We start from the raw sequence: 72,089 nt of genomic DNA, 5'->3' as shown, positions 1-72,089 counted from the left end.
GACTGACCCAGGCTTTTTGGTATGAAATAGTTACTGCTGTTCTCCTTCATTAGATTCAAGAGGCAGCAGACCTAGGTGATCACAATTATTTGACACGTTGAAAGTGTAAACTGTTATACACACCTTCTAAATAAGAACACCATCCCAACTGTGAAACATCAGGGTGGCAGCATCATGTTGTAGGGTTGTTTTGCTGCAGGAGGGACTGGTGCACTTCACAAAATAAATGGCATCATGAGAAAAGAAGACACAGGCGTGTCTCTGATTAACTCAGATGTTGCTAAAAAAATCAGAATCTTACAAACACATGACATCATCATATGGGCAATCCAGAATTGTTTAAAGGCATTGTAATCTTAGTGTATGTAAACTTTTGACTTTGTAGTAAGTAATAAAAATGCCTTAAAACATTCTCTCTCTCTCATTATTCTGACATTTGGCAAATATTAAAAATTTTGGTAATACTAATTGATCTAAAACGGGAAACGTTTATTCTGATTTCATGTCAGATATTGAGAAAAACATGCATATGTGTCTTTTTAGATAGTGTACTGTATGTAAACTTCTGGTTTCAACTGTATCTGCAAAGGCAAGTTGTCAATTTAATAGGTCTCTAAGAGACACCCATATCTAGGGACAGTCTCCTTCTACTAAGAAAACACTGATTTGGGTGGTCATATCATTCCACATTGATCATTAGCCAGAGGCACCACAGTCGCCGCAGTCTTGGTTAAGCAATCTCATCCATTCATAGAAATCACTGATGCGAATGACAAATATATTCTAATTTGCCTCATCTGACACAAAGTTTTTTTTATAGGGGTTTACATCCCAAACTATACTCCTCCACTGCAATTAATGACATAATAAATGTGTTGATGTGTTGCCAATTACCAACTAGTTCCTTTCTACCGACTAGTATCATCTAATGATTATCTTCTTTTTAAATGAGATGAACACAACCTGTGACCTGGAGAACCAAATGCATCCCACAATGCTATTCTGTGTGTCACCCAAAACATCTGGTCACCGATATACAGTGCCTTGAAAAAGTATTCATACCCAGTGAGCCTTTCCACAATTTTTCATATTTCAACCACAAACTTAAATGTATTTGATTGGGATTATATGTGATATACCAACATAAAATAGCAAGCATTTATGAAGTGTAAATTGTGATAAGCATTTGTGACGTGCCCAAGGGATGGGGCCGTACCCTGGGGTCAATCTTAAAAAAAAGCAAGGAATTGGGGGAAAGGTGTATGGGAAAAGGGGAAAGTTCGTGACGCCACCTGTGGTGTCTGGTGAGACTCACCAACTCTGCTACAGTCCTCTGAAGTCGGTGGTGGGCAACTTAGTTGGTTCTGCTCCCCACAGGTGGAACGGGGCCTCAGGGCAGTGTAGGAGAACGGATGCAGGATAGAGGAGACCCAGCCGGGTCAAAGGAAGAATAGGCACACACACGACAGTTCACTTCAGTACCTTTACTGGTGGTGTTTTCAGGCACGATCCGGGGTACTGTAGGGTGAAGGGTGCATTTCAGGACTCTCCCCAGTGAGCGGGTGTGGGGCCTCCTGTTTCTTGCCTTTTCCTAGTAAGTTTATGACCTGCCTGAAGCTAGGCCTAACTTGGTCTCTGTCTTGCACCTGCTGACTTGGTGGTAGGGCCTTCTGTTGGAGTTCACACTCCCTGGTTTCTTGGGCCTCAGTGACTCCTGACCCTGGTATTACGGTCAGCTTTTGGTATTCCTGGGACATGTAGTTCGCCAGGGATCCCGGTTGTTTCTGCTGGTCCTAGAGATCCTTGCAGACACGGACCCGGTGTCCCGTAAATGATTGTGGGGTGAGCTGGTTAAGCTCCTCTGCCCCCTATGTAGCTCGCTTACTCCACTTGCCTTCGGCCTGCTCGGGGCCCTCACTAGGCTTCACACTGGCAGTAGGGCTTGCTACTCTTCACCGCTCTTATGGCGTCGGCACGCCTTGGGCTCACTACCTGAGCTCAATGAGTCTGGACTGTGCTCCACTGCAGGATGGCTACTGCAGGAGCTCCTCTCAACAGGCTTCCTTCTATAGACTGGATCCTCAGAGACTGGAACTAGCTCTGTCCCAGAGGAAACTGTTCTCCAGACTGAATGCCTAGCTCCACCTTCCCTTTTTATATCCCTAACGGGCTCCCTCTGGTGGTCTGAGGTGGAAGGTGAAGGTGTTTGTATGCTATGAGGGCCTCTTGTGGAGGAATCCGTTCATGCACCCCTCTAGGATCTGTGGCACCAATGCACAGCAGGGCGCCACATTTGTATTCAGCCCCCCGTAGTCTACTAGCCCTAAATAAAATCCTGAGTGACCAATGAAGTCACATAATGAGTAAACTGAGTCCACCTGCGTACAATTTATTGTCAGTATAACTACAGCTGTTCTGTGAAGGTCTCAGAGGTTTATTTGAGAACATTAGGAATCAAACAGCATCATGAAAACCAAGGAGTACACCGGGCAGGTCAGGGATAAAGTTATGGAGAAGAGAAAAGCATGGTTAGGTTACAAAAAAAATAGCCCAAGCTCTGAACAACTCACGGAGCACAGTTCAATCAATAATAAAAAAAACGTAAGTAGTATGGTACAACTGCAAACCTACCAAGACATGGCGGTCCGCCTAAAGTGATAGCCTTGTATGGAGAGCACTAATTAGAGAAGCAGCCAAGAGGCCCATGGTCACTCTGGAGGAGCTGCAAATCCACAGCTCAGGTGGGAGAATCTGTCCACAGGACAACTACTAGTCCAGAAATCTGGTCTTCATGGAAGAGTGCAAAAATAAAGCGTGTTTTGAAAGCAAGCCATAAAAATTCTGTATGGAGGAATATGTGGTGCCCATAATAATGTATGGAGGACTATGTGGGGCCCATTATTCTGCATGGAGGACTATATGGGGTCCATTATTCTGTATGGAGGACTATGTGACGCCCATTATACTGTATACCGGTTGACCCGCGATTTGGTCCAAGTTTTTCATTTTGACCCTCTGAGTTTGAGTTTGACATCCCTGGTTTAAGTCAAAGGATATCAGAAGAACAATAAGGGTTCGCACTGTTTAAAAAAAAAAATTTGTGCTCAGGAGGAAAATAGTCCATTAATGTCTTAACGAAACCTCCGGCACTAATAAGTGAAAAAACAACTGTATATCATTTCAAGAAATTTTTTTTTCATTTTAAAGAGTGACTGTAACAAGATAATAACTACCGGAACGTTTTGTTTCGGCTAATTGCCTTTATCAAGGTTATCTGTGTCAATGAAAAATATGAGTACTACATTTAATATGGTCACACAAATAATAGAGCCATACATATTACATACATATATTTTTTTCCAAACATACATAAAGCTCATATGCAAGGTTGCCAAGTAGTGGGTCACTTATTTTAAGCATAGGTGGTCATATTCAAGCGCAAATCGTACCTATAATATAAAAAATAATCAGTAAGAAATCATCCAAGGCCATATAATCAAAAAAAGGGGAACTGGCAAACTTAGAATTCCAAAGGTATTCATTTCAGAACAAACCAGGAGGTAGAATACTTGGAGAAATAGTGAAATATATGAAAAGTCATAAATATGCCCCAAAGGTAAAAAGAAATTGGAGTCCTCAGAGTGCGTATCAGAGAGTATCAAACTGAGTATATAGCTGTGCAACTTACTTATTTGAATCCAGGAGTCCCACCAGGGTGCGTCCATGTGGCATAACTAACAGTCATTGTGCCGGTGTATGCACATGGGAAATGTGTCCCATTTTATATGTGTCAGAACAGGAAGAGGTAAGTATGAATGGTGATGGCTGATAGATGTTACCTGGACCACCGAGGCCGAAAGATGCAGTGCAGTCTGCGTTCCACCGTTGGCCGGATGTGACGCGCCGGTATCATACTGAAAGAGAGGGGTGAGTTGCGTTCCACCGTGCGCATGTGCAGTGAACCCAAGGCGCGCTATGTGAAAATAAGACTTGGAACCGGGGAGACTGAATAAATAGATATATGAGAGAGGTGAGAAAGGTGAAAAGTCAAAGGATATTCCTGTGTTTGAATGACCATGTCAAAGTCCAGATCTAAATCCCATTGAGAATCTGTGGCAAGACTTGCTGTTCACAAACCATCCGCATCCAATCTCACTGAGCTGGAGCTAAGTTACAAAGAAGAATTGGCAAACATTTTCAGCCTCCAGATGTGCAAAGCTGGTAGAGACATACCCCAAAAGACTTGCAGCAGTAATTGCAGTGAAAGATGGTTCTACAATGTATTGACTCAGGGGGGCAGATGACAATTTCCAGATTCATATTTTTTAATTTTTTAGAAAACCATGACTTTACACGTCACAAATATTGCTACTTTGTGTTAGTATATCATATAAAATACCAATTATATATATTTAAGTTTGTGGGTGTAACGTGAATAAAATATGGAAAAGTTCACGGGGAAGGAATACTTTTTCAAGGCACTGTACTTGTCTGTGTCTGGTAGTTCTCACATGAATTCACCATTTCAGAAAAAAGAATAGAGTAAATAAGTTGGTGCAAGAACGAGTAAGTACCAGCAGTGCACTGTTTCCATCTCTGGGATCCCATATATTTGCACAATTGGTGGACTCCTTAACTCTAACTAGCACTCCAAAAATATAGATGAGGTGGAGAAGTGGTCATGCATGCATATGGATATCTCCACAGAGTTTTGTAAGAAGTAGTGAAAAACTTGGCTGAAACTTTCCCCTCTCCAATCCGTCCTGAACGTAGCAGCCAGGATCATATTCCTCACCAACCGATACACTGATGCCTCTTCCCTGTGCCAATCATTGCACTGGTTGCCCATTCAATGTAAACCTATCACTCTTACCCACAAAGCTATCCACGATTCAGCACCGCCCTACATATCCTCCCTCGTCTCAGTCTACCACCCTATACATGCCCCTCCGTTCCGCTAGTGACTTAAAACTAAAATCCTCCATAATCCGAACCTCTCACTCCCGTCTCCAAGATTTCTCACGTGCTGCGCCAATTCTTTGGAATGCACTGCCCAGGACAATTTGATTAATTCCCAATACCCACAGTTTTAAGCATGCCCTAAAAACCCATTTCTTTAGACTGGCTTATCGTCTCAACACACTTATCTACTGTAACTGTCCCAGTTGGCCCATATTAAAATTTTCTTCAAAATCATGCTCATACCATCCATGCACTGATTAGCCTCTGTCTGTACTGTACACATACTGGCTGGCGACCAGTTCATGTAGTGTTATGTACTTACCCTATTTAGCATATTATGGCTGTATTATAAAATATTTGTACATTTTACCTTTTGTGTCTCCCCTATTTTCTTATAGACTGTAAACTTGTGAACAGGACCCTCACTCCTTTTAATATCTGAGTTATGCTTATTCTGTAACGTCAGTATTGTCTGTATAAGTCCCCCCTAAAATTGTAAAGGGCTGCGGAATATGTTGGTGCTATAAAAATAAAAATAATTTTTTTATTCAGCACCTCACATCTCACATTAACTATTTGAACTACAGCAAATATGGGTCCCAATTCTCCCGATAGGTGCTAGGTTGCTCTTCCAGGACTTCTACATATCAAACATTTCTACCATATACGTTCTATGTGCCATTATCTCAGATGATAATACACCTTTAAGTTTTATTGTAGCCCTTGGGATTGGTTCAGTCTGACAATGTGAACCTTGGACAAAAAAGCTAGTACATCCATGTTTTAATTTGTCTCTTTACTACTTTACCCAGCATTATCTCACCCCCTCCCACGAGGTATCATCTCCCATCCAAAAGATATCACTGCCCCTCTAATATATCACCTCTTCCCCTTCTACCTCCTCTCCCCCGAGTTTAATCCCTGTTAGGCATCAGCTCTCCTTTCTCTCCCCAAGCATCGGCTCCCCAAGTTCTCACGACCTCCCCTCCACAGATATATCTCCCCTTAGGTATCTTCTTACTCCCTTCTTTTTCGACCCATCATCTCGTTTGCTACCTGCTCTTACTCTCCCATCCCAAGTATCGATTTCCCCAGGTGTTACCTTTCCCCCCAATATCACCTCTACATTCCCTCCAGTATCATCTCTCTCGTCCTTAATATCATCTCTAGGATTATCCACCCATCTTTTTCCTTCAGTATTATCTCTCCTCCATTATCATCCAATTCTAATTCACTAGAGATGAGCAAATCTTTTAAAATATGTATTTGACAGATTTGCCCTAGTTGTCTCATGGAAACAGCCTCGCATCAAATCAAAATCTCTGCAAAGCCTCCAATTGCCCTGAAAAACAAGTATGACACTATTACACTATTCTCTTTTTCCTGACACACTAATTTACTTCACTATAATTGTGGACGTGTTCCATTTTTGCACCAATTGCAGTAGAGCCACAACATTTTTACTGCAATAGTCAAAAATCGTGGTAAAACAAAAGCTTTGCAGCAAAACTCCGGAAACATGTGAGTGCAGCCTTATAGGTACCTTAGTGTTTCATAGTTTCTCTCCCTATCTCTATAGCTAAGCTGTGAACTGTGACATTCTATCACTATCCAGAATGACTCTAAAATAGCTGCTTCATTTCCTGCTTCTGCTTTTATGCAGGCTATAATAGCCCCTTTTTATTTGTTGTGCTATGTAATGTGATGTGATAACTGCAAACCTGCCCCACGTCATTTGATCCTTTGGTCGCTGATGTAATCTTCTACATTGTATAAACTCACAGCAGCCATTTTAGGCAACTTTTGCAAAGCCAATCGTAGATTGTTCGAATTCCCTGAGTTCAGCAACTTTAAGCTTGTGGGCTCCAATGCAAATTCTCCACTAGGGGACTCAACCATCACGAGTCTTTGATAGGATTTGTGTACTCATATGATACAAAGGTACCTTTTGGGTCCACCTGAACTCCAGGTTCGACTGAAGCCCTACACCCACTATAGTTACGCCCCGGCTTATAACTATCCCTTTTAGTGCAAATTACTCCCATCTCCTGAATCTACTTTTCTGCAGCACTTAAGTAATTGGCAGTAACTTTCTGAACCATTCAATTCTGGGACAGTTTTTCATGGACCTACTTTCCCAGAACTACTACTACTCCCTCAGGAAATCGACAGGAAAAAATAAAAGTCTCATATCTCTGGGAGTACTTGTAGATCACAGACAAAATATCAGCATGCAATGTCAGTAGGTGGCTTCTAAAGCCAGCAGGATATAGTTATGTATTAAAAGTATCATGAACTTGTAGGACAGAGACGTAATATTACCACTTTACAAAGCGTACGTGCGGCCTCATCTGGAATATGCAGTTTAGTTATCGGTACCAGTTCATGGAAAGGATGTCCTGGACTGCGAAAAAGTAGAAGGAAGAGCAACAAAACTGGTAAGGGGCATGGAGGATCTTTGTTAAGAGGAAAGACTAAGGGAATCTGTCACAAGGTTTTTTTACACCTAATCTGATAGCAGCATAATGTAGAGCCAGAGACCTTGACTCCAGCGATGTGTTTCTTACTGGGTTGCTTAGTGTAGTTTTAATAAAATCACTGTTTTATCAGGAGGAGATTATCATTAGAGGATTAGTAAACTTGCTGCCAGGTAGTCAAGCATATTCATGAGCTCTGTGTACACTGTACATGAGCAGAAAGCTGCCAATCAGTGATGGGGGTGGGGTTTTACAGAGCTCAGCATTCAAAGAACTGCTAGATCTGCAGCAGATAAAACTGTGATTTTATCAAAATTATATTGTAAAGGACATATTGATATTCATGCTATAGCAACTCCATTTTGTCTGCTTGTTTCAAAATCATGTTATTATCACTCCTTGCATAACATACTTCTTTCCTGCTTTTCTCATGCTTTACATGGAACTTTCTCACACTAACTTTTTATCTCAAGAACATTTTGTCAGACACCCGCTCCTGTTATCTAACTAGTCTAGGCCAGGATTGACCTTGTACATTTCCATCGTGCTTCGAACTAACGATGATAATATGACCATATATGCGTTTCCGTAATAATTGCACTAACATTGGCTCAAGCCTGTAGTACTGTAGTATGGCTGTAGGGGATTGGCTATTGATAAACTCGAAACAATATAAAATGCTAAGCAAAATAAACGGGATCAGAGATTCTTTGAATCCTCCCATACAGAGCATTGCCTCCGTTTGGTTTTCTGTGGATTGCGCAATCAACATAATAATTTGACACTCACTTGGTCAACCGTGAAGGGTTATTGCCCTCCCTCAACAATATCAAGCAGCTCTGTAAGTGATACATCGTTAGAATCAGGGTCCCTGCCTCTATATTATGCTGTTCTCAGATGGGGTAGCAAAAACCTAGTGACAGATTCCCTTTAACTCTTGAACCAGACTTTTTTTTGTGCGTTCATTTTTTCATTCATTTGTTCCAAGAACCCCAGGCTTTTTTTGGAGGATGAGTTGTAGTTTTATATGTCACTACTCATTTTATCATAAAATATATTGAAAAAGCGAAAAAAAAGTGGGGGAAAATGGTATTAAAAATGAAATTCTAGAATTTGTGTGTATGTGAGGCATTCATTGTGCAGTAAAAATTACCTGTCAATATGATTTTCAAGGTCAGTATGAATAAGGCAATACTAATCTAAAAGGGGATCTGTCATCATTTTTTTCACCTTGATTCAAGGGATATGTCACTTACTAGGCCGCTTGCTGTAGTTTTAATATAATCACTATTTTAGCAGCAGGAATATATCACTAGTACACCTGCTACCAGGTAGTCCTCCATATTCATGAGCTATGTATATCCCTGTCCCTCACTGATTAGTTGATTTTGCCTTTGCACAGTGTACACAGAAAGCAGCTAATCAGTGGTTTGGCGGGGTTATACAGAGCTCCGCATTCAGAGAACTGGTAGATCTGCAGCAGATAAAACAGTATATTTATCAAAACGGCAGCACACAGCCCAGTAAGTGATACAGGTGCATCTCACAAAATTAGAATATTATCAAAAAGTTAATTTATTTCAGTTCTTCAATCCAAAAAGTGAAACTCATATATTATATAGATTCATTACAAACAGAGTGATCTATTTCAAGTGTTTATTTCTGTTAATGTTGATGATTATGGCTTACAGCCAATAAAAACACAAAAGTCATTATCTCAGTAAATTAAAATAATTAACGAAAACACCTGCAAAGGCTTGCTAAGCATTTAAAAAGGTCCCTTAGTCTGTTTCAGTAGGCTCCACAATCATGGGGAAGACTGATGACTTGACCGATGTCCTGAAGGCAGTCATTGACACATTCCACAAGGTCCCAGAGTTACAATTTTCATTTGGAAATCAAGGTCCCAGAGTCTGGAGGAAGAGTGGAGATAGGCCCAACTTCAGCACCCGGGTAAGTGCCAGGGCCCCGAGCAGGCGGGGCGGGGGCCCACTCGCTGTCGGGCACCCGGCATGCTATGGGTCCCGTGAGCAGAGGAGTGCGGTGCCAGCGCCCGCGAGTTGGTTCCCCCCGCTTGCTCAGGGCCCCGGCACAATACTTACCTCTCCGAGTGCCTCCGCAGCTCTGGTCTCTTCCATCTCTTGACTGTGACAACTTAGGTCAGAGGGCGCAATGACGTCTTTCCAGCGCGCCCCGTGCTGAGCAGTCACAGTGCAGACAGTGGGTAGACACCAGCGACGCTGAGGAGTCTGGAGCAGCGGTAGCAGGATAGGTGAAGTGAGTATTTGATTTTTTTAGTTTTTTTATGTATGGAGGCATGGGGCATTATATGGGGCCCATACAGGATGGAGCCCATACAGAATGGAGCAATCTATGGGACCCATACAGGATGGAGCCCATACAGAATGGAGCAATATATGGGGCCCATACAGAATGGAGCAATCTCTGGGGCCCATACAGGATGGAGCAATATATATGGCCCATACAGGATGGAGCATTATATGGGGCCCATACAGGATGGAGCCTTATATGGAGCCCATACAGGATGGAGCATATATGGAGCCCATACAGGATGGAGAATTATATGGGGCCCATACAGAATGGAGCGTTATGTGGGGCCCATACAGGATGGAGCATTATATGGGGCCCATACAGGATGGAGCTTTTTATGGGGCCCATACAGGATGGAGCATTACATGGAGCCCATACAGGATAGGGCCCATACAGGATGGAGCAATATATGGGGCCCAGCCTGCATGAAGCATTATATGGGGGCCTGTATACTGTATGGAGCATTATATGGGGGCCAGTATCCTGTATGGAGCATTATATGGTGCCCATAATACTGTATGGAGGACTATACTGTCCGCTCTGCACTGTGCGCTGCGAGGATTCACCATTTTCTGAGATATTGTAGAATTTACAATAGATATCACTCATATAATGTAAGAAATGAGTGAAATCTTTGGCATTGTACTATATATATATTTCTCTGCCGCATCTGTGCATCATGAATCATGAATCGTGGTATGTGCTAAAGGGACCCACTGAGACTCTTTCGCCCGGGGCCCACGAAAACCTGGAGCCGGCCCTGAGTGGTGAGGCACACAATCCAAGCTGCTTGAGGTCTAGTGTGAAGTTTACACAATCAGTGATGGTTTGGGGAGCCATGTCATCTGCTGGTGTAGGTCCACTGTGTTTTATCAAGACCAAAGTCAGTTTAGCCGTCTACCAGGAAATGTTAGAGCACTTCATGCTTCCCTCTGCTGACAGGCTTTTTGGAGATGGAAATTTCATTCTCCAGCAGGACTTGGCACCTGTCCACACTGCCAGAAGTACCAATACCTGGTTTAAAAACAACAGTATCACTGTGCTTGATTGGCCAGTAAACTCGCCTGACCTTAACCCCATAGAGAATCTATTATAGAGAATCTATGGGGTATTGTCAAGAGGAAGATAAGAGACACCAGACCCAACAATGCAGACGAGCTGAAGGCTGCTATCAAAGCAACCTGGGCTTCCATAACACCTCAGCGGTGCCACAGGCTGATCGCCTCCATGCCACGCCGCATTGATGCAGTAATTGATGCAAAAGGAGCCCCGACCAAGTATTGAGTGCATTTACTGAACATACATTTCAGTAGGCCAAGATTTCAGATTTTAAAAAAATTTTTCAAGCTGTTGTTATAAAGTATTCTAATTTACTGAGATAATGACTTTTGTGTTTTCATTGGCTGTAAGCCATAATCATGAACATTAACAGAAATAAACACTTGAAATAGATCACTCTGTTTGTAATGAATCTATATAATATATGAGTTTCACTTTTTGTATTGAAGAACTGAAATAAATTAACTTTTGATGATATTCTAATTTTGTGAGATGCACCTGTACATCCCCAGAATTAGGGTCTCTGCCTGTACATCGTGCTGCTCTCAGATGAAGTAGCAAAATCTGGGTGACAGATTCCCCTTAAGAAAAAAAAATTTGAACAAACGTATATATACGTTTATAAAACTTTCTCTCTCTCCTATTATTCTGGCATTTGGCAAATATTAAAAATTATGGTAATCCTAATTGACCTAAAACGGGAAAGGTTTATTCTGATTTCATGTCAGATATTGAGAAAAGCATGCATATGTGTCTTTATATAATGTGTGTAAACTTCTGGTTTTAACTGTATATATATATATATATATATATATATACATACATGTATATACTGTATATATATATATATATATGTAGCACCCTGAGGATTCGGCTGCTACAGGGGTATTGCACCTCAAGCCAGAGGTGTGATATTCCACTCCCGGGTAAGGATGGAGTGTGGAACTGAGCTCAGTTAGCTGCATACACTACACACATCCCATTTCCGGGGGACAGACCGATGGTACTCCCACTAGGTATATGTGCAGGTACGACAGTGTCTGTCCCTGGCTGGAGTGGGAGGGGGGTGGAACATCCCAGTAGTGTAGGGGCAGATAGGGGGAGCAGTCTGGGTAAGGCTAGGAGCTCATTGGGTGCTGGTCACCTGAGCTCACACATAGAGGGAGTATATAAGGTGGGCACCATCTTAGAACAGGGTCTTTTGTAGAGGGTCAGTCAGTCCTGAGAGAGGTCCAGGAGAGCCTGCAGAGAGAAGAGAGAGAGGAGAAGAGAAGGACCCAGAGGGGAAGAAGAAGGAACCCCAAGAACCCAGAATCAGACCAGAAGGGTGAAGGGTTGGCACAAGGGTACCGGATCCCAAGCTGGCAGAGGCAAAGCACACCTTAGCCAGAGACCGGAGGTCGTGGGCAGGATCTGCCACGACCCTCACCAAGTCCACAAGGAAGGCACACCAGGTATAGGGTCAGGGAACCCCGAAGAGGTGCAACCACCAAGAGGCCCGAGGGAGCCGGACATAAGTGGACCCCTGGTGAGAACGGCCAGTAGAAAGGAAAGTCAGAAAGGGAGCTCAGGACCACGCTCCAGAATTGCTTGGGGGTTGGCCGAGTCCAGGACCTGGTGGACGCAGCACGGCTCGGGCGGTCACTCAAGGCCAGAGTGACCAACAGAACAGCAGTAAGTAAAAACCCTGAACTGCACAGCCCGACTCTGAGTCTTCTTACCATCCACACTGCACCTCCACTACCACCATCCTCTACACCTGACCCCCTGAGGCTATACCCCTCCCGTTGGGGGTTATACTACCACAGCTGCACACATACCACCAGCCTCAGCGGACCCTGCTGCAGCGGCGGCCTTTTGACCGCAAATCAACGGGTGGCGTAGTCGACACTAAGAACACTAACAACATCTGTAAAGACTGCCACACACTGAGTTTGACACCCTGGGCACGGACCGGGTCGCCGCCACTCGGAGACTACAACCCCCATCTGATCCGGCTCCGGGTATCCCCCAAACAGCACTGGCCCAGGGGGCGCGTCATATATATATATACTGTATGTATATATAGTTTGTATGTGTATATATATATGTATATATATCTCATATCTATATTAACAAACATCAGTCAAATTGGGCACTTGGTGCAGATTTAGTAATATTAGTAACAGTTGCACCTTGTATTCCACAGATCACCTGGCATAATTTTAAACACCCATGTATTAAATCTCAGTGAAAGGCTATGCATCTTATAAATGTCACTGGTCAGTGGCTGATCACATGACCAGTGGATTGCCGTGCGCTAGCTGAGATGCTTACATTTGATCGGCAGTGAGTGACAGTTGGAGGTGACTGGCGACAGTTGAGGAGATGTCTGCTGAGCAGAGCGACAAAATGGAAGCGAAATTTAGGAGAGAAGGAGTGAAGAGACGAAGACCTACCTATGGCACATCTGATGATGCGAGGAAGTCTTCAGTCAAGAGGACAAAACAACCTGTCCAGAAGAAAGATGGAGAGGAAGAGATGAAGGCACATCCGAAGATGGGAGCCAAGAAGCGAGGAGCCATCTTCAGCTCATTGGGAGATGAAGAGACATCTTCAAAGGAGATCCAGGGTATAAAACGACGAAGGATTTCATCAGGACAGAAAGCCATGGATCTGAAGAAAGAAGAGGATAGCAGTGAAGCCACAGTCTCTGATAACTTCAAAAGGAGACTACTGTTCCATCATGTGCTCGGTCGGGGATCTTTTGGCATGGTCGTGCTGGCGGAGGATACATCTACCCGCAAATATTTTGCTACTAAGATCATCAGCAAAAGAGCCCTGCTTGCTTCCGGTGATGCTTCTGGGATGGTGGAGCGACGGGTTTTACAGCTGGCATCTGGGAGCCCCTTTCTTGTCCGCGCAGACTTTGCATTCCAGACCAAGGTAAGATATCCATTACTTAAGCCCCTTCCCACCACTGCCAATTTTCATCTTTACACTTTACTTTTTTCAGTCCCCTTCTTCCAAGAGCCATATCTTTTTTTCTTTTCCATCAACATAGCGTATGAGGGATTGCGTTTTGCAGGATGAGTTGTAATTTCAAATTCCAAATTCATTGAAATGGTGAAAAAAAGAAAGAAGGAAAAAAGCAACTCCACCATTGATTTTTTTCTTTTCTTCATGTGGTATTCATTGTGCAATAAAAATGACTGGGTAAAATGAATCTCCAGGTTTGAACATTTACAAAGATCCCAAACTTGTCTATTTTTTTTTTTTAATTTAAGTGATGAAAAAAAATGTGAACATTTGCAAATAAAAAAACATTGGGTTTGTGCGTCCATTTTCTAAGACCTGCAAATGTTTTATTATTTTTTTTGTGAGGTGGGGAGATGTTTTGATCACATTTTATTGCATTTTGTCAGGAAAGTGTGTCAGCCAAAAACACACTTAATTGAATATTTTGATAATAATATCATTATTTTTTTTATACTTAATAAAGGAAAAGGGTTGATTCAAATTATTATAATTTTTCATTTGGTTTATATTTTTAACACGTTTTTATGTATGTTTACTTTATTTTTTTAGTCCTCTTATGGAATTTAAAGGGGTTTTCCCACAAACAAAGTACATTTTAACTAAGAGATCTTGGAGTAAAAATAAGTTCTACAATTGGATGTGTTAAAAAAAATGTTCCTGTGCTGAGATAATATTATAAAGGTGCCCCTGGTTTGTACTGTGTAATGGTTGTGTCTGACCGTACAGGAACATGGTCTGATCATACCACAGCTCCTGGGCAGGGGAGGACGCAAAAGAGTATACAGACATTACAACACGGGATCACAGCTGATTCATTTTGTGAGGCAAAACATTTTGCTGTCTGTTTTTAAGCAATATTTTTCCTGAAAGAAATAATCCTTTGTGATCCTGTCTGTATCCTGTCTTTTGTTTCCTCCCCTGCCCAGGAGCTGTGGTATGATCAGACCATGTTCCAGCACGGTCAGACACGGCCATTACACAGTACACAGCAGGGGCACATTTATAAGATTACCTCAGCACAGGAGCATTTATTTTTAAACTCATCCTAGTAGTTCTCATAGTCAGCTGCCATGATAACCCATCCGCACCCAGTGATCAGTGTAACAGCAGCGATCAGAACAATCTCTGATGGCTGCGGTTACAGATGCCGGCTCTGTACAGGCATCTCCCTGTAGAACCGTGAGCAAAACGCGCGTGGGGTGGAGGTCACACAGCCCTAACCTGCTCATGCCATACTGCCTCTGGATTTGGCTAATCCCATGTTTAATTTTTCATTATATCCTGATATTTATTCTTATGTTGGCCAATGACTTTTGTACCATGTACATTATTATGGCCATATATTCAAGTTATGTGTCACATGAATTATATGAGATTTTTCCTATTTATTATATTAGATGTACTGTTTTTCTCTTTGATGTTATTCTGGTATATACATATATATATCTGCACATGCCCTTTATGTATTTAATATATCGATGGTGTTAGTTTACTTGTATTCATGTATTTACTGCATGAAATTCAATATATGTGCATCCTAGGGAGAACCACTATTCAATACATAGGCCGTGTCTCTACACCCCACATGTGTTTTAATGTATAGTTATCAATTACATGTTTTTTAACGTATTTTTCATGTCTGATCACTGATTTATCCAAATAAAGAATTTACTCCACTTATGTCTGCTGTATTATTTAATCCTTACTGGATTGTTGTAGGTCGTTTCATACTTGAATTGTGGTCCAGTGGACATTAATGATTATACACATCTATTCTTTTTCCTGAATGTGTAGCTATACCCCATTCATTGTCAGTGTTATGTGTACAGGCATCTGCCAAGTATGATGCGGGCTCAGCTCCTGAACCTGCTCCATACATAGAGACCTGACATTGGATGAGCTATTACATCATATGTCGGCAAACGCTTTTCTGCGTCCTTTAAAAGTTAGCAGTGGGAGAGCATGATAAAAAGGCTTACCTACCCCCTGAGACCGACTTTAGCTCTTAGGCCACGGCCCCACTATCAGTATTTGGTCAGTATTCAGTCAGTATTTTTTCTCAGGAGTGGGAGCCAAGACCAGGAGTGGGTGATAAATGCAGAATTGGTGACTTGTTTCTATTATACCTTTTTTCTGATTGTTCCTCACCTGGTTTTGGCTTTGGGGTGACAGCTAATATTTTAACAATAGTAGGGGTAACATTAGGTCTTATTCAGAAATACTGTCTAATATTAAAATTGGCTTTGTTATCAATAGTAATAAAACCTCATTTTTTAAATTTTTTTTAATTTTATGTTTAAAAAGCAGATTTATCAGCCATCACCCCAAGATTGCCATGATTCTTTAGGTCATGGTACTCTTTGGATGACAGCTAATATGTTTAGGATTTACAGTAGGACGCACTGGTCCATGTTTATAGACGTCACAATGGTTTAGTAACGTGCGGAATTGTACTCATTACACTGAGCTCTGACTTCTTGGGATGGGTAACAAGGCCATTTTTGTGGTAAATGAGGCCCAATATACCCCTTACTATAGATTATTACATTTTTCGCAGTGTTCCCTCATCTGTATAATAACATCTTAGGTCCCGATGCTCCTAGGGAAACCACTAATATTAGTATAATTTACAGTATGGGGTAAATTATCACATGAATGTAAGCATCAGACCATCTCTGAGACCAGCACAGTTGTAATATGTGATATGTCTGTTTACATGTATTTTTCTGTATGTCTTCTAATATGTTTATGTCTGTATGTGTCTTTGTATATGTCTGTATATGTTTGTGTGCGCACATTTCTGCGAACCGTACATGTGCAAGTCTGCATGTGTATACGTGACTCCGTGTGCGTATATGCGTGACTGCATGTGCATGACCGTGTGTGTATGTGTGTGACTGCATGTGTATGTGTATGACTGCGCATGTGTATGTGTGTGACTGCGCATGTGTGTGTATGTGCGTGACTGCCTGTGCGTGTATTTGCATGACTGCATGTGTATGTGTGTGACTGCATGTGTGTGTATGTGCATGACTGCGCGTGTGTGTATGTGTGTGACTGCGTATGTGTGTGTATGTGTGTGACTGCGTGTGTGTGTATTTGCATGACTGCATGTGTATGTGTGTGACTGCATGTGTGTGTATGTGCATGACTGCGCGTGTGTGTATGTGTGTGACGTCGTATGTGTGTGTATGTGTGTGACTGCGTGTGTGTGTATTTGCATGACTGCATGTGTATGTGCGTGACTGTATGTGTGTGTATGTGCATGACGGCATGTGTGTGTATGTGTGTGACTGCGTGTGTGTGTATGTGTGTGACTGCGTGTGTGTGTGCATGTGCGTGACTGCATGTGTATGTGCGTGACTGCGTATGTGTGTGTATGTGTGTGACTGCGTGTGTGTGTATGTGTGTGACTGCTTGCGTGTGTATGTGTGTGTGTGTATGTGTGTGACTGCTTGTGTGTGTATGTGTCTGACTGCGTGTGTGTGTGTATGTGTGTGGCTGCATGTGTGTGTATGTGCATGACTGCATGTGTATGTGCGTGACTGCGTATGTGTGTGACTGCATGTGTGTGTATGTGTGTGACTGCGTGTGTGTGTATGTGTGTGACTGAGTGTGTGTATGTGTGTGACTGCATGTGTGTGTATGTGCATGACTGCATGTATATGTGCGTGACCGAGTGTGTGTGTATGTGTGTGACTGCGTGTGTGTGTATGTGTGTGACTGAGTGTGTGTATGTGTCTGACTGCATGTGTGTGTATGTGCATGACTGCATGCGTATGTGCGTGACTGCGCGTGTGTGTATATGTGTGACTGCGTGTGTGTGTATGTGTGTGACTGCGTGTGTGTGTATGTGTATGACTGCATGTGTGTGTATGTGTGTGACTGCATGTGTGTGTATGTGTGTGACTGCATGTGTATGTGTGTGACTGCGTGTGTGTGTATGTGTGTGACTGCGTGTGTGTGTATGTGCATGACTGCGTGTGTGTGTATGTGTGTGACTGCATGTGTATGTGCGTGACTGCGTATGTGTGTATGTGTGTGACTGCGTGTGTGTGTATGTGTGTGACTGCGTGTGTGTGTATGTGTATGACTGCATGTGTGTGTATGTGTGTGACTGCATGTGTGTGTATGTGTGTGACTGCATGTGTATGTGTGTGACTGCGTGTGTGTGTATGTGTGTGACTGCGTGTGTGTGTATGTGTATGACTGCATGTGTGTGTATATGTGTGACTGCATGTGTGTGTATGTGTGTGACTGCATGTGTATGTGTGTGACTGCGTGTGTGTGTATGTGTGTGACTGCGTGTGTGTGTATGTGCATGACTGCGTGTGTGTGTATGTGTGTGACTGCGTATGTGTGTATGTGTGTGACTGCGTGTGTGTGTATGTGTGTGACTGCGTGTGTGTGTATGTGTATGACTGCATGTGTGTGTATGTGTGTGACTGCATGTGTGTGTATGTGTGTGACTGCATGTGTATGTGTGTGACTGCGTGTGTATGTGTATGACTGCATGTGTGTGTATGTGTATGACTGCATGTGTGTGTATGTGTGTGACTGCATGTGTATGTGTGTGACTGCGTGTGTATTTGTATGACTGCATGTGTGTGTATGTGTATGACTGCATGTGTGTGTATGTGTATGACTGCATGTGTGTGTATGTGTGTGACTGCATGTGTATGTGTGTGACTGCATGTGTATGTGTATGACTGCATGTGTGTGTATGTGTATGACTGCATGTGTGTGTATGTGTGTGACTGCTTGTGTGTGTATGTGTGTGACTGCTTGTGTGTGTATGTGTGTGACTGCGTGTGTGTGTATGTGCATGACTGCGTGTGTTTGTGAGTGAGTGTGTGTGTATGTGTGTGACTGCGTGTGTGTTAGTGCATGACTGCCTGTGTTTGTGAGTGAGTGTGTGTGTCTACATGTGCGTGTGGACCAGTGTACAAAAAACAGATGTATATCTGAGGAGTAGTAATAACAAATTTATCCATTTAAAAATTAAAAATTTATTCAATTTAGATTAATAGCAAAGAGCTATGCGGGGGCTCATACTGTATCTAGGAGGCTATGCGGGGTCACATACTGTATCTTGGGATCTATGCAGGGGGCTCATACTGTATCTAGGAGGCTATGTGGGGTCACATACTGTATCTTGGGATGACAGCTAATATTTTAACAATAGTAGGGGTAACATTAGGCCTTATTCAGAAATACTGTCTAATATTAAAATTGGCTTTGTTATCAGAAGAAAACCTTATAATAGTTATAACTGTCACATCCAGCATTATCCACAAAGAATACTGTATAATTAATTATTCTGAATCAGAATGTAGCGGTGACCCACAATGATTTCTCTTAGTTACTCATGTAGAGTAAATAGGGAAACATACATTTAAAAGGGACAGCACAATATAATTCCCCACCTCCAACTTTGAGGGACATAGGTGGTGGATCTGTATAATTTATCTGGCTGCGATATATAATACAGGACTTATAGGGTCAGAATTTATTAATATCGACCCCATATGCATCCACTTGGATGTATGTAAAAATTTGATTTTATAATTAAACACTAGTATTTTAATTGAACCCATATTAAAAGTTATATTTTATATTTATTCACACTCTTTTTCCCCCTTTTCCCTTTCCTTATGATTTATGATACTGAGAATTAAAACCAGTAAACAAGACGGGAGAAGTAGTACTGTGCAGTGTATATATACAGATTAATACAGATACTGGGAATATTGCAGTCAATTTATATACACAGAATAATACAGATACTGAGATTTACATCAGTATACAGGGCAGGAGAAGTGGTACTGTGCAGTGTATATATACAGAATAATAAAGATACTGAGAATTACACCCAGTATAGAGGGCAGGAGAAGTGGTACTGTGCAGTGTATATATACAGAATAATAAAGATACTGAGAATTACACCCAGTATAGAGGGCAGGAGAAGTGGTACTGTGCAGTGTATATATACAGAACAGTACAGATACTGAGAATTACATCCACTATACAGGACAGGAGAAGTGGTACTGTGCAGTGTATATATACAGAATAATAAAGATACTGAGAATTACACCCAGTATAGAGGGCAGGAGAAGTGGTACTGTGCAGTGTATATATACAGAATAATAAAGATACTGAGAATTAGGCCACGGCCTCACTATCAGTATTTGGTCAGTATTCGGTCAGTATTATTTCCGCAGTATCTGTATTATTCTGTATATACAGTATACACTGCACAGTACCACTTCTCCTGTCTGTATGCTGGTTGTAATTGTCAGTATTGTATTATTCTGTATATATACACTGCAAAGTACCACTTCTCATGTCCTATATATACTGTGTGTAAGGCCACGGCCCCACTATCAGTATTTGGACAGTATTCGGTCAGTATTTTTTGTCAGGAGCCAAAACCAGGTGAGGAACAATCAGAGAAAAGGTGTAATAGAAACAAGTCACCAATTCTGCATTTATCACCCACTCCTGGTTTTGTCTCCAACTCCTGACAAAAAATACTGACTGAATACTGACCAAATACTGATAGTGGGGCCGTGGCCATAGGGAGAATTACACACAGCATACATAGCTCCAAAATATATGCTACAAACATCTAAAATATATATATACCCACACAAACACTGGGACCATTGTATATACATGTAGTAAATATTATAGTATATATATTATAGTATGAACTATGGAGCTGTGTATATAGTTATTTAGTGTGGTGCTGTGCCTGAGTACATAACTTTTAGTGGGAAGTCCACACCATATACAGAGCTCCACACTATATACTGTGTTATAAAACATGGTATGGAGCTGTGTGTATACTATATAGTGTAGAGATGTGCCTTTTATATAAAATGTGCAGCCCACACTATATGCTATACACACATATTATATTCACATCACATCTACACTATATATTACACACAGCACCTCACTACATGCTATATACACAGGTCCACACTATATACAGTACTTAATTATGCTGTTTACATCAGATAGTATAATCTGGGGCCGATGCATATACATTACATAGGATACACTGGGGATGATATATATACATTACATAGGATACAATGGGGCCGATGTATATACTTCTGAGGGGATGTGCTGGGGGCAATCTATATACATCACATAGCATACGCTGGGGCCAATGTATATACATCAGATGGGATACGCTGGGAACGATGTATATACATCACATGGGATACACTGGGGCTGATGTATATACGGATTATAATGAGGGCAATTTGGGCTACCACCGGGGGCCCGAGGCTTCAGGGGGACCCATGGCCGGATTGCCCTCATTATATTGTTTTGTGCGGAGGCAGGGGCAGGTTTGGCAGGGGGACCGCACTGTACCTTTTAGACGCCGGCCACATCACAGGGAGGCAGACACGCACCCTGCACGCTGTGTGCTGCGTCTCCAGGACTGACATCACACAGCGGCGCCTGGAGCTTCTTTATCCTGCGGGAGAGGAGCTGGTGGATCAGGTCAGTGAATGGCGGTAAATATGAGGTCTGGAGAGGATGTCTGGAGTGAGGAGGGGGCAGCAGTACGCTGCTCCCCTCCTGATGAGTTTGCATAAGATTCCATAGTGTCAGTTCAGCGGCCGCTCTGATAGGGCTCTGTATAAGTTATTGCCGGACTTTCACCTTTGCTGCAGATCAGGTCACTCTGGGTCATCGGCTCCAGCATCACCAGATCTGCAGGAAAATTCAGAGTCCTGTAATAAATCCCACTGAGCCCCAGCAGAGCGACCACAGACATTGCATAGAGGATCCTGCACTGACTGATCAACCCTGAACCTGCAGGACATCACATACTGTACTGATCCATATATGATATGTGAGGTCCTGTAGGCAGGTGTGATCAGTACAGTCTATATCCCTGTACAAAATGTCACATCCAGTAAACAGATTAGTGTATGGTATACTGTGGTACAGACATCAGATGGGATATAACAATGTGTATAGTATAACATCTAATGTCTGTATCACGGTATATTATACTAGCTATTGAACCCGTTCTACACACGGGTCACAAGCATTTTTAGTGATACATTTCTGGCGCCATTTTTTTTAAGACACTGTGTCTGCGAATTCTCATAAACAGTATCTTCTATAAAATGGCGCTGGATAGCGTGGTAAGCGCATGCACTGACTCCGGCTCCACTTCATTGAAGTAATGTGCTACAAAATTAAAGGGATCCTTTCATCCGAAATAATGCTATTAACCTGCGTTCAGGTAAACAGCGCTATTATACTGCCCAGTAGCTGAATGCAGTGGGGAGAAAATGATCTTTATTCTCCTCGCCAGCATTCGGTTTCAGTCATGAGGGCACTGCCGGTTCGGTCACCACTCTGAGTATACAGAGCGTCCTCTGCAACCGAGCCCCCGGCCCTGATTGACACTGACTCTACATTGAGACCGGCTGTCAGTTAGGGCTAGGATTACTGCGGTTGCTCTGTTTACTCAAAGTAATGACTGAACCGGCGCCGGGCCAAACCCCATTACTAAAACCGAATGCTCCCCCATCCTGGTATATGCTCCCTCTCCATCCTGGTATATGCTCCCTCCCCATCCTGATCCCCCATCCTGGTATATGCTCCCCCATCCTGCCTGCTCTGCTGTTCTTCCATCCATATGAAAAAAAAACAACACTCCTACTCGCCTTTTCCCCTCTCCCTTGCAGCGCATCCTCGAACACCGGCAAAGCTGGAGGAGTGTGGTGCCGGAGTTCGCGCCTGCGCATGAATGAACCACAACGCCACACTCCTCCAACCTCGCCGGACATCAAGGTATGTGTCCTAATGGCGCCGAAGATGGCAGTATGAAATCAGCGTTAACGCACCCCGTGATCTAAGGCATCACAATCTTTTTTCCTCGTCCTCCTCCCTGTCACCTGTAACATCTGATGTGTTCTTCTGTCTCTAGCCAGACTGTGCAAACGCATTGTGTGCACAGTCTATAGAGGCTTCGGACAGACGGACACATCCCTGATTATATTATAGATAGTCATGTATTCTCATATAGACTCTACAGGGCCTAGGGCAAGAGGAGGAGCATGTGACCTGGGTACAGCCGTCAGGGGGGTGCCTTCGGGCCACCTCATGCGGTGGTCAGAGGTGTCTCCCAGGCAGCTGCAATTTGCCGCCCCCAGAGTGGGAGTCGACCATTCTCTGAGCTTGCTGTGGAACCGACAGTCGATCAGAGAAGAGAGCTATGTGCGGGCTCATACTGTATATAGGGAGCTATGTGCGGGCTCATACTGTATATAGGGAGCTATGTGCAGGCTCATACTGTATATAGGAAGCTATGTGCGGGCTCATACTGTATATAGGGGCTATGTGCAGACTCATATTGTATCTAAGTAACTATGTAGGGGCTCATACTGTATGTAGGTGGCAGTGTGTGGGCTCATACTGTATGTACAGGGCTATGCGGGGGCTCATACAGTATGTAGGAGGCTATGTGGGGGCTCATACTATATGTACAGGGCTCTGTGGGGGCTCATACTGTATCTAGGGAGCTATGTGTGGGCTCATACTGTATCTAGGGAGCTATGTGCGGGCTCATACTGTATATAGGGAGCTATGTGCAGGCTCATATTGTATATAAGGAGCTATGTGCGGGCTCATACTGTACATAGGGAGCTATGTGCAGGCTTATATTGTATATAAGGAGCTATGTGCGGGCTCATACTGTATATAGGGGCTATGTGCCGACTCATTTTGTATCTAAGTAACTATGTAGGGGCTCATACTGTATGTAGGTGGCAGTGTGTGGGCTCATACTGTATATACAGGGCTATGCGGGGGCTCATACTATATGTAGGGGGCTGTGTGGGGGCTCATACTATATGTACAGTGCTCTGCGGGGGCTCATACTGTATATAGGAGGCTATGTGGGGGCTCATACTGTATCTAGGGAGCTATGCGGGGCTCATACTGTATCTAGGGAGCTATGTGGGCGCTCATACTGTATCTAGGGAGCTATGCGGGGGCTCATACTGTATATAGAGGGATGGCAGCATACTTAATTCTGCTCAATATTAAGTCATACAAATAATATATTTTTTTTATTATTTTGTTAATATTAATATGGAGCAGAATTAATTGCAGCCTATTGGATCGGCCTCCATAACAGGATCTCTCATGTGGCCCCTCGGGAAAATTAATCTCCCACCCTGCTCTACTATATATAGCGCTATGTTATGGAAATTTTTTTCCTCATTCTCTGTCTATAGATGTGATCAGAACATCTGTGTGTTGATCACATGACCAATCACATGATCTATCAAAGGGGATCATGTGACATGTCACGTGATACATCCGGTACCTGAGGGGGGCCACACCTTTTAAACTGCCCGGGGCCCTGGCTACTCTTAATCCACCCCTGTGTATATACATCATATAGGATATATACATCATATAGGATACGTTGGGGACAATGTATATACATTATATAGGATACGTTGGGGACAATGTATGTGTGTCACCCTACCTGGATGCCACAAGTGTAATAAAGCTGTGTCTGAGAGCAAGGGGGAGGTTCTCTGGTCAGGGGAACATTAGCATGCAATGCCTCCTGTCTCAGGCCAGTAGGGGGAGCAGGCTGCCCCTATAAAAGCTGGTACTGGGGACAGGGTTAGGGAGAACTGGATTGCCTGTCTCAGCTTTGAGACGTGTCCCAGAGTGGAGCAGGGACAGAAAGTTGATTGCACCTAAGAGGAAGTGTGGCAGTAGGAGAAAGCCACAAGCCAGAGACAAGAGGCGAAGAGAGCCTGTCTTGGCAGAGAAAGACTTAGCTTTACCAGACTTTGGTGTCTGAGGCTGGAAGGATTCCACATCCCCCAGCAGAGAACCAGTCCGCAAGGGACTGTATATTCCTTGGCCTAAGAAGCCTGGAGGCCCTGCCACAACCGAAGGGACCAGTAAAGCCGTACAAGGCTGGGAGCAGAAAGGAACCCACGTCGCAGGCCATACAGGCGAGAATACACGGAAAGCTCGGAAACGTGGGCTGTTACCCTATCAGGAGGAGATAGCCAGAAGGAGCGCAGAAAGCACGGTAGGCCTACACCCTCACCCTGACCAGGGCCAATTTCCCCATTGCTCTCAGACATCCAGGTCCCCTCCTAGCCGGGACTGTTTATGGGTCAGTTTACCTGTTGTAGTAAAGACCCTGGACTGCAACTTGTTGTCTGTGTGCTCCTTGCTCCTCCAGCACTATCAGCACTGGGATTCTCACTACCATCACTCCCACCATCCATTATACTGCCCTGGGGCCGCATTCTTCCCGTGGGGAGTCACACTACCCTAGCTGCACGCCTCATCAGCCCCAGCGGTCTGCAAGCAGCGGCGGTTCCTAATAACCGCAAATCCATGGGTGGCGTAGTCGGACATAATCAATATAACAGACTACCACTGGCCTGACCACCCTGAGCCACGGAACCGGGTTGCCACTACTACTCCCATCGTTCCCCCTATTGCCCGGATCCGAGTGCCCCACGGCCCAGGGGGCGAGTCAGCTTTGGCGTAGTCGGCAGGATTTCGTGCCCGCAACCACCGGGTACTGCGTGCCTTAAAAAGACTTTTGTAAACTTGCCGGTGGAGAAGTTTCCCGCCATCAGACGCCATCTCGGACCGTTTCCCGCCGTCCGGAGTCGTTTCCCGCCATCCGGAGCCGATTCCCGCCATCAGACGCCATCTTGGACCGTTTCCCGCCGTCTTCTGCCGTCTTCCCGCCATCGGACGCCATCTTCAGGACTCCGCGCGGGAAGAAGAGGGGCGTGGACGTCAAAACCGCGCGAGATCCGAAGCTCCGCCCCACGCAACAACGCTGCGCAAGGTCCTGGAAGGGAGAGAGAGCGACGCTGACGTCATCGGAGTGCGACGCCAGGTCCTCGTCCAGAGCAGCAGCGGAGCCGCGGCCTACAGAAGAGGATCGTCGGAAGGTAGGCCACACTTCACTAGGGGGGGAGGAAGATGTCGGACACAGAGGCGCCCACTACCACCAGCGCAGCTGCAGCAGCGGTGATGCCCTTTTCCTTACCCTACATCCCTGGAGCGGCCTGGCTGCCCAAATACTCAGGGGAGCCCCATGCCCTAACTGACTTCAAGGAAAGGCTATACAGTTTGTTCCACGTTTACCCCCTGACAGAGGAACAGAAGGTCAGCATATTAACAGGGCAGTTAACTGGCGCAGCCCAGACCGAGGTAAAATCATGGCCCACTGAGGAGAAAAGGACTGTGAAGGGTATTCTGGCCCGGCTGCGGGGTACCTTTGATACACGTACCTCCGCTGAAATTAAAATGAGGTTCTATGGATGTAAGCAGCGGGCACAGGACAGCATCAGAGACTATGCCTTAAATTTACAGGAAGCCTTGAGGGCTATTCAACAAACTGACCCTGGCAGTGTGCAGGAAACCGATAAGCTGCTAACAGAACAATTCATAGAGGGTCTGCTGTCCAGCGCCCACAGGGCCCAGCTGCGCCTCATGTTCTTTCAGAACCCCGACCTGACCTTTGCCCAATTTAAGGACAGGGCCATAAGGGTGCTCCGTGAATCAGCACCCAGTGGCGCTATAAACCCCCGGCGCCCTGCTATCACCTACCACCAGGAGGCGGCGCCCTCCTCTATGGACTCCGTGGAGGCTGATGCACAGGCCCTGAACCAAGCCCCGTCGAAAGGCCTGCACCACCAAGTCCAGGAGCTGACCAGGAGCGTCGCGGCGTTGACCAGGACCGTCCAGGCGTTGCAAGTGGACCCGTCAAGACCCATCAAGCTGGCTTCAAGTCCGGAGGATGTCCCGTGGCGTCGACAGAGGAGGATCCCGTCGTTCCGAGGGAGGCCCACAGACCGCTACGCAGAGGATGGACAGCCCATTTGCCGTCGATGCAACCAAACCGGACACATTTCCAGGTACTGTAATTTAAACGAGTCCAACCTGGGGCAGAGGGCCGACCCCCAGGCATAAGATCACCAGGCCCTTATAATTGGCGTGATAAGTACGTTGGGGGGCGCCCGGTTTTACCCGTGGTGCTGGACGGTATCCCCATGAGCGCCTTGCTGGATACTGGGTCGCAAGTAACCACAATCCCTTATGTACTTTTTAAGCAGTATTGGACTGATGCTGATATCACACGGTATCCAGACAGTAACTTGAGCATCATCGCCAGTAATGGCTTACCCGTGCCGCAGATGGGGTTCAAGGAGATGACCATTAAAATTGGTAAAGTTGAACTGCCGGCACAGGGAGTGATTATTGTGGACATTGACCGTCATGAAAGTCACCCTAAAATAACTGTGGGTACTAACATAATTGAAAATTGTCTTTCAGAGGTAATTGTAATTCTACAACAGGTGGCGGTGAATGCTAGTTCCAGCCAACAGAGGGTCCTCAACAAGGAGATAAAAGCCCTGATGAGACGGCAGCAGGTAGAACTGTCTGGTGGTGAGATCGGTAGCGTAAGACTGAGTGACCCATTCCCCATTTCCATGCCTCCCAAAAGTGAAATGATGATCTGGTGTCGGACTGCAATCGGGTTGAGAGGTAGAGACTACCAAGCCATGGTAGAACCCGTGTACTCAGACAGCAGGCCCACCATTTTGACAGCCCGGGGGGTGGTTGATGTCCGTCATGGGAGGGTGCCCGTCCGCATCCTCAACATTGGGGAGAGGGAAGTACACTTACCCAGGTACGCTACACTCGCCAAACTGTTTGTTGTCGAACACCAAGCTATCAGGGCCGTGGAACCCTTGCCTCCATCTCCTCAGGCGGAGGGTAATGGCTCCCAGAAACAAAAGGAGGACTGGTGCCAGAAACTCCATGTGGGTGCTGACTCCACTCCCCTGCACCAAAAACAAGGAGTCTACCGGGTGGTACAGGAGTACGAGAGAGTCTTTAGTAAGCACCCGCTAGACTTCGGCAGAGTAAAAGGGATAGAACACCAAATCCCCACAGGGAGCCACCCACCGATAAAAGAGAGACACAGGCCTGTACCCCCTGCACATTATCAGAACGCCAAGGGTATGCTGCGGGAAATGAAAGAAGCTGGGGTCATTAGAGATAGCTGTAGCCCCTGGGCAGCCCCCTTGGTTCTGGTCAAAAAGAAAGACGGAACCATGAGAATGTGCGTGGACTATAGACAAATCAACCGTATTACCCACAAAGACGCATATCCGCTGCCTAGAATAGAAGAGTCTTTAGCCGCACTAAAATCTGCTAACTTCTTTTCTACTTTGGACCTTACTAGCGGGTACTGGCAGGTTCCTGTGGCAGAGGCTGATAAGGAGAAGACCGCCTTCACCACCCCGATGGGACTGAGCGAATTCAACTGTATGCCTTTCGGGCTCTGCAACGCACCAGGGACCTTCCAGCGGCTGATGGAATGCTGTCTAGGGCACCGAAACTTCGAGACGGTCCTCCTTTACCTGGACGACGTGATCGTCTATTCGAAGACCTACGAGGACCATCTCAAGCACCTGGCTGAGGTGTTCGAAGCCCTGGCAGGCTATGGCCTGAAGGTGAAACCATCGAAGTGCCACCTGCTGAAACCAAAGGTCCAGTACCTAGGGCACGTGGTAAGTGCGGAAGGAGTGGCCCCCGACCCTGACAAGGTCACGGCAATCAAGAGCTGGCCAAGCCCCTCGAACATCAAAGAGGTGAGACAGTTTCTCGGGTTGGTAGGCTACTACCGAAGGTTCATCCCCGGGTTCACTAAGATGGCAGCTCCTATGCAGGACCTCCTGATCGGACAGTCTAAGTCCCGAAGTCAAAAGCCACCCTTCAAGTGGGATAAACCGGAAGAGGAGTCCTTCCGCCAGCTAAAGTTGGCCCTCACAGGGGATGAGATCCTGGCCTACCCTGATTATGGCCAGCCTTTCATTCTCCACACTGACGCCAGTAATGTGGGACTGGGAGCCGTACTGTCCCAAAACCAACAGGGCAGAGAACAGGTGATCGCATACGCCAGTCGGAAGCTGAGGCCCACCGAGAGGAACCCGGAGAATTACAGCTCCTTCAAGCTAGAATTCTTGGCGGTGGTGTGGGCCGTGACGGAACGCTTCAAGCATTACCTGGCCTCCGCAAAGTTCACCGTGTACACGGACAACAACCCGTTGACACACCTGGACAATGCAAGACTGGGTGCCCTGGAACAGCGGTGGATGGCCCGTCTCTCCAACTATGACTTCGTGATCAAGTACCGGGCAGGCAAAACCAACGCCAACGCGGACGCCCTATCCAGAATGCCTCACTTACCTGAAGGTGACGAAGACCCAGAAGAGCTGGAGGAGGTAGAACTCCCCGCGTTTCACCGGTATGGAGCCGCTCAACACTCTAACCGCGTGAAGGAGGAGAATCTAACAACTGTGATGATGAATCCCCTACCTCACCACAGCTGGGCCGAGACCCAAGATAGTGACCCTGCAGTCCGCCTGGTGAAAGATCTGCTGACCCGGGAAGACGCCTGTCTGGATCCAGATGCCCCAGAGGAAGCCAAGCAGCTATGGAAAGAGAAGAGTAAGCTGTTCCTCTACGAAGGCAAGTTGTGCAGAAGGATTGTTAACCACCGGACGCACGAGCTGACCTGGCAAGTCGTGGTCCCAAGGCGGGATGCAGCTATGGTCCTGGGGGCTTACCATGACAGAGCGGGACACTTCGGTTGGAAGAAACTGGAGTTCCTGCTAAGAGGAAGATTCTTTTGGGTCGGCATGAGAGGAGCTGTAGAAAAGTGGTGCAGAGACTGTGGCTCTTGTCACCTGAGGAGGAAGGACCGCACCAGCCAGAAGACACCCTTGAGGCCCATCGTCACCACGCAGCCTCTTGAGCTGGTAGCTCTGGACCACGTCAAATTGGCTCCAAGCCGGTCCGGATACATCTACGCCCTGACAATCGTGGACCACTATTCCCGTTTTCTAGTGGTGGTCCCGGTAAAGGACTTGACAGCCCAAACAGCGGCCAGAGCCTTCCAGCAATACTTCTGCCGTCCACACGGGTATCCGGAACAGGTCCTGACAGACCAGGGTCCAGCGTTTGAAGCTGAAATCTTCCAGGAGTTCTGCAACCTCTATGGCTGTAAGAAGATTCGTACAACGCCTTACCACCCCCAAACCAACGGGATGTGTGAGAAGATGAACAATATAGTCATTGATCTCCTGAAGACGTTGCCCCTGGAGGAACGCAGCCTGTGGCCAGAAAAACTGCCGGACCTGGTAGACATGTACAACAATATCCCGGTGAACGCTACAAACTGCACCCCGGCTTACCTGATGCGAGCTAGACCAGGTAAGCTGCCCGTAGACCTGGAGATGGGAGTCCTAATACCTGAGGACACCTCCCCAGATGCGGACTGGGATACGGAAAGGCAACTGCAGTACAAGAAGGTACAGGAGAGTGTGGAGAAGAGCCTGGCCCAGGTGAGAGAGAAGCAAGAAAGACTCTTCAATCAACACACCCCTGCTAGTCCCCTAGAACCTGGTGAGCAAGTCCTAAAGCGGAAGAGGAGGCTACATAAGTTGGACGACCAGTGGCAAAGGGAACCCTACACCGTACTGCAGTCTGACCACGACAACCCAAAGGTGTGCGTAATCACCAAGGACGGAGGAGAAACCACTAGTGTCGTCTCTAGAGACCACCTCAAAAGGTGCCCCGAGCAACTCCGTAGTGCAGAAGAGGATCAGAGTGACCTTGAACCCGCAGAGGACAAGGAAGAAATGATCAGCACCGTTCTCGGGGAGTTTCCCCAGTCCTGGACTCAGATAAATGATGCCATAGTGGTACCCGTCCTGCATTTCCTGCAACCGGCACAGCAACAACCAACACCAGAGCCAGAAGGTGAAGAGGAGCAAGCGGTTCCAGAGGCAGAAGAGTCTGTTCCAGCAGCCCAGGAGAGTCAACCCTCTGCTGACAGTGAGCCTGCCATGCCTGCGGTAAGCCAAAGAACCCGCAGACAGCTGCCTGCCCTACCTGTACACCCAGCTGGTAGCTGTACCCCTAACGCTAGTGGGGAAAGCCAGGTTGGTCCACCACCAGACAGCGGGTTAAGGAGGTCAACCAGGAGCACAAAGGGGCAGATACCCGCTCGCTGGAGAATATAGAGTGTACTAAATTGTAAATAACCTTGTTGCCAAATGTTGAATTGTTTGCCAAGTTACATGCATGTTCGGTAATTCTGTGTTTCAGTCTCTTGCAGCAACCGTAAGGACTCACAGGTTATGGACTTTTTATAACCGGGACCTTGTATGGACTGCGTTCGGAGCCTAACCCAGTAATGAACTAAGACTGTGAAGGACTTGGGGTAGGACAAACCCCCACCTGGTTAAGGCTCCCCGTTGTTTTGGTGATATGGACACCCGGTCACAGGCCACACTGTGACCTAAAGAACTCAATTTGTGCGCCGTCTGTCTATTAATGTTTTATTGTTATGCATATTGTCTTTGTTTATTGTTTAGTCCCGGAGTACTAAATTTCACTAGGGGGGAATGTGTCACCCTACCTGGATGCCACAAGTGTAATAAAGCTGTGTCTGAGAGCAAGGGGGAGGTTCTCTGGTCAGGGGAACATTAGCATGCAATGCCTCCTGTCTCAGGCCAGTAGGGGGAGCAGGCTGCCCCTATAAAAGCTGTACTGGGGACAGGGTTAGGGAGAACTGGATTGCCTGTCTCAGCTTTGAGACGTGTCCCAGAGTGGAGCAGGGACAGAAAGTTGATTGCACCTAAGAGGAAGTGTGGCAGTAGGAGAAAGCCACAAGCCAGAGACAAGAGGCGAAGAGAGCCTGTCTTGGCAGAGAAAGACTTAGCTTTACCTAACTTTGGTGTCTGAGGCTGGAAGGATTCCACATCCCCCAGCAGAGAACCAGTCCGCAAGGGACTGTACATTCCTTGGCCTAAGAAGCCTGGAGGCCCTGCCACAACCGAAGGGACCAGTAAAGCCGTACAAGGCTGGGAGCAGAAAGGAACCCACGTCGCAGGCCATACAGGCGAGAATACACGGAAAGCTCGGAAACGTGGGCTGTTACCCTATCAGGAGGAGATAGCCAGAAGGAGCGCAGAAAGCACGGTAGGCCTACACCCTCACCCTGACCAGGGCCAATTTCCCCATTGCTCTCAGACATCCAGGTCCCCTCCTAGCCGGGACTGTTTATGGGTCAGTTTACCTGTTGTAGTAAAGACCCTGGACTGCAACTTGTTGTCTGTGTGCTCCTTGCTCCTTCAGCACTATCAGCACTGGGATTCTCACTACCATCACTCCCACCATCCATTATACTGCCCTGGGGCCGCATTCTTCCCGTGGGGAGTCACACTACCCTAGCTGCACGCCTCATCAGCCCCAGCGGTCTGCAAGCAGCGGCGGTTCCTAATAACCGCAAATCCACGGGTGGCGTAGTCGGACATAATCAATATAACAGACTACCACTGGCCTGACCACCCTGAGCCACGGAACCGGATTGCCACTACTACTCCCATCGTTCCCCCTATTGCCCGGATCCGAGTGCCCCACGGCCCAGGGGGCGAGTCATATGTACATCACATGGGATACACTGGGGCTGATGTATATATAGGTGCATCTCACTAAATTAGAATATCATCAAGAAGTTAATTTATTTTAGTTCTTCAATACAAAAAGTGAAACTCATATATTATATAGAGTAATTACAAACAGAGTGATCTATTTCAAGTGTTTATTTCTGTTAATGTTGATGATTATGGCTTACAGCCAATGAAAACACGAAAGTCATTATCTCAGTGAATTAAAATAATTAACAAAAAAACACATGCAAAGGCTTCCTAAGCATTTAAAAGGTCTCTTAGTCTGTTTCAGTAGGCTCCACAATCATGGGGAAGACTGCTGACTTGACAGATGTCCAGAAGGCAGTCATTGACACACTCCACAAGGTCCCAGAGTTCCAATTTTCATTTGGAAATCAAGGTCCCAGAGTCTGGAGGAAGAGTGGAGAGGCACACAATCCAAGCTGCTTTGTGTCTAGTGTGAAGCTTCCACAATCAGTGATGGTTTGGGGAGCCATGTCATCTGCTGGTGTAGGTCCACTGTGTTTTATCAAGGTCAAAGTCAGTGCAGCCATTAACCCAGACATTTTAGAGCACTTCATGCTTCCCTCTGCCGACAAGCTTTTTGGAGATGGAAATTTCATTCTCCAGCAGGACTTGGCACCTGTCCACACTGCTAAAAGTACCAATACCTGGTTTAAAAACAACAGTATCACTGTGCTTGATTGGCCAGCAAACTCGCCTGACCTTAATCCCATAGAGAATCTATGGAGTATTGTCAAGAGGAAGATGAGACACCAGACCCAACAATGCAGACGAGCTGATGGCTGCTATCAAAGCAACCTGGGCTTCCATAACACCTCAGCAGTGCCACAGGCTGATCGCCACCATGCCACGCCGCATTGATGCAGTAATTGATGCAAAAGGAGCCCCGACCAAGTATTGAGTGCATTTACTGAACACACATTTCAGTAGGCCAAGATTTCGGATTTTAAAAACATTTTTCAAGCTGTTGTTATAAAGTATTCTAATTTACTGAGATAATGACTTTTGTACTTTCATTGGCTGTAAGCCATAATCATCAACATTAACAGAAATAAACACTTGAAATAGATCATTCTGTTTGTAATAACTCTATATAATATATGAATTTCACTTTTTGCATTGAAGAACTGAAATAAATTAACTTTTTGATGACATTCTAATTTAGTGAGATGCACCTGTACATCATATAGGATGCTGAGGCTGATCAGTATACATAATGTAAGATACACTAGGGCTGATGTATATACGTCATGTAGGATACACTGGTGATGATGTACATACATTACATAGGATATGCTGGAGACTATGTATATACATCATATAGGATACACATGTGCCAGTGTATATGCATCATATAGGATACCTTGGGAGCGATGTACATAGATCATATAGGATACGCTGGGGCCGATATATATACATCATATAGAATACACTGGGGCTGTGTCATGGTGTGACTGTGGGATAGCAAGTGTGCTCCTATTCTGACCCTCAGGCTAGGGGTCCCTAGGTATTTCTGTTCCCAGGATTACTCCTGAATGTGGAGATGCCCGAGCCTCGTTCCTTACTATGCTCCTAAGCAGCACTAGTTTGTACAGTGTATGGGGGGAATACAAAACAAGATAGGACAGAACTGAAGCACAGTCACACAACACGCTCTCAGGGAAATACACAAAGGAATATAAAGTCTAAAACCCGAGAGGCAACAAAGTAATATAAAGACACCTAGGGAAAAAGGAAATGGTTACCAAACACCGCTTGCAACAACTTTAGCAATAACCACTAAACCAGTATGTGTTCACCTTTCCAGAACAGGATAGAGAAAAACTATACTGGCATTGCCAGCAAAGCAAAGCCAGCTTAAATGGAGAAACAGCAGACACGACTGGTTCTCCTCTAGCATGTGATCAAAGGCAGGGGCGGACCTACCGCCCGTGCAGCCGATTCATTGAACGGGGGCCCCCGAGGGAGAGGGGGCTCCTCCAGCCTCCAGCAGGGCCGCCATCAGGGCATGACTGCCCTGACTCCAGCATGGGGCCCGGGCTGTCGGGGCCCCCTCGGAGCCCCGTTGGGGCCCCCCCTCTTGTGCGTCTCCTCATGGGGCCCCCCCGCAGGACCCCCCACCGTCACATGACCGGAGATGTCCCTGCGCTCAGCATGGGCCCCCACAGCGTCTTCCGCGTCCTCTGACTGTGACGTGTCAGGTCAGAGGGCGCTTGTGATATGTTTACACCGCGCGCGATCTCTCCTGAGCTGTCACAGCGGGAAGACGCGGGCGATGCTGTGGAGTCCGGATCAGCATCAGGTGAGAAGTGAGGTGAGTATTTGATTTTTTTTTTATGTATGGGGCATGGGGCATTATATGCTGGGGGGAAAGTGTGCGTGACATCCTGCATGGGGCATTATATGGGGGGGTGACATACAGCATGGGGCATTATATGGGGGGGTGACATACTGCATGGGGCATTATAAGAGGGGAAGGGGGGAAAGTGACATCCTGCATGGGGCATTATAAGGGAGGGGGTGTGACATCCTGCATGGGGCATTATAAGAGGGGGAGGGGGAATTGACATCCTGCATGGGGCTTTATAAGGGGGAGGGGGGAATTGACATCCTGCATGGGGCATTATTTGGGGGTGGGGGGGGTGACATTCTGCATCGGGCTTTATATGGGTGAGGGGGAGGGGGGAATTGACATCCTGCATGGGGCATTATTTGGGGGTGGGGGGTGTGACATCCTGCATGGGGCATTATAAGAGGGGAAGTGGGGAATTGACATCCTGCATGGGGCATTATAAGGGAGGGGGGTGTCACATCCTGCATGGGGCATTATAAGAGGGGGAGGGGGGAATTGACATCCTGCATGGGGCATTATAAGAGGGGAAGTGGGGAAGTGACATCCTGCATGGGGCATTATAAGGGAGGGGGGGTGTGACATCCTGCTTGGGGCATTATAAGAGGGGGAGGGGGGAATTGACATCCTGCATGGGGCATTATATGGGGGTGGGGGGAGTGTGACATCCTGCATGGGGCATTATAAGAGGGGGAGGGGGGAATTGACATCCTGCAAGGGGCATTATATGGGGGGGGAGGTGACATCCTACATGGGGCATTTTATGGGGGGTAGAGGTGACATCCTGCATAGGGCATTAAAAGGGGGGTGTCATCCTGCATGGGGCATTATAAGGGGGGAACAGCCTGCATGGAGCGTTACATGGGGGCCAATATTCTGTATGGAGTCTTATATGGGGGACAGTATCCTGTATGGAGCATTATATGGGGGCCAATATTCTGTATAGAGCGTTATATGGGGGTCAGTATTCTGTATGGAGCATTATAAGGGGGTCAGTATCCTGTATGGAGCATTATATGGTGCCCATAATACTGTATGGAGGACTATACTGTCCGGTCTGCACTGTGCGCTGTGAGGATTCGCCGGTTTCTTAGCTATTGTAGAATTTACAATAGATATCGCTCATGTAATGTAGTAAGTGAAATCCTTGTCCTTGTATTATGTATATATTTCTCTGTGGTATCTGTGCATCATGAATCATGGTATGTGTTAAAGGGGCCCACTGAAACTCTGTCGCCCAGGGCCCACAAAAACCTGGAGCCGGCCCTGGGGGTAAGTATAACAGGTTTTATTTTTTTTAAATACAATTAGTTAACTAGGAGTGGGGGGAATCAGAGATGCACGGGGGGATGAGAGTTGCACGGGGGGTGGGGGGGGCCTTCATGCCCCCTATGAAGGGCGGGGGGGGGCCTCCAAAAAATTCTTACACAGGGGCCCACTACAGTCTGTGTCCGCCCCTGATCAAAGGCAGTCAACAATCTCAGCCCAGCAAAGATTAACTTTTGCTCACCTGCCAAGGAGCTGCAGCTCTAAGAGTCGAAGCCCTAGTCACCCTGCACTGACCATAGCTATCAATGGAGTTACAAGGAGCAGTATATGAATCTGTGGAATCCACAGACTTGGACACCGCCATCACAGTTGGTGATGTTGGAGAAAACCTCCTTGTGACATGCTGATGTACAAACATCATATAGGATACACTGGGGCTGATGTATATACATCATATAGGATATACTGGAGCTAATGTACAGTATATACATCATATAGGATACACTGGGGCTGATGTACAAACATCATATAGGACACACTAGGGCTGATGTATAAATAGTACATCTTAAAGGATATACGGGTGCTAATGTACAGTATATACATCATATAGGAAACGCTAGGGCTGATGTATATACATCATATAGGATACACTGGGGCTGATGTATATACATCATATAGGATACACTGGGGCTGATGTATATACATCATATAGGATACACTAGGGCTGATGTATATACATCATATAGGATATACTGGAGCTAATGTACAGTATATACATCATATAGGATACATTAGGGCTGAGGTATATACATCATATAGGATATACTGGTGCTGATGTATATACATCATATAGGATATACTGGTGCTAATGTACAGTATATACAAAACATAGGATACACTGGGGCTGATGTATATACATCATATAGGATACACTGAGGCTGATGTATATACATCATATAGGATATACTGGTGCTAATGTACAGAATATACATCATATAGGATACACTAGGGCTGATGTATATATAGTACATCTTAAAGGATATACGGGTGCTAATGTACAGTATAGACATCATATAGGATACACTAGGGCTGATGTACATACATCATATAGGATACACTATGGCTGATGTATATACATCATATAGGATACACTGGGGCTGATGTATATACATCATATAGGATTCACTAGGGCTGATGTATATACATCATATAGGATACACTGGGGCTGATGTATATACATCATATAGGATATACTGGTGCTAATGTACAGTATATACATCATATAGGATACACTGGGGCTGCTGTATATACATCATATAGGATACACTGGGGCTGATGTACAAACATGATATAGGATACACTAGGGCTGATGTATATATAGTACATCTTAAAGGATATACGGGTGCTAATGTACAGTATATACATCATATAGGATACACTGGGGCTGATGTACAAACATGATATAGGATACACTAGGGCTGATGTATATATAGTACATCTTAAAGGATATACGGGTGCTAATGTACAGTATATACATCATATAGGATACACTAGGGCTGATGTATATACATCATATAGGATACACTAGGGCTGATGTATATACATCATATAGGATACACTGGGGCTGATGTACAGTATATACATCATATAGGATACACTGGGGTTGATGTATATACATCATATAGGATACATTAGGGCTGAGGTATATACATCATATAGTATACACTAGGGCTGATGTATATATATCATATAGGATACACTGGGGCTGATGTATATACATCATATAGGATACACTGGGGCTGATGTACAGTATATACATCATATAGGATACACTAGGGCTGATGTATATACATCATATAGGATACATTAGGGCTGATGTATATACATCATATAGGATACACTGGGGCTGATGTATATACATCATATATGATACACTGGGGCTGATGTATATACATCATATAGGATACATTAGGGCTGATGTACAGTACAGACCAAAAGTTTGGACACACCTTCTCATTTTAAGATTTTTCTGTATTTTCATGACTAAGAAAATTGTACATTCACACTGAAGGCATCAAAACTATGAATTAACACATGTGGAATTATATACTTAACAAAAAAGTGTGAAACAACTGAAAATATGTCTTATATTCTAGGTTCTTCAAAGTAGCCACCTTTTGCTTTGATGACTGCTTTGCACACTCTTGGCATTCTCTTGATGAGCTTCAAGAGGTAGTCACCGGAAATGGTTTTCACTTCACAGGTGTGCCCTGTCAGGTTTAATAAGTGGGATTTCTTGCCTTATAAATGGGGTTGGGACCATCAGTTGTGTTGTGCAGAAGTCTGGTGGATACACAGCTGATAGTCCTACTGAATAGACTGTTAGAATTTGTATTATGGCAAAAAAAGCAGCTAAGTAAAGAAAAACGAGTGGCCATCATTACTTTAAGAAATGAAGGTCAGTCAGTCCAAAAAATTGGGAAAACTTTGAAAGTGTCCCCAAGTGCAGTTGCAAAAACCATCAAGCGCTACAAAGAAACTGGCTCATATGAGGGCCGCCCCTGGAAAAGAAGACCAAGAGTCACCTTTGCTTCTGAGGATAAGTTTCTCCGAGTCACCAGCTCAGAAATCGCAGGTTAACAGCAGCTCAGATTAGAGACCAGGTCAATGCCACACAGAGTTCTAGCAGCAGACACATCTCTACAACAACTGTTAAGAGGAGACTTTGTGTAGCAGGCCTTCATGGTAAAATAGCTGCTAAGAAACCACTGCTAAGGGCAGGCAACAAGCAGAAGAGACTTGTTTGGGCTAAAGAACACAAGTAATGGACATTAGACTAGTGGAAATCTGTGCTTTGGTCTGATAAGTCCAAATTTGAGATCTTTGGTTCCAACCACCGTGTCTTTGTGCGACGCAGAAAAGGTAAACGGATGGACTCTACGTGCCTGGTTCCCACCGTGAAGCATGGAGGAGGAGGTGTGATGGTGTGGGGGTGCTTTGCTGGTGACACTGTTGGGGATTTATTCAAAATTGAAGGCATACTGAACCAGCATGGCTACCACAGCATCTTGCAGCGGCATGCTATTCCGTCCGGTTTGCGTTTAGTTGGACCATCATTTATTTTTCAACAGGACAATGACACCAAACACACCTCCAGGCTGTGTAAGGGCTATTTGACCAAGAAGGAGAGTGATGGGGTGCAACGCCAGGTGACCAGGCCTCCACAGTCACCAGACCTGAACCCAATCGAGATGGTTTGGGGTAAGCTGGACCGCAGAGTGAAGGCAAAAGGGCCAACAAGTGCTAAGCATCTCTGGGAACTCCTTCAAGATTGTTGGAAGACCATTTCCGGTGACTACCTCTTGAAGCTCATCAAGAGAATGCCAAGAGTGTGCAAAGTAGTCATCAAAGCAAAAGGTGGCTACTTTGAAGAACCTAGAATATAAGTCATATTTCAGTTGTTTCACACTTTTTTGTTAACTATATAATTCCATATGTGTTAATTCATAGTTTTGATGCCTTCAATGTGAATGTACAATTTACATAGTCATGAAAATACAGAAATATCTTTAAATGAGAAAGTGTGTCCAAACTATTGGTCTGTACTGTATATACATCATTTAGGATATACTGATGCTAATGTACAGTATATACATCATATAGGATACACTGGGGTTGATGTATATACATCATATAGGATACATTATGGCTGAGGTATATACATCATATAGGATATACTGGTGCTGATGTACAGTATATACATAACATAGGATACACTAGGGCTGATGTATACACATCATATAGGATACATTAGGGCTGATGTATATACATCATATAGGATATACTGGTGCTGATGTATAGTATATACATCATATAGGATACACTGGGGCTGATGTATATACATCATATAGGATACATTGGGGCTGAGGTATATACATCATATAGGATATACTGGTGCTGATGTATATACATCATATAGCATACATTAGGGCTGATGTATATAAATCATATAGGATACATTAGGGCTGATGTATATACATCATATAGGATACACTGATGCTAATGTACAATATATACATCATATAGGATACACTAGGGCTGATGTATATACATCATATAGGATACATTAAGGCTGAGGTATATACATCATATAGGATACACTGATGCTAATGTACAATATATACATCATATAGGATACACTGGGGCTGATGTATATACATCATATAGGATACATTAGGGCTGATGTATATACATCATATAGGATACACTGATGCTAATGTACAATATATACATCATATAGGATACATTAGGGCTGATGTATATACATCATATAGGATACACTGACGCTAATGTACAATATATACATCATATAGGATACATTAGAGCTGATGTATATACATCATATAGGATACATTGGGGCTGATGTACAGAATATACATCATATAGGATACACTGGGGCTGATGTATATACATCATATAGGATACATTAGGACTGAGGTATATACATCATATAGGATATACTGGTTCTGATGTACAGTATATACATAACATAGGATACACTAGGGCTGATGTACATACAGTACATCATATAGGATATACTGGTGCTGATGTACAGTATATACATCATATAGGATACACTGGGGCTAATGTATATACATATAGGATACATTAGGGCTAAGGTATATACATCATATAGGATATACTGGTGCTGATGTACGGTATATACATCATATAGGATACACTAGGGCTGATGTATATACATCATATAGGATACATTAGGGCTGATGTATATACATCATATAGGATATACTGGTGCTGATGTTCAATATATACATCATATAGGATACACTGGGGCTGATGTATATACATCATATAGGATACATTAGGGCTGATGTATATACATCATATAGGATATACTGATCCTAATGTACAGTATATACATCATATAGGATACACTGGGGCTGATGTATATACATCATATAGGATACATTAGGGCTGAGGTATATACATCATATAGGATACACTGATGCTGATGTACAGTATATATATAATATAGGATACACTAGGGCTGATGTAGAGTATATACATCATATAGGATACACTAGGGCTGATGTATATACATAATGTAGGATATACTGGAGCTAATGTACAGTATATACATCATATAGGATACACTAGGGCTGGTGTATATACATCATATAGGATACACTGGGGCTGATGTACAGAATATACATAATATAGGATACACTGGGGCTGATGTATATACATCATATAGGATACATTAGGACTGAGGTATATACATCATATAGGATATACTGGTGCTGATGTACAGTATATACATCATATAGGATACACTGGGGCTAATGTATATACATCATATAGGATACACTAGGGCTGATGTATATACATCATATAGGATACAGTAGGGCTGATGTATATACATCATATAGGACATACTGGTGCTGATGTACAGTATATACATCATATAGGATACACTAGGGCTGATGTATATACATCATATAGGATACATTAGGGCTGATGTATATACATCATATAGGATACACTGATGCTAATGTACAATATATACATCATATAGGATACACTGGGGCTGATGTATATACATCATATAGGATACATTAGGGCTGATGTATATACATCATATAGGATACACTGACGCTAATGTACAATATATACATCATATAGGATACATTAGAGCTGATGTATATACATCATATAGGATACATTGGGGCTGATGTACAGAATATACATCATATAGGATACACTGGGGCTGATGTATATACATCATATAGGATACATTAGGACTGAGGTATATACATCATATAGGATATACTGGTTCTGATGTACAGTATATACATAACATAGGATACACTAGGGCTGATGTACATACAGTACATCATATAGGATACACTGGTGCTGATGTACAGTATATACATCATATAGGATACACTGGGGCTGATGTATATACATCATATAGGATATACTGGTGCTGATGTACAGTATATACATCATATAGGATACACTGGGGCTGATGTATATACATCATATAGGATATACTGGTGCTGATGTTCAATATATACATCATATAGGATACACTGGGGCTGATGTATATACATCATATAGGATACATTAGGGCTGATGTATATACATCATATAGGATATACTGATCCTAATTTACTGTATATACATCATATAGGATACACTGGGGCTGATGTATATACATCATATAGGATACATTAGGGCTGAGGTATATACATCATATAGGATACACTGATGCTGATGTACAGTATATATATAATATAGGATACACTAGGGCTGATATAGAGTATATACATCATATAGGATACACTAGGGCTGATGTATATACATAATGTAGGATATACTGGAGCTAATGTACAGTATATACATCATATTGGATACATTAGGGCTGGTGTATATACATCATATAGGATACACTGGGGCTGATGTACAGAATATACATAATATAGGATACACTGGGGCTGATGTATATACATCATATAGGATACATTAGGACTGAGGTATATACATCATATAGGATATACTGGTGCTGATGTACAGTATATACATCATATAGGATACACTGGGGCTAATGTATATACATCATATAGGATACACTAGGGCTGATGTATATACATCATATAGGATACATTAGGGCTGATGTATATACATCATATAGGATATACTGGTGCTGATGTACAATATATACATCATATAGGATACACTGGGGCTGATGTATATACATCATATAGGATACATTAGGGCTGATGTATATACATCATATAGGATACACTGATGCTAATGTACAATATATACATCATATAGGATACACTGGGGCTGATGTATATACATCATATAGGATACATTAGGGCTGATGTATATACATCATATAGGATACATTAGGGCTGATATATATACATCATATAGGATATACTGATGCTAATGTACAGTATATACATCATATAGGATACACTGGGGCTAATGTAAATACATCATATAGGATACATTAGGGCTGATGTATATACATCATATAGGATATACTGGTGCTGATGTATATACATCATATAGGATATACTGATGCTAATGTACAGTATATAAATCATATAGGATACACTGGGGCTGATGTATATACATCATATAGGATACATTAGGGCTGAAGTATATGCATCATATAGGATACACTGGGGCTGATGTATATACATCATATAGGATATACTGATGCTAATGTACAGTATATACATCATATAGGATACACTGGGGCTGATGTATATACATCATATAGGATACATGAGGGCTTATGTATATACATCATATAGAATATACTGATGCTAATGTACAGTATATACATCATGTATGATACACTGGGGCTGATGTATATACATCATATATGATACATTAGGGCTGAGCTATATACATCATTTAGGATATACTGGTGCTGATGTACAGTATATACATAATATAGGATACACTGGGGCTGATGTAGGGTATATACATCATATAGGATACACTAGGGCTGATGCACAGTATATACATCATATAGGATACACTAGGGCTGAGGTATATACATCATATAGGATACATTAGGGCTGAGGTATATACATCATTTAGGATATACTGGTGCTGATGTACAGTATATACATAATATAGGATACACTGGGGCTGATGTAGAGTATATACATCATATAGGATACACTAGGGCTGATGTACAGTATATACATCATATAGGATACACTAGGGCTGATGTATATACATCATTTAGGATATACTGATGCTAACGTACAGTATATACATCATATAGGATACACTGGGGCTGATGTATATACATCATATAGGATACATTAGGGCTGAGGTATATACATCATATAGGATACACTGGTGCTAATGTACAGTATATACATCATATAGGATACACTAGGGCTGATGTATATACATCATGTAGGATACATTAGGGCTGATGTATATACATCATATAGGATATACTGATGCTGATGTACAGTATATACATAATATAGGATACACTAGGGCTGATGTAGAGTATATACATCATATAGGATACACTAGGGCTGATGTATATACATCATATAGGATACACTGGGGCTGATGTATAAACATCATATAGGATACACTGATGCTAATGTACAATATATACCTCATATAGGATACACTGGGGCTGATGTACAAACATCATATAGGATACACTGGGCTGATGTATATACATCATATAGGATACATTAGGGCTGATGTATATACATCATATAGGATATACAGGTGCTGATGTACAGTATATACATCATATAGGATACACTAGGGCTGATGTATATACATCATATAGGATATACTGGTGCTGATGTATATACATCATATAGGATATACTGGTGCTGATGTATATACATCATATAGGATATACTGGTGCTGATGTATATACATCATATAGGATGCACTAGGGCTGAGGTATATACATCATATAGGATATACAGGTGCTGATGTACAGTATATACATCATATAGGATACATTAGGGCTGATGTATATACATCATATAGGATATACTGGTGCTGATGTACAGTATATACATCATATAGGATACACTAGTGCTGATGTATATACATCAAATAGGATACACTGGGGCTGATGTATATACATCATATAGGATACATTAGGGCTGATGTATATACATCATATAGGATATACTGATGCTAATGTACAGTATATACATAATATAGGATACATTAGGGCTGATGTATATACATCATAAAGGATATACGGCTGCTAATGTACAGTATATACATCATATATGATACACTGGGGCTGATGTATATACAACATATAGGATACATTAGGGCTGAGGTATATACATCGTATAGGATATACTGGTGCTGATGTACAGTATATACATAACATAGGATACACTAGGGCTGATGTATATACATCATATAGGATACATTAGGGCTGATGTATATACATCATATAGGATACACTGGGGCTGATGTATATACATCATATAGGATATACTGGAGCTAATGTACGGTATATACATCATATAGGATACACTGGGGCTGATGTATATACATCATATAGGATACACTGGGGCTGAGGTATATACATCATATAGGATACACTGATGCTAATGTACAATATATACATCATAAAGGATACACTGGGGCTGATGTATAAACATCATATAGGATACATTAGGGCTGATGTATATACATCATATAGGATACACTGGGGCTGATGTATATACATCATATAGGATTCACTGGGGCTGATGTATATACATCATATAGGATACATTAGGGCTGATGTATATACATCATATAGGATACATTAGGGCTGATGTATATACATCATATAGGATATACTGATGCTAATGTACAGTAGATACATCATGTATGATACACTGGGGCTGATGTATATACATCATATAGGATACACTGGGGCTGATGTATATACATCATATAGGATACACTGGTGCTGATGTACAGTATATACATCATAATTTAGATAGAGGAAAAAACACGCGATCAGGAAGACCCAATAACTTAATTAATTGATATAAAAATTAGCTTTTATTAAGTATAATAAGATAAAAGATATCTGACAAAGGCGGTACAAAACACATACAATGTAAAAAATCCATCATAATGGAGGACCAACTAGGTTCATACTGTGAGAGATAGTATGGCACTATGGCCCATGACTTCATCTCAAATACCTCACATAGTCATAGGTACAGTCTCAGAAAGATTATATTATAAATGTCCAAGAAGTCTGGTTATCTACTATGGCTAGCAATGCATTAATCATTTACTGCCAAATAGCCATATAGCCAGCCACGACCAACAGGACAAACAAGGTAGCAAAATATGTATACGGTATATACCTGGACTCTGGACAGGACCGTGTGGGGACTCACAGATGGACCACGCATCATATAGGATACATTAGGGCTGAGGTATATACATCATATAGGATATACTGGTGCTGATGTATATACATCATATAGGATATACTGGTGCTGATGTACAGTATATACATAATATAGGATACACTAGGGCTGATGTAGTGTATATACATCATATACAGTAGGATACACTAGGGCTGATGTATATACATCATATAGGATACATTAGGGCTGATGTATATACATCATATAGGATATACTGGTGCTGATGTATATACATCATATAGGATATACTGGTGCTGATGTACAGTATATACATAATATAGGATACACTGGGGCTAATGTATATACATCATATAGGATACACTGGGGCTGATGTATATACATCATATAGGATACATTAGGGCTGATGTATATACATCATATAGGATACACTGATGCTAATGTACAATATATACATCATATAGGATACATTAGGGCTGATGTATATACATCATATAGGATACATTAGGGCTGATGTATATACATCATATAGGATACACTGACGCTAATGTACAATATATACATCATATAGGATACATTAGAGCTGATGTATATACATCATATAGGATACATTGGGGCTGATGTACAGAATATACATCATATAGGATACACTGGGGCTGATGTATATACATCATATAGGATACATTAGGACTGAGGTATATACATCATATAGGATATACTGGTTCTGATGTACAGTATATACATAACATAGGATACACTAGGGCTGATGTACATACAGTACATCATATAGGATATACTGGTGCTGATGTACAGTATATACATCATATAGGATACACTGGGGCTAATGTATATACATATAGGATACATTAGGGCTGAGGTATATACATCATATAGGATATACTGGTGCTGATGTACGGTATATACATCATATAGGATACACTAGGGCTGATGTATATACATCATATAGGATACATTAGGGCTGATGTATATACATCATATAGGATATACTGGTGCTGATGTTCAATATATACATTATATAGGATACACTGGGGCTGATGTATATACATCATATAGGATACATTAGGGCTGATGTATATACATCATATAGGATATACTGATCCTAATGTACAGTATATACATCATATAGGATACACTGGGGCTGATGTATATACATCATATATAATACATTAGGGCTGAGGTATATACATCATATAGGATACACTGATGCTGATGCACAGTATATATATAATATAGGATACACTAGGGCTGATGTAGAGTATATACATCATATAGGATACACTAGGGCTGATGTATATACATCATATAGGATACACTGGGGCTGATGTATAAACATCATATAGGATACACTGATGCTAATGTACAATATATACATCATATAGGATACACTGGGGCTGATGTACAAACATCATATAGGATACACTGGGCTGATGTATATACATCATATAGGATACATTAGGGCTGATGTATATACATCATATAGGATATACAGGTGCTGATGTACAGTATATACATCATATAGGATACACTAGGGCTGATGTATATACATCATATAGGATATACTGGTGCTGATGTATATACATCATATAGGATATACTGGTGCTGATGTATATACATCATATAGGATATACTGGTGCTGATGTATATACATCATATAGGATATACTGGTGCTGATGTATATTCATCATATAGGATGCACTAGGGCTGAGGTATATACATCATATAGGATATACAGGTGCTGATGTACAGTATATACATCATATAGGATACACTAGGGCTGATGTATATACATCATATAGGATATACTGGTGCTGATGTACAGTATATACATCATATAGGATACACTGGGGCTAATGTATATACATATAGGATACATTAGGGCTGAGGTATATACATCATATAGGATATACTGGTGCTGATGTACGGTATATACATCATATAGGATACACTAGGGCTGATGTATATACATCATATAGGATACATTAGGGCTGATGTATATACATCATATAGGATATACTGGTGCTGATGTTCAATATATACATCATATAGGATACACTGGGGCTGATGTATATACATCATATAGGATACATTAGGGCTGATGTATATACATCATATAGGATATACTGATCCTAATGTACAGTATATACATCATATAGGATACACTGGGGCTGATGTATATACATCATATAGGATACATTAGGACTGAGGTATATACATCATATAGGATATACTGGTTCTGATGTACAGTATATACATAACATAGGATACACTAGGGCTGATGTACATACAGTACATCATATAGGATATACTGGTGCTGATGTACAGTATATACATCATATAGGATACACTGGGGCTGATGTATATACATCATATAGGATATACTGGTGCTGATGTTCAATATATACATCATATAGGATACACTGGGGCTGATGTATATACATCATATAGGATACATTAGGGCTGATGTATATACATCATATAGGATATACTGATCCTAATGTACTGTATATACATCATATAGGATACACTGGGGCTGATGTATATACATCATATAGGATACATTAGGGCTGAGGTATATACATCATATAGGATACACTGATGCTGATGTACAGTATATATATAATATAGGATACACTAGGGCTGATATAGAGTATATACATCATATAGGATACACTAGGGCTGATGTATATACATAATGTAGGATATACTGGAGCTAATGTACAGTATATACATCATATTGGATACATTAGGGCTGGTGTATATACATCATATAGGATACACTGGGGCTGATGTACAGAATATACATAATATAGGATACACTGGGGCTGATGTATATACATCATATAGGATACATTAGGACTGAGGTATATACATCATATAGGATATACTGGTGCTGATGTACAGTATATACATCATATAGGATACACTGGGGCTAATGTATATACATCATATAGGATACACTAGGGCTGATGTATATACATCATATAGGATACATTAGGGCTGATGTATATACATCATATAGGATATACTGGTGCTGATGTACAATATATACATCATATAGGATACACTGGGGCTGATGTATATACATCATATAGGATACATTAGGGCTGATGTATATACATCATATAGGATACACTGATGCTAATGTACAATATATACATCATATAGGATACACTGGGGCTGATGTATATACATCATATAGGATACATTAGGGCTGATGTATATACATCATATAGGATATACTGGTGCTGATGTACAATATATACATCATATAGGATACACTGGGGCTGATGTATATACATCATATAGGATACATTAGGGCTGATATATATACATCATATAGGATATACTGATGCTAATGTACAGTATATACATCATATAGGATACACTGGGGCTAATGTAAATACATCATATAGGATACATTAGGGCTGATGTATATACATCATATAGGATATACTGGTGCTGATGTATATACATCATATAGGATATACTGATGCTAATGTACAGTATATAAATCATATAGGATACACTGGGGCTGATGTATATACATCATATAGGATACATTAGGGCTGAAGTATATGCATCATATAGGATACACTGGGGCTGATGTATATACATCATATAGGATATACTGATGCTAATGTACAGTATATACATCATATAGGATACACTGGGGCTGATGTATATACATCATATAGGATACATGAGGGCTTATGTATATACATCATATAGAATATACTGATGCTAATGTACAGTATATACATCATGTATGATACATTAGGGCTGAGCTATATACATCATTTAGGATATACTGGTGCTGATGTACAGTATATACATAATATAGGATACACTAGGGCTGATGTAGAGTATATACATCATATAGGATACACTAGGGCTGATGCACAGTATATACATCATATAGGATACACTAGGGCTGAGGTATATACATCATATAGGATACATTAGGGCTGAGGTATATACATCATTTAGGATATACTGGTGCTGATGTACAGTATATACATAATATAGGATACACTGGGGCTGATGTAGAGTATATACATCATATAGGATACACTAGGGCTGATGTACAGTATATACATCATATAGGATACACTAGGGCTGATGTATATACATCATTTAGGATATACTGATGCTAACGTACAGTATATACATCATATAGGATACACTGGGGCTGATGTATATACATCACATAGGATACATTAGGGCTGAGGTATATACATCATATAGGATACACTGGTGCTAATGTACAGTATATACATCATATAGGATACACTAGGGCTGATGTATATACATCATGTAGGATACATTAGGGCTGATGTATATACATCATATAGGATATACTGATGCTGATGTACAGTATATACATAATATAGGATACACTAGGGCTGATGTAGAGTATATACATCATATAGGATACACTAGGGCTGATGTATATACATCATATAGGATACACTGGGGCTGATGTACAAACATCATATATGATACACTGGGCTGATGTATATACATCATATAGGATACATTAGGGCTGATGTATATACATCATATAGGATATACAGGTGCTGATGTACAGTATATACATCATATAGGATACACTAGGGCTGATGTATATACATCATATAGGATATACTGGTGCTGATGTATATACATCATATAGGATATACTGGTGCTGATGTATATACATCATATAGGATATACTGGTGCTGATGTATATACATCATATAGGATGCACTAGGGCTGAGGTATATACATCATATAGGATATACAGGTGCTGATGTACAGTATATACATCATATAGGATACATTAGGGCTGATGTATATACATCATATAGGATATACTGGTGCTGATGTACAGTATATACATCATATAGGATACACTGGGGCTGATGTATATACAACATATAGGATATACTGGTGCTGATGTACAGTATATACATCATATAGGATACACTAGTGCTGATGTATATACATCAAATAGGATACACTGGGGCTGATGTATATACATCATATAGGATACATTAGGGCTGATGTATATACATCATATAGGATATACTGATGCTAATGTACAGTATATACATAATATAGGATACATTAGGGCTGATGTATATACATCATAAAGGATATACGGCTGCTAATGTACAGTATATACATCATATATGATACACTGGGGCTGATGTATATACAACATATAGGATACATTAGGGCTGAGGTATATACATCGTATAGGATATACTGGTGCTGATGTACAGTATATACATAACATAGGATACACTAGGGCTGATGTATATACATCATATAGGATACATTAGGGCTGATGTATATACATCATATAGGATACACTGGGGCTGATGTATATACATCATATAGGATATACTGGAGCTAATGTACGGTATATACATCATATAGGATACACTGGGGCTGATGTATATACATCATATAGGATACACTGATGCTAATGTACAATATATACATCATATAGGATACACTGGGGCTGATGTATAAACATCATATAGGATACACTGGGGCTGATGTATATACATCATATAGGATTCACTGGGGCTGATGTATATACATCATATAGGATACATTAGGGCTGATGTATATACATCATATAGGATACATTAGGGCTGATGTATATACATCATATAGGATATACTGATGCTAATGTACAGTATATACATCATGTATGATACACTGGGGCTGATGTATATACATCATATAGGATACACTGGGGCTGATGTATATACATCATATAGGATACACTGGTGCTGATGTACAGTATATACATCATAATTTAGATAGAGGAAAAAACACGCGATCAGGAAGACCCAATAACTTAATTAATTGATATAAAAATTAGCTTTTATTAAGTATAATAAGATAAAAGATATCTGACAAAGGCGGTACAAAACACATACAATGTAAAAAATCCATCATAATGGAGGACCAACTAGGTTCATACTGTGAGAGATAGTATGGCACTATGGCCCATGACTTCATCTCAAATACCTCACATAGTCATAGGTACAGTCTCAGAAAGATTATATTATAAATGTCCAAGAAGTCTGGTTATCTACTATGGCTAGCAATGCATTAATCATTTACTGCCAAATAGCCATATAGCCAGCCACGACCAACAGGACAAACAAGGTAGCAAAATATGTATACGGTATATACCTGGACTCTGGACAGGACCGTGTGGGGACTCACAGATGGACCACGCATCATATAGGATACATTAGGGCTGAGGTATATACATCATATAGGATATACTGGTGCTGATGTATATACATCATATAGGATATACTGGTGCTGATGTACAGTATATACATAATATAGGATACACTAGGGCTGATGTAGTGTATATACATCATATACAGTAGGATACACTAGGGCTGATGTATATACATCATATAGGATACATTAGGGCTGATGTATATACATCATATAGGATATACTGGTGCTGATGTATATACATCATATAGGATATACTGGTGCTGATGTACAGTATATACATAATATAGGATACACTGGGGCTAATGTATATACATCATATAGGATACACTGGGGCTGATGTATATACATCATATAGGATACATTAGGGCTGATGTATATACATCATATAGGATACACTGATGCTAATGTACAATATATACATCATATAGGATACACTAGGGCTGATGTATATACATCATATAGGATACATTAGGGCTGATGTATATACATCATATAGGATACACTGACGCTAATGTACAATATATACATCATATAGGATACATTAGAGCTGATGTATATACATCATATAGGATACATTGGGGCTGATGTACAGAATATACATCATATAGGATACACTGGGGCTGATGTATATACATCATATAGGATACATTAGGACTGAGGTATATACATCATATAGGATATACTGGTTCTGATGTACAGTATATACATAACATAGGATACACTAGGGCTGATGTACATACAGTACATCATATAGGATATACTGGTGCTGATGTACAGTATATACATCATATAGGATACACTGGGGCTAATGTATATACATATAGGATACATTAGGGCTGAGGTATATACATCATATAGGATATACTGGTGCTGATGTACGGTATATACATCATATAGGATACACTAGGGCTGATGTATATACATCATATAGGATACATTAGGGCTGATGTATATACATCATATAGGATATACTGGTGCTGATGTTCAATATATACATTATATAGGATACACTGGGGCTGATGTATATACATCATATAGGATACATTAGGGCTGATGTATATACATCATATAGGATATACTGATCCTAATGTACAGTATATACATCATATAGGATACACTGGGGCTGATGTATATACATCATATATAATACATTAGGGCTGAGGTATATACATCATATAGGATACACTGATGCTGATGCACAGTATATATATAATATAGGATACACTAGGGCTGATGTAGAGTATATACATCATATAGGATACACTAGGGCTGATGTATATACATCATATAGGATACACTGATGCTAATGTACAATATATACATCATATAGGATACACTGGGGCTGATGTACAAACATCATATAGGATACACTGGGCTGATGTATATACATCATATAGGATACATTAGGGCTGATGTATATACATCATATAGGATACACTGGGGCTGATGTATAAACATCATATAGGATACACTGATGCTAATGTACAATATATACATCATATAGGATACACTGGGGCTGATGTACAAACATCATATAGGATACACTGGGCTGATGTATATACATCATATAGGATACATTAGGGCTGATGTATATACATCATATAGGATATACAGGTGCTGATGTACAGTATATACATCATATAGGATACACTAGGGCTGATGTATATACATCATATAGGATATACTGGTGCTGATGTATATACATCATATAGGATATACTGGTGCTGATGTATATACATCATATAGGATATACTGGTGCTGATGTATATACATCATATAGGATATACTGGTGCTGATGTATATACATCATATAGGATGCACTAGGGCTGAGGTATATACATCATATAGGATATACAGGTGCTGATGTACAGTATATACATCATATAGGATACACTAGGGCTGATGTATATACATCATATAGGATATACTGGTGCTGATGTACAGTATATACATCATATAGGATACACTGGGGCTAATGTATATACATATAGGATACATTAGGGCTGAGGTATATACATCATATAGGATATACTGGTGCTGATGTACGGTATATACATCATATAGGATACACTAGGGCTGATGTATATACATCATATAGGATACATTAGGGCTGATGTATATACATCATATAGGATATACTGGTGCTGATGTTCAATATATACATCATATAGGATACACTGGGGCTGATGTATATACATCATATAGGATACATTAGGGCTGATGTATATACATCATATAGGATATACTGATCCTAATGTACAGTATATACATCATATAGGATACACTGGGGCTGATGTATATACATCATATATAATACATTAGGGCTGAGGTATATACATCATATAGGATACACTGATGCTGATGCACAGTATATATATAATATAGGATACACTAGGGCTGATGTAGAGTATATACATCATATAGGATACACTAGGGCTGATGTATATACATCATATAGGATACACTGGGGCTGATGTATAAACATCATATAGGATACACTGATGCTAATGTACAATATATACATCATATAGGATACACTGGGGCTGATGTACAAACATCATATAGGATACACTGGGCTGATGTATATACATCATATAGGATACATTAGGGCTGATGTATATACATCATATAGGATATACAGGTGCTGATGTACAGTATATACATCATATAGGATACACTAGGGCTGATGTATATACATCATATAGGATATACTGATGCTAATGTATATACATCATATAGGATATACTGGTGCTGATGTATATACATCATATAGGATATACTGGTACTGATGTATATACATCATATAGGATGCACTAGGGCTGAGGTATATACATCATATAGGATATACAGGTGCTGATGTACAGTATATACATCATATAGGATACATTAGGGCTGATGTATATACATCATATAGGATACATTAGGGCTGAGGTATATACATCGTATAGGATATACTGGTGCTGATGTACAGTATATACATAACATAGGATACACTAGGGCTGATGTATATACATCATATAGGATACACTGGGGCTGATGTATATACATCATATAGGATATACTGGAGCTAATGTACGGTATATACATCATATAGGATACACTGGGGCTGATGTATATACATCATATAGGATACACTGGGGCTGAGGTATATACATCATATAGGATACACTGATGCTAATGTACAATATATACATCATATAGGATACACTGGGGCTGATGTATAAACATCATATAGGATACATTAGGGCTGATGTATATACATCATATAGGATACACTGGGGCTGATGTGTATACATCATATAGGATTCACTGGGGCTGATGTATATACATCATATAGGATACATTAGGGCTGATGTATATACATCATATAGGATACACTGGTGCTGATGTACAGTATATACATCATATAGGATACACTGGGGCTGATGTACAGTATATACATCATATAGGATACACTGGGGCTGATGTATATACATCATATAGGATACACTGGGGCTGATGTATATACATCATATAGGATACATTAGGGCTGATGTATATACATCATATAGGATACACTGGGGCTGATGTATATATATAATATAGGATACACTGGGGTTGATGTATAAACATCATATAGGATACACTGGGGCTGATGTATATATATAATATAGGATATACTGATGCTAATGTACAGTATATACATCATGTATGATACACTGGGGCTGATGTATATACATCATATAGGATACACTGGGGCTGATGTATATACATCATATAGGATACACTGGTGCTGATGTACAGTATATACATCATATAGGATACACTAGGGCTGATGTATATACATCATATAGGATACATTAGGGCTGATGTATATACATCATATAGCAGGGGCGGACACAGACTGTAGTGGGCCCCTGTGCAAGAAATTTTGGGGGGCCCCCCCTGCCCTTCATAAGGCAACAAAGTTATGTAAACATAACCCCCTATGTGCATCTCTCACCCCCCCATGTGCAGCTCTCATCCCACCCATGTGCAGCTCTCATCCCCCCCATGTGCAGCTCTCATCCCCCCCATGTGCATCTCTCACCCCCCCCATGTGCATCTCTCACTCCCCCCATGTGCATCTCTCACCCCCCCATGTGCATCTCTCATCACCCCCATGTGCATCTCTCATCCCCCCCATGTGCATCTCTCATCCCCCCCATGTGCATCTCTCATCCCCCCCATGTGCATCTCTCACCCCCCCATGTGCATCTCTCACCCCCCCATGTGCATCTCTCACCCCCCCATGTGCATCTCTCATCCCCCCCATGTGCATCTCTCACCCCCCCATGTGCATCTCTCACCCCCCCATGTGCATCTCTCACCCCCCCATGTGCGTCTCTCACCCCCCCATGTGCATCTCTCACCCCCCCATGTGCATCTCTCACCCCCCCATGTGCATCTCTCACCCCCCCATGTGCATCTCTCACCCCCCCATGTGCATCTCTCACCCCCCCATGTGCATCTCTCACCCCCCCCATGTGCATCTCTGATTCCCCCCACTCATAGTTAATTAATTGTATTTAAAAAAAATAAAACTTGTTATACTTACCCCCATGCAATCCCTGCAGATTCCTGGCGCTCGTCCACGTCGCTGCCACCAGGTTCTCCTGACGTTCGGCCATGTGACGGCGCCACATACATAGCCATCAGCTTTTGTTTTGGCCAAAAGATTTTTAAAGCCGCCACCATGATAAGGTAGACTCTTCTGGGCGGGCCCTACTCTAACCTATTATAATTTTCTTAAAATATCCAATACTCTTTTTAGATATATTTTTATTTAGTTTTCTTTAAGGGAATGTGTCATATACATTTTTTTTTTAAATGACCAATAATACCACATACAGGGAATACCGCCACACCATGACCAGACCACATATTACCACAACATAGTGACCGAATAATACCACACAGAAGGGAGAAAAACTGCCACACCATGACCAGACCACATATTACCACTACATTACTAATATTACCACCACATTACTAATATTACCATAAGTGTCATTATACACGGGAGCTCTATACATGGTATGTATAACGTAAGTGTCCAGGTAATCTAGTGATCACCAGTGAAATTATACACAGGAGCTCTGTATATAGTGTCAGTGTACAGGTAATACAGTGATCACCAGTGACATTATACACAGGAGCTCTGTATATAGTGTACAGGTAATACAGTGATCATCAGTGACATTATACACAGGAGCTCTGTATATAGTGTCAGTGTACAGGTAATACAGGGATCACCAGTGACATTATACACAGGAGCTCTGTATATAGTGTCAGTGTACAGGTAATGAAGTGATCACCAGTGAAATTATACACAGGAGCTCTGTATATAGTGTCAGTGTACAGGTAATACAGTGATCATCAGTGACATTATACACAGGAGCTCTGTATATAGTGTCAGTGTACAGGTAATACAGTGATCACCAGTGACATTATACACAGTGTACATGTAATAGACTGACTCACCGGTGACGTCTCTAGGTGAAGTCCTTCATCTTCGCTTTTCTCCTTCATCCAGCACAGACCGCCATCACGTCTTCCAGCCAGGACTCGTCTCTGCATAAAATAACACAGTTATCTAGAGCACATTCCCCAACTTCTACATTACGCAGCTGAATACAGACGTGCATCCACCATCAATATATGGTTAGTTATTATGCAACCTACCATTCCAAATATAAATTGTAATCCACCACTGTGCCCCCATTAACTGTAAATAGGCACTTAATATATAATTTAATTAGAACCTCTACTCTTTCCGCCAATTTGTTACCAGTCACACTCCTGCATCCGCAATGCCCCCTACTCTATACTTCCTGCTCCCCGCATTCAATATTTACATGCACCCCCTGCCCCAATTCATTATATCATGTCCGTGCTCTCCCCACCCCATCATCATTTATCATTTACTCTCCCCCACCCCACATTCGTTATGTGCAGCTCATTATCCCCCTACTCCCAATTCCCCCATGTGCAGCTCTCAAACCCCCCCATGTGCAGCTCTCATCCCCCCACATGTGCCCCTCTCTCATCCCCCTCCCCCACATGTGCCCCTCTCTCATCCCCCTCCCCCACATGTGCACCTCTCTCACCCCCCCCCACATGTGCATCTCCCATCTCCCCCCCACCACATGTGCATCTCCCATCTCCCCCCCACACATGTGCATCTCCCATCTCCCCCCCACACATGTGCATCTCCCATCTCCCCCCCACACATGTGCATCTCCCATCTCCCCCCCACCACATGTGCATCTCCCATCCCCCCCCACACATGTGCATCTCCCATCTCCCCCCCCACACATGTGCATCTCCCATCTCCCCCCCCACACATGTGCATCTCCCATCTCCCCCCCCACACATGTGCATCTCCCATCTCCCCCCCCACACATGTGCATCTCCCATCTCCCCCCCACCACATGTGCATCTCCCATCTCCACCCCACACATGTGCATCTCCCATCTCCCCCCCCACACATGTGCATCTCCCATCTCCCCCCCCACACATGTGCATCTCCCATCTCCCCCCCCACACATGTGCATCTCCCATCTCCCCCCACCACATGTGCATCTCCCATCTCCCCCCCACACATGTGCATCTCCCATCTCCCCCCCCCACATGTGCATCTCCCATCTCCCCCCCCACACATGTGCATCTCCCATCTCCCCCCCCCACACATGTGCATCTCCCATCTCCCCCCCCCACACATGTGCATCTCCCATCTCCCCCCCCACACATGTGCATCTCCCATCTCCCCCCCACACACATGTGCATCTCCCATCTCCCCCCCCACACATGTGCATCTCCCATCTCCCCCCCCACACATGTGCATCTCCCATCTCCCCCCCCACACATGTGCATCTCCCATCTCCCCCCCCCACACATGTGCATCTCCCATCTCCCCCTCCACACATGTGCATCTCCCATCTCCCCCCCACACACATGTGCATCTCCCATCTCCCCCCCCACACACATGTGCATCTCCCATCCCCCCCCACACACATGTGCATCTCCCATCTCCCCCCCCCACACACATGTGCATCTCCCATCCCCCCCCCACACACATGTGCATCTCCCATTCCCCCCCCCCACACACATGTGCATCTCCCATCCCCCCCCACACACATGTGCATCTCCCATCCCCCCCCCACACATGTGCATCTCCCATCTCCCCCCCCACACATGTGCATCTCCCATCTCCCCCCCACACACATGTGCATCTCCCATCCCCCCCACACACATGTGCATCTCCCATCTCACCCCCCCACACACATGTGCATCTCCCATCTCCCCCCCACACACACACACACATGTGCATCTCCCATCTCCCCCCCACACACACACACATGTGCATCTCCCATCTCTCCACTCCTAGTTAATTGTATTTTAAAAAAAATAAAACTTGTTATACTTACCCCCATGCGATCCCTGCAGAATCCTGGCGCTCGTCCAAATCGCTGACAGCAGGTTCTCCTGACTTCCGGCCATGTGACGGCACCGTCACATGACCGGAAGTCAGGGGAATCATGAAGGCGCTGCTGCAACAGCGCAGCTCAGCGCTGAAAAGTCCCGGACCCGGCGCATAGCATGGGGCCGGGGGCCCCATGAGGAGAGAGAAGCACAAGAGGGGGGCCCCCGAGGGGGCCCCTACCGGCCGGGCCCCATACTGGAGTCGGGACTGCCCTGATGGCGGCCCTGCTGGAGGCTGGAGGGGCCCCCTCTCCCTCGGGGCCCCCGTTCAATGAACCGGCTGCACGGGCGGTAGTTCCGCCCCTGTCATATAGGATATACTGGTGCTGATGTTCAATATATACATCATATAGGATACACTGGGGCTGATGTACAGTATATACATAATATAGGATACACTAGGGCTGATGTAGAGTATATACATCATATACAGTAGGCTACACTAGGGCTGATGTAGAGTATATACATCATATACAGTAGGATACACTAGGGCTGATGTAGAGTATATACATCATATACAGTAGGATACACTAGGGCTGATGTAGAGTATATACATCATATACAGTAGGATACACTAGGGCTGATGTAGAGTATATACATCATATACAGTAGGATACACTAGGGCTGATGTATATACATCATATAGGATACACTAGGACTGATGTATATACATCATATAGGATATACTGGTGCTGATGTACAGTATATACATAATATAGGATACACTAGGGCTGATGTAGAGTATATACATCATATACAGTAGGCTACACTAGGGCTGATGTAGTGTATATACATCATATACAGTAGGATACACTAGGGCTGATGTAGTGTATATACATCATATACAGTAGGATACACTAGGGCTGATGTAGAGTATATACATCATATACAGTAGGATACACTAGGGCTGATGTAGAGCAGAGGTCCACAACCGCCGGTCCGCGGACCAGGACCGGGCCGTTGGGGTTTTTCAGCCGGTCCGCGGGGAGAGGGGGCCCCTCCAGCCTCCAGCAGGGCCGCCATCAGGGCATGACTGCCCTGACTCCAGTATGGGGCCCGGCCGGTAGGAGCCCCCTCGGAGCCCCCCTCTTGTGCGTCTCTCTCCTCATGGGGCCCCCGGCCCCATGCTAAGCGCCGGGTCCGGGACATCTTAGCGCTGCGCTGCTACGGCAGCACCTTCATGATTCCCCTGACTTCCGGTCATCTGACGGCGCCGTCACATGGCCGGAAGTCAGGAGAACCTGGTGTCAGCGATTTTGACGAGCGCCAGGATTCTGCAGGGATCGCATGGGGGTAAGTATAACAAGTTTTATTTTTTTTTAAATACAATTAACTAGGAGTGGGGGGAATGGGAGATGCACATGGGGGGAGGGGAGAGATGAGAGATGCACATGGGGGAGGGGAGAGATGAGAGATCCACATGGGGGGGAGGGGAGAGATGAGAGATGCACATGGGGGAGGGGAGAGATGAGAGATCCACATGGGGGGGAGGGGAGAGATGAGAGATGCACATGGGGGAGGGGAGAGATGAGAGATCCACATGGGGGGGAGGGGAGAGATGAGAGATGCACATGGGGGGAGGGGAGAGATGAGAGATGCACATGGGGGGAGGGGAGAGATGAGAGATGCACATGGGAGGGAGGGGAGAGATGAGAGATGCACGGGGGGGTGAGAGATGCACGGGGGGGTGAGAGATGCACGGGGGGGATGAGAGATGCACGGGGGGTGGATGAGAGATGCACGGGGGGGTGAGAGATGCACGGGGGGGATGAGAGATGCACGGGGGGTGGATGAGAGATGCACGGGGGGGTGAGAGATGCACGGGGGGGATGAGAGATGCATGGGGGGTGGATGAGAGATGCACGGGGGGGTGAGAGATGCACGGGGGGGATGAGAGATGCACGGAGGGGATGAGAGATGCACGGGGGGTGGATGAGAGATGCACGGGGGGTGGATGAGAGATGTACGGGGGGTGGATGAGAGATGCACGGGGGGTGGATGAGAGATGCACGGAGGGGGATGAGAGATGCACGGAGGGGGATGAGAGATGCACGGGGGTGAGCTGCACATGGGGGGGTGAGAGATGCACATGGGGGGGTTATGTTTACATAACTTTGTTGCCTTATGAAGGGCGGGGGGGGCCCCCAAAAATTTCTTGCACAGGGGCCCACTACAGTCTGTGTCCGCCCCTGGGATGAAGTAAATGCAGCTGAACAGCAGCTGTCAGGACAGCTGCCCTGTCCTGCTGCAGGGCGTGATGGGGCCTCAGTGATGCGGCTCCTGGCACAGCACATTATGTGGGGCTCCTGGCGGGGACCTGGTCTACACTATATGATAAGTATGCACTAAACTCCAAATCCCTCCATTACCCCGCCCCCATATGACCAAAGCCCCGCCCACCCCACCCCCTCCTTGCTGGGCCATGGAAAAATGATCTTGCTTCAAGCCGGTCCCTGGTGCAAAAAAGGTTGGGGACCACTGATGTAGAGTATATACATCATATACAGTAGGCTACACTAGGGCTGATGTAGAGTATATACATCATATACAGTAGGATACACTAGGGCTGATGTAGAGTATATACATCATATACAGTAGGATACACTAGGGCTGATGTAGAGTATATACATCATATACAGTAGGATACACTAGGGCTGATGTAGAGTATATACATCATATACAGTAGGATACACTAGGGCTGATGTAGAGTATATACATCATATACAGTAGGATACACTAGGGCTGATGTAGAGTATATACATCATATACAGTAGGATACACTAGGGCTGATGTAGAGTATATACATCATATACAGTAGGCTACACTAGGGCTGATGTAGAGTATATACATCATATACAGTAGGATACACTAGGGCTGATGTAGAGTATATACATTATATACAGTAGGATACACTAGGGCTGATGTAGAGTATATACATCATATACAGTAGGATACACTAGGGCTGATGTAGAGTATATACATTATATACAGTAGGATACACTAGGGCTGATGTAGAGTATATACATTATATACAGTAGGATACACTAGGGCTGATGTAGAGTATATACATTATATACAGTAGGATACACTAGGGCTAATGTAGTGTATATACATCATATACAGTAGGATACACTAGGGCTGATGTAGAGTATATACATAATATACAGTAGGATACACTAGGGCTGATGTAGAGTATATACATTATATACAGTAGGATACACTAGGGCTAATGTAGTGTATATACATCATATACAGTAGGATACACTAGGGCTGATGTACAGTATATACATAATATAGGATACACTAGGTCTGATGTAGAGTATATACATCATATACAGTAGGATACACTAGGGCTGATGTAGAGTATATACATCATATACAGTAGGATACACTAGGGCTGATGTAGAGTATATACATTATATACAGTAGGATATACTAGGGCTGATGTAGAGTATATACATCATATACAGTAGGATACACTAGGGCTGATGTAGAGTATATACATCATATACAGTAGGATACACTAGGGCTGATGTAGAGTATATACATCATATACAGTAGGATACACTAGGGCTGATGTACATACATTACATGGCCTCAGCTTGTTAACTCACCCATAGCCTGGAGATGAATCAGTGTAGCATGCAGCCCTCCCAGAGCTTGAAGATGAGCCTGCAGGAAAGTAAGGAGCCGGCGCACAGAGAGCGGCAGCCCCTCCCACCAAGAACATCCTGATAACACTATCTGGCACTAGGCCTGGCAAAGAGTACGCCACTGCGGTGTACTGAACGCTGTGCGTGTGAGTCATGCATGGGCGCGCATGGGCGGGTACACACGACATGGACATGAAAAATATTAAAAGGCCAGCAGCTGCAAAACCATGGCCGATGGCCCACAATGTAGGTGAGGGCTGCAGCCCAGTGAGCATGTGCCTGTTGGGGCAGATGGCCTGTTGGTCTTGTAGTAGTGGCATGGTTCTAGAGGTCAATATATCTTTGTACATAAGTATGAGATATACAACCAATACCATTTTAATGGCAACCCTCGTGAATACTGTATATATATATATATATATATATATATTGTAACGGGTCTGGGAGGCGGAACCTCTGAGCTACTATACAAGGGGGCGGTCCTTGTAAGGGAGCGGGTGGCGACCAGGGTAGACGGGCAGGCAGTCACAGCAGGTGACTGGGACAGTCTCTGAATGAACGGGCAGGAGGTCACGGCAAGTGACCGGGGCAGTCTCTGGATGAACGGGCAGGAGGTCACGGCAAGTGACCGGGGCAGTCTCTGGATGAACGGGCAGGAGGTCACGGCAAGTGACCGGGGCAGTCTCTGGGTAAAGGATTGGTACGACCTGTGGCGGCAGATGATAGACGTGAGCTCCCAGGTGAGCAGGCGAGAGTCTCTGGATAATCGGGTGGTCACAGCATGTGACGGCGGAGCCTCCAGGAAGACCAACAGACAGGTAGCAGATGAGCGCTCCCAGGTGAGCGGGCAGGAGTCTCTGGACAGGCGGGTGGTCACAGCACGTGACGGCAGAGCCTCCTGGTAGGCTAGCAGACAGGCAGCAGATGAGCGCTCCCAGGTGAGCGGGCAAGCTGGTCCTTAGACAGACTGACAGGAGTTGGAAGGCAGACCGTCGGACCTCAGGCAAGCAGGCAGGTAGAAGATGTGCGCTCCCAGGTGAGCAGGCAGGCTGGTCCTTAGACAGACTGACAGAAGTTGGAAGGCAGACCGTCGGACCTCAGGCTAGCAGGCAGGTAGCAGGATATCAGGCAGGAATTAGACAGCAGACTGGCAGGAATCTGGCAGGTATCTGGCAGGTAACTGGCAACGGGACCTGAGGGCTGAAGCAGAGTAGTGAACAGTGCTACAACATTGCTCGGGCACCTCCATTTTGGAGGAGGTGCCTTTTATATGGGAGGTCCTCCGGCAATTGGCCGGGGACTCCTTAGGACGGCGCGCGCGGTCCCTTTAAGAGAGGGGGAGCGCGCGCGCGCGCGCCCTAAGCACACTGCCGGGGAAGGAGTGCGTGCCGGAAGCAGCGGGGAGAGAAGCGCTGGAGGACGCCGCGCCAGGAGCGGGGAGGTGAGAGGGACGGCGTCTCTGCCTAGAACGGGGCAGAGACGCCGATGCTACAGTACCCCCCCCTTTAGGCCCCCTCTTTTTTTGGTCAGAAAGAAATTTCTCAAGGAGAAGCGGGGCGTTGATGTTCTCCCTGGGTTCCCAAGTTCTCTCCTCAGGACCAAACCCCTTCCAATCTACCAGAAAAAAGGTTTTACCTCTTACCCTCTTGGAGGCCAGAATACTCTCTACCTCAAAGATGTCATCAGCGGAAACCGGAGCAGGAGGGGCACCTGGATTTTTGGAAAAAAAGTTAAAGACAACGGGTTTGAGGAGAGATACGTGGAAGGAGTTGGGGATCCGTAGGGTGGCCGGGAGTTTTAATTTGTAGGCCACAGGGTTAATTTGCCTGAGGACTTCGAAGGGGCCGATGAATCGAGGACCCAACTTGTAGGAGGGTACTTTGAGCCGCACATGTTTGGATGAGAGCCAAACCTTGTCTCCCGGACGGAATTGGGGCGGATCCAGACGTCTCTTATCAGCATATCTCTTCATCCGCTCAGAGGAGAGAAGAAGAGCGGACCTGGTGCTCTCCCAAATAGTAGAAAAAGAGACTCCGCAGCAGGGTTGTCCACAGAAACGGAGACAGGAAGTGGAATCCGGGGATGTTGGCCACCGACTATAAAGAACGGGGATTTGGAAGAGGACTCGCTCTCATGGTTGTTATAAGAGAACTCGGCCCATGGTAGGAGATCCACCCAGTCCGAGTGGTGAGCATCAACGAAGTGCCGGAGGTAGCTGGACAAGATCTGATTGATCCGCTCCACTTGACCATTGGACTGAGGGTGGTAAGCGGAGGAGAAATCCAGGGTAATGTCCAGCAGCTTACATGTGGCTCTCCAGAAGCGAGAGGTGAACTGAACCCCACGATCCGACATGATGTGGAGGGGCAGACCATGGAGACGGAAGATGTGGCGGATAAAGTCTTTAGCCAGCTCGGGTGCAGACGGAAGACCAGGCAGGGGAATGAAGTGGGCCATCTTAGAAAAACGGTCAGCGACAACCCAAATGACAGTACAACCGGCAGAAACTGGAAGGTCGGTGATAAAGTCCATAGCGATGTGTTGCCAAGGAGCAGCAGGTACGGGAAGGGGCAGGAGATGGCCGGCAGGTACATGTCGGGGAACTTTGTTACGGGCACAGGATGAACAGGCTGCGACGAAGTCTACCACGTCCTTACGCAGGGTAGGCCACCAGTAATGCCGGGTAATAAGTTGGAAGGTCTTCTTTTGGCCAGCATGGCCAGCTAGTTTAGAAGAATGTCCCCAGCGAAGAACCCTCTCCCGATCTGGCACAGCTACGAACGTCTTACCGGGTGGAAGACGAGTCAGATCCAAGGGGGCCACATTCATCACCTTGGAGGAGTCGATGATGTGCGTAGGTTCCTCCTCTTGATCGGAGGACAGGAAGGACCGGGACAAGGCATCAGCTTTGACGTTCTTGTCTGCCGGACGGAAATGAAGAATGAAGTCGAAGCGGGCAAAAAACAACGACCACCGGGCCTGGCGAGGATTGAGTCTCTGGGCATTTTGGAGATATGCCAGGTTTTTGTGATCCGTGTAGATAATTACCGGGTAGAGAGCCCCTTCAAGCAGATAGCGCCACTCTCCCAGTGCCAATTTGATGGCTAGCAATTCCCGGTCTCCAATGGAGTAGTTGCGCTCCGACTAGGAGAAGATTTTGGAGAAGAAGCCGCACGTTACCATTCTCCCGGTAGAAGACTTCTGGGTGAGCACCGCTCCGGCTCCGGAGGAGGAGGCATCAACCTCCAGGTAGAATTGTTTATTAAAGTCCGGACGGTGCAGGACGGGAGCAGAGGCGAAGGCTTTCTTTAGGGAAAGGAAGGCCTCCTCGGCTTCAGGCGACCATGTCCTGGGGTTAGCCCCCTTACGGGTAAGTGCAGATATGGGAGCAGTCCGAGACGAGAAGTGTGGGATGAAAAGACGATAATAATTAGCGAAGCCCAGGAATCGCTGTATCGCCTTCAAACCTTCAGGACGAGGCCATTTTAGAACGGAAGAGAGCTTCTCGGGATCCATTTGCAGACCTGTTTGGGAGATGACATAGCCCAAGAACGGAAGGGAGGTCTGATCGAAGAGGCACTTCTCGTATTTGGCGTAAAGGTGGTTCTGCCGAAGCCTAAGCAGGACCTGACGAACATCCCTCCGGTGTGTGGGGAGATCCGGAGAGAAGACCAAGATATCGTCCAGGTATACCACTACGCAGGAGTACAGGAGGTCACGGAAGATGTCGTTGACTAGTTCCTGAAAGACCGCGGGAGCATTACAGAGACCGAAGGGCATCACAAGGTACTCGTAGTGACCGTCCCGGGTATTGAATGCCGTCTTCCACTCGTCTCCTTGACGGATACGGACCAGATTATACGCTCCTCGAAGATCCAGCTTGGAGAAGATCCTGGCGCCCTTGAGACGGTCAAACAATTCGGAGATGAGTGGCAGGGGATATTTGTTTTTTACCGTGATGAGATTGAGTCCTCTGTAGTCAATACAGGGACGTAGCGAGCCGTCTTTCTTTTTGACAAAGAAGAATCCGGCTCCAGCCGGGGAGGTAGATTTTCGGATAAATCCCCTAGCCAGATTCTCTTCAATGTACTCAGACATGGCTCCGGTCTCGGCTGCAGACAACGGGTAGATACGCCCACGGGGAGGAATGGTGCCAGGTACCAGGTCGATCGGGCAATCGTATGGCCTATGGGGTGGCAACGTCTCAGCTTCCTTCTTACCGAAGACGTCCGCATAGGGCCAGTAGGGAGCCGGGAGACCAGGTAAGTTAGCTGGAGTAGGCTGAGGGCGAAGTGGACGGACCGGGACCAGGCAGGTCCTATGGCAGTCAGGACCCCATCGGAGTACTTCACCGGACCACCAGTTCAATACGGGTTCATGTGTCTGGAGCCAAGGTAGACCTAGCAACAGGGAGTGAGAAAGTCCGGACAGCACATGGAATGAGATCTCCTCAGAGTGCAGCATTCCCACCTGCAGGGTTATGGGTTCGGTGACGAGCAGGATGGTCTCCGAGAGAAGTCTTCCATCCACGGAGGCAACTGACAATGGTTCAGCCAGGGACTTGGTGGGAATATGGTATCTCTCTACCAGAGACTGGGAGATGAGGTTTCCAGCAGCTCCAGAATCCAGATGGGCGAGTTCAAAGAGACGGTTTTCTCCCCAAGCAATAGAGACCGGTAAGGTCAGAGACGGAGAGGGCTTACTTTTGTCTAGGACGACCTCTCTGAGTGGTCCTAGACACTGGCGTTTCCCGGCTTTTCCGGGCAGGAACGGATGAAGTGCTTCATACTGCCACAATAGAAAGAGCTTCCCTCGGCTCGGCGAGATTCTTGGCGAGAACCGACCATCTTGGTCTGGTCGACCTGCATAGGCTCAGGAGAGTGTAGCTGAGGAGAGACGGAGGGAGTGACGGGTTTCTGAAAAGTAGGAGCTAGACGTGGAAACCTCCTCTCACAGGTGACCTCTTTGGCACGCTCCTGGAACCGCAGGTCAATCCGGGTGGCAAGAGTTATTAGGTCATCGAGAGTGGTAGGAATGTCCCGACCGGCAAGTTCATCTTTAATACGGCCGGACAGACCCTCCCAGAAGACGGAAACCAGAGCGTCATTATCCCAGGCCAGCTCCGAGGCAAGGGTGCGGAACCGTATGGCATATTGGCCCACGGTGAGACTTCCCTGACGGAGGCGTAGCAGAGATGATGCGGATGAGGTCTTCCGTCCGGGTTCATCGAAGACTTTCCGGAAAGCCGTGAGAAAGGCAGGCAAGTCGGACACCAGGGGGTCTCCTCTCTCCCATAGAGGATTTAGCCAGGCCAGGGCCTCTCCGGTGAGATGGGACATGATGAAGGCAATTTTGGCCCGGTCGGAGTTAAACTGGTGAGACAGGAGTTCAAAGTGCAGGGTGCACTGATTTATGAAGCCCCGAGCCTGGGCGGAGTCGCCTCCGAAACGAGGAGGTGCAGAAAGCCGGGGTCCGGGGTAGGATACCATGTTATTAGTGGGCAGTGGAGCTGCCGGATTGCGAGTCATGGCACTGGCGGTGGTTGCAGGCAGAGCAGTCAGAGTGTCCAGGCAAGAATTGACATTCCGCAGGTGACCCAGGATGGAATCCTGTTGGGACCTCTGACGGGACAGTTCATGACACAGGTCCGAGAGCGACGGAGCTTGGGTGCCACCGGGTTCCATGGCCCGAGCAAACTGTAACGGGTCTGGGAGGCGGAACCTCTGAGCTACTATACAAGGGGGCGGTCCTTGTAAGGGAGCGGGTGGCGACCAGGGTAGACGGGCAGGCAGTCACAGCAGGTGACTGGGACAGTCTCTGAATGAACGGGCAGGAGGTCACGGCAAGTGACCGGGGCAGTCTCTGGATGAACGGGCAGGAGGTCACGGCAAGTGACCGGGGCAGTCTCTGGATGAACGGGCAGGAGGTCACGGCAAGTGACCGGGGCAGTCTCTGGGTAAAGGATTGGTACGACCTGTGGCGGCAGATGATAGACGTGAGCTCCCAGGTGAGCAGGCGAGAGTCTCTGGATAATCGGGTGGTCACAGCATGTGACGGCGGAGCCTCCAGGAAGACCAACAGACAGGTAGCAGATGAGCGCTCCCAGGTGAGCGGGCAGGAGTCTCTGGACAGGCGGGTGGTCACAGCACGTGACGGCAGAGCCTCCTGGTAGGCTAGCAGACAGGCAGCAGATGAGCGCTCCCAGGTGAGCGGGCAAGCTGGTCCTTAGACAGACTGACAGGAGTTGGAAGGCAGACCGTCGGACCTCAGGCAAGCAGGCAGGTAGAAGATGTGCGCTCCCAGGTGAGCGGGCAGGCTGGTCCTTAGACAGACTGACAGAAGTTGGAAGGCAGACCGTCGGACCTCAGGCTAGCAGGCAGGTAGCAGGATATCAGGCAGGAATTAGACAGCAGACTGGCAGGAATCTGGCAGGTATCTGGCAGGTAACTGGCAACGGGACCTGAGGGCTGAAGCAGAGTAGTGAACAGTGCTACAACATTGCTCGGGCACCTCCATTTTGGAGGAGGTGCCTTTTATATGGGAGGTCCTCTGGCAATTGGCCGGGGACTCCTTAGGACGGCGCGCGCGGTCCCTTTAAGAGAGGGGGAGCGTGTGCGCTCTAAGCACGCTGCCGGGGAAGGAGCGCGTGCCGGAAGCAGCGGGGAGAGAAGCGCTGGAGGACGCCGCGCCAGGAGCGGGGAGGTGAGAGGGACGGCGTCTCTGCCTAGAACGGGGCAGAGACGCCGATGCTACATATATATATATATATATACATACAGTATTTATAGACACTGGGGTGTCTGGGACCAACAGGAGGAATTGATCCTCAGGGCCCACCCAACAGCTATATGCAAATACCTGATAGCCGATATCCCCGTTATAGTGGAGCGTCTGCTGTAAATCACAGGCGGCTCCTGCACATCTACTGTGCACATGCTATAACTAGGATGTACAATTACGATAGTTTGCACTTTGCAGTAAAGGGGTTCTTTGGTTAAAACAAGTTATCACCAATCCAAGGGCTCCACAGGATAGGTGATAACTGACTGATCGTTTGGGTCCGAACATTGGAAACCGCACCGATCAGAAGAATGGGGAAGTTTTATCCCTGTCAGGATACTTATCCCCATTTTAAAATGCCACGGCAGGTGGGACGTCTGACTGCAGCTCCCTTCATTCTCTTTGGGGTTTCTAGAAAAAAAGCAAGAACAGCCACTGAGGGAATGAATGGATCAGTGGACAAGTCGCACATGAACTCCAGTCTAATGGGGATAAAAGCTCCACATTCTACCAATCAGTGCGGGTCCCAGCAGTCAGACCCCCACTAATCAATAACTTATCACTTATCCTGTGGAGAGGTGATTACTTGTTTTCATCGGAGAACCCCTGTAAATGCATCTTGTTCCAAGTATTTAATCACTAATGGAAATAAAGAATCTTCTCCTAATTAATATCAGAGAGAACAAATGACCGCCATACACAACACAATCCACTGTACCAACACAAATAGTACCACATACAAGGGAGAAAAACTGCCACACCATGACTGGACTACATATTACCACCACATAGTGACCGAATAATACTACATACAAGGGAGAAATACCACCACACCTTGACCAGACCAGATATTACCACCCCATAGTGACCGAATATTACTACATACAAGGGAGAAATACCACCATGCCATGACCAGACCAGATATTAACAGCAAATAACATCCAAATAATTACCTCCATAATTGCTCTTCCCCATCCCCATCATTGCTCCCCCCCACCTCCTCCATCATTGCTCCCCCCATCCCAATCATTGCTCTCCCCCACCTTCTCCAACATTGTCATATCTCCCCCACCTTCTCCATCATTGCCATATCTACCCCCACCACTTCCATCATCATTGCCATATCTCTCCCCACCACCTCCATCATTGCCATATCTCCCCCCACCTGCTCTGTCATCATTGACATATCTCCCCCACCTGCTCCGTTATCATTGCCATATCTCCTCCAACCTGCTGCGTCATCATTGCCATATCTCTCCCCACCTACTCCTTCATCATTGCCATTTCTCCCCCCACCTGCTCCATCATCATTGCCATATCTCCCCCACCTCCTCTATCACTAATGCCATGTCATATCTCCTCCTACCTCCTCCATCACCATGCCCTGTCATATCTCCCCCCACCTCCCCCATTGCCATGCCATATATCCCCCACCATGTCATATCTCCCCCCACCTCCCCCATTTCCATGCCATATCTTCCCCCACCATATCATATCTCCCCCCACCTCCTCAATCATCATTGCTCTCCCTCAAAAAAAAAAAAACTTACCTCTCAGGGCGCTCCCCCACAGCACCGTCCTCTGCTTCCTGCCAGGCATCTTTCTCCCTGACACAGGCCCACGCTGCATGATGACGTCATCAAGCAGCGCAAGTCTGTGTGATGGAGGAAGCGCCGGGCAGAAAGCAGAGGACGGATCCCTGCAGCTACGCTGCCATTTTTCTCCTGTGGGCAGTGGAGCTGGAGGGATCGCTCCTTGCCCGCCGCACAGGATGAAGGCAATCTGCCCATGGGACCCCCGGAGCCTGGGAGTCCGAGAAGCAGGCCAGATTGCCCTCATCAGCCGCACTGCAAGGGCCCCCCTGACCCTCTGGACCCTTGCAGTGAGGA

The sequence above is a fragment of the Phyllobates terribilis genome, unplaced genomic scaffold, assembly GCF_046119375.1.
Source record: "Phyllobates terribilis strain yellow unplaced genomic scaffold, ASM4611937v1 Scaffold_100__1_contigs__length_5926523, whole genome shotgun sequence".
In the NCBI taxonomy this organism is placed as follows: Eukaryota; Metazoa; Chordata; class Amphibia; order Anura; family Dendrobatidae; genus Phyllobates; species Phyllobates terribilis.
This window is presented reverse-complemented; position numbering follows the sequence as displayed.